The sequence below is a fragment of the Mercurialis annua genome, linkage group LG2, assembly GCF_937616625.2.
Source record: "Mercurialis annua linkage group LG2, ddMerAnnu1.2, whole genome shotgun sequence".
Taxonomy (NCBI): Eukaryota; Viridiplantae; Streptophyta; class Magnoliopsida; order Malpighiales; family Euphorbiaceae; genus Mercurialis; species Mercurialis annua.
In genome coordinates, this window is record NC_065571.1 from 4,863,129 (window position 1) to 4,921,809 (window position 58,681).

Sequence of the window (58,681 nt, forward strand, 5' to 3'; positions counted from 1 at the left end):
TAATTATTTAGAAAAAAATAATTTATTAATTTTTTTTGAAAAATAATTTTTTAATTTTTATAAAAAATTATTTTTTAATTATTTTTATTTTTTTCGAAAATATTTTTTTAACTTTTTTTAAAATATTTTTTTCAAGTAATTAAAATAATTTTTTATTCTTTTTTAAAAATAATTTTTTATTTTTTTTTAAAAATAATTTTTTAATTTTTTCGAAAATAATTTTTTAAATTTTTTTGAAAATAATTTTTTTTTAATTTTTTTTAAAAAAATTATTATTTTTTAAAATATAATAAATAATTTTTTTATTAAACTTTATCTATTCCCATTCTTACACTAATTTTAAACCAAACAAAAAATGAAAACAATCATTCTCATTTCCATTTTTTTTCATTCCAATTCCCATTCCCAACCTTTAACCAAACGACCCCTTAAAATTTTCCGGCGATAAGACATCCCGGCAACCGCACATTATTCTGGTAACTACCTCAACGCTTGCTCTTGAAAATTTAAATTTTGTCACTTGTAGTTTTATTTTACTCAGTCAATTTCCAGATTACTTGTAGTTGTCGTTGTGTTCTAGATTGTAATATCTAATTATTTGTTTTTCTGGGTTGAATCTGGCTAGAATTGCATAAATCCTCTATAATATCCAACTGAAATGCTGGTTATCGTTTGCTCTACATCAAAACGCAGCACCTTGTTCATCCACATTCCACACCCGGACTTTTCTTAATGAACAAGTCATTTGCGAATCAAATCTAAAATCAATCATCTGCAATTTTAAGTTAGGTTTTAATTTACATTGTTCAGTTCTGTGACCTAGCTATCTGTTTGGTTTGGAAATCATGTATAAGTAGATAATGATGAAAAAAATTATGATACAATTTTACTTTCAGTTTAAGAATTTTTTTGGCATGTATGCTTTGATTCTTCTCGTTAGAAACAGAAACTTTAGAGCAAACGGCTGCAAGGTAACCGAAATTAAATTATTCAAGGGTTTACTACTGTGATAAATGTTGAAAATTATTGAGAGTGATTACAATGCTATTTTAGTAGATATAAATTGATTAAGATGATTATTGATATAGATTGTTCTATCAGAGGTGCAGATAATCAATAATGAGCACAATGTTGGCCAATGTACTTTGAAAGCGGATGAAGTCAAGGTTGATGACTGATGAGAGCAGACTAATAGATTTTGCTAGGGTTGTGAAGCGTGTCCATACGACGGGAGGTAGAAGCATTCGAACTGTTAGGTTTGTCACTTTTGTATTTCCTGTTGCTGTCCAATTTTTGAAATCTATTGTTTATTGAATCATCTTTTAATGCTTTAATCGACCTTCTCTGAGATATGCTCTTACCATAATTTTGTTTCTCGGTCAATGGCAATTTAACTCACTATGCCCCAAATTACGTTTATTTATGAAGATATGCTTTTCTCAAATACACTACACTGAGAGCATTATATTATTTTTTATGTTCAGAAAATCTGGGTATTAGAAAGGGTACAACAAATATTTTGTAATCCTGATTGCAATTCTGGTGTTATGATCCAAAATCTCGGTTTATGTGAAGATCCTCTTCCTAATGTTGATCAAAATGTGAAGTTTTGTGGTGATTGCCTTGAAAATCAATAACATTGTCTTTGTTTGGAATGATTCATATGTTTATGCTCTAAATTATATGAGTTGAGTTTATCTATGGGCCATGAACTTGTTTATTTTTAGGGTGATAACCAATATAGAGCAAGTAGTCAAGCTCTGAAATTCGAGAACTTAATGTTCATGCTCTGCTGTCAAGACATCCTCACGTTAACGATTACAAGGCATCAAAGAGAAGTTGAAGTGTGTTAGATAGAATGATAAGGTATGATTTATGATTCCCAGCAATTAATCTACCACTAGAATTAGTTGCTTGATTATTATGTAGTTTGATACCGCTCCAATTTTAGGCTCTCTTATAGAGAGGAAGGCTTGTGGACTAGAAAGTTGCATTGCTATGATTCAATGAAGGAGCATTTTTTCTATTTGGCAGATATCAAATTCAACATGGCTCGTCAAAGGTTAGATACCATCTTCCATTCATGCAATGCTATTCTGTCCCCTGCTGGCTTCTACCATTTTGAAACACTTAGCATCATTATCAAGTTGAGAAAATTACTTAGTTGTGGAGAGCTCACTAAATATTTCGCACTCAATTTTTTGTTTTGGTGTAAACATGAATTTAATGGGAAACTATTCTAGGATTGCTGCTATAGCCTAGTTTCTGTCAATAGAACAGTTCTTCAAGCAAGGATAATATTACACTTACATTAAGCACAATATCTCTGCATCCTTCGATCTTGTGTGTCTCAACTATGAATCTATAGTTCCTTTCTCTCAGGAAAAGTAGAACATAAGAAAATAAGAAAAAATATAAAGAGGGTGAATAAAATCAATGCACAAGCAAACACAATGAAATATATATACATGGATCATAAGTCTTTGATAGAGAAAATACAAATCAAACCAGATAAATCCTCTTTACAAGTTCACACCTTCATTATTAAAGAAGATAAAAATAGATTATTGATGGACTCGCCTTTGTTTCATCTTGGAAACAGGCAAAAAAACCCTTAAAATCTTATGAAGTCCTATTTTTTAGTTTTCACCATCATCCTTTTTTGTTTACTCACTATCACATTATGTATGTCAAAAAATGTTTCGAAGAAAGAAAAAAAAGCAAACAAATATAAGAAGATAAAAACAGCAAATTTGTTTTGGCTAGGTACCTCTAGCCAACATATCTTCAAATTCTGTAGCTGATTTTTCTTTTTGAATCATTATATCTTGGCGAAAGTTGGATATGAATTCCTCAGCTCTGTCATCAACTGGTCGCAGTTGTGGAGATTTCAGAACAACTTCTCTCCATGCATCTTCAATGCTATACAATACTTTCTCCTTCTCTTTCTTCTTTGGATTGTTTTCTTTACTTGGAAAAACCTTTTCAACAACCACCTGCTTTCCTTTACTACTAATGTTACTACTGCTGCTGCTGTTGCTGCTGCTTGTTTCTGCGTATGTAATGATCTTCTTAGCTTGCACTGAGGACTCTGCCTCTAAAGAATAGAGCTGGTCTATGTAAATAGGCGAACAGTTTCTTTGAGCCAGCTGTTTCTTGTCACCATAAAAATTATAATGGTGACTGAAATAGAATGATCTTCTTGCTATGGAACGTTTCTTGAAAAGTTGAAAGAAATGGAGAGAGCAATAAGAAATAATACGGTTAGAGTTGGTCTTGATGACATTGATTGCTTTAGAGAAGTTGAAGTCATGGAGTTTTGACTCAACCGTCTTGCATAAGCGTTTCCATGCCTTCTTTGCAGGCTGAAGCTTCTTTCTTAGGCTTGAATGAGACATTTTTTTTCTCTGTCTCGAGTTTTTTAAATGTATAAATAGATAAAAAAATAGATTTTCAAAGAAGGTTTTGCATGAGGAAACAAATATAGGGTTCGGTTCTTATTGAGCAAGACGGCTAGAAATGACCTTAGGTTTCATTTCATATATACCTGTTATAGCTTTTTTATTGATGGTGATTCAAAAATGTCCATCAATCATAGAGAAAGAGTCAAAGAAGCTGTGCTGGTTTAGGATGGCATTAAAGGCAATTTACTTGTGCCTTTAAGGGAAATTCTTAGTTTAATTAAGCTGGCTTAATTAACTTTCGGTGGTGGATGCAAACTTGGGTCCTAAGTTTTACTCAATTATGAAAGCAATGTCTTTCCATTTTCATCCATTGCAAGGTGGGCTCCAGTTCCATTACAGTAGGAGAGAATGGTTGAGAAATATCACCTACTGGTGATTTGAAATTGAAATGATTGATTAATTACTTGAAACAAAGGGGTTTTGCTTTAGTAAAAGTGATTTTATTTTAATGAAAAGTCCTACTATTGCTCAGTATCAACTACTCTAATTAATCTAAAAACATTATCCAAAGAGTTCCATAAATTATGCATTGACTGTAGGCAATAAATTAGACAGGAAGATATAGTTTATAAATGCAGAATTTGGTAGGCTCTGATTGGTATTAACTGACATAATAAAGAATTCTCCCATTTAGGGACAAGCCACATTTTGACGATGAAAGCTGTTAGTTATTCACTTTTGACTTAAGGATTAAATGTGTTAGTTAAGTATTTTCATATGATCTTTATTTATAATGTTTGTTTTTATCTTTTCAGTATATGTCAATTTTAAGGATACTGTTAATGAAATGTCCATAAAGATGTTATGATGACTAGAAACCAATTAGAATTCTATAAGTGTCTGGTTTAGATATTTCTCCTATATGCAGTCACCTACTATAGTTTGTATTATTCTCCGACAAAGCTAGACTAAGAGAAATGAGTTAAAGGGAAATGGAAATAAATTTGTTAATTAATACAAAAAATTCTATATGAAAGATAAGTGAAAAAGTGTTAGTAATCGATATGTTACAGTGTCATTAACTTGTCTTAAAATATGTGCATCTCTTATTATTTACTCCCTCGGTTCATAACTTTTGTCGCTTTTGATCAAGTTTAATCGAACAACATAAAAAAAAAATATCAGAACTTTGGTCCTTTTTAGTTGGTTAGAACCATCCAGTTACGGGTATACTTTGGTGATTTTTTCTCAATGCTTTTAACAATTCAAGACCCACATTAAAGAGAGTGGCCCAACAAGAGAAAACTTAAGATGTTTAAATTTTCCTTTAGCGAAAAAATTATAACAACAGGAAAGCATCATTTCCTAGGTGACAAAGAAGAACTTTCTCTACTCACTATTGATGCAAAGAACCTCTAACATGTGCTTGCAGCAATTATCAAAACGTGGAGTACCATTTCTAGTACTCTTACCCCAATTTTCAAGACATGTTACATCCATGTGAATATCTAGTGCCTTAATTATTATTGATAAATTATCGAGTATCGGGATAGATAATTAAGGTAGGACTAGATCCTATGAAGTAAAATAAACGTCAAAACAACATTAAGAAGAGATTTGGACGTTCATTCAGCGATCAAACTAATAGAGAAAGGTAAGAGAATAAAAAGAAGAAAATTAAAAGAATGTACTTAGGATTTTATTATATGGTAGCCGTAGGTTATTTATAAGGTCAATGTGACCACTGTTTTTTTTTTCACATGCAATTCAACCATTTAGACCAAAAATTATGTCTAGAATTTAATTTTTGATATATAATTTATTCAACCGGTTGAATATTGAACATGTGACCTCACCGGTTTGACCACCGGTTTGGTAAAATACTGGTCCAAATCCTCTTGTTCGGGTTTATGTGTCCTTTACCGGAGGTTCCTTGCTTGGGTCTTGAGATCTCTTGTTCGGGTTTTTTGTGTTGCTTAGATCTCTAAGTTACTTGCTTGGATTTTGATGTTGTTTGGATTATGATCATGTTTGACTTGCTAGACTTTAAAGTTCTTTTCCCTGGATATATAATTATAAATTGTTAATAATATGACGCTCCTTCCTTTAAATATTTGCTATATGAGGACGGCAAGACATGTACACCCTTTTACAACTTGGAAAGATATTGAACATTTACTTTTCACTTTCTTCATTTTATTTTTTAGTTTAAAATCATAAAAGCAATGGACGCCATTGTCTGTTTAGTCTGCTTTACAGCTTCTCTAGGACCCGTTTAGAACACAAATCTTTTACACCTAATATTAATATATATACTTTTCTCTACTGCTTTCTTTAATTTATATACTTCTAAGACCCCTCTTTTTTATGTTTTTGTTTTACAATTTTTTTTTCTTTCAATTATTCTCTTGATTGAAATTGCATTTTTGGATTGGACGACCTCTGATCTAATGGATTCTTAGATCTAGATGATGTCCACAAATTAGGGTGTGTTAGAACCAACCATGCACAACCAAAAACTATAAGAAACTGAAATCAAATGTCTGATTTTTTGATTTGCTTTATTCTGGTTTGGTTCTATTGTTTTAATAAAAAAGTTAAATAAATCAAACTGATATATTATATGTCTATATAAAATTATAAATTATTTTCTTTTAATTTAAAGTTTATGGTTTCGGGTCTGATGCGTTTTTTTATAGATTCGGACCGAATTGATGGAACCTATGCACAATCCTACATAAGAACTTCTTGTTGTTCATAAGCAGAAAGTGATTGCCAAAGACCCTTATAACGCTTTGGTTGTGTTTGGTTCATGAAATAGAATAGTATGGAATAGAATAGCTATCTCATAAGGAATGGAATAGCCATTCTTTAATTTGTGAGAGGAGTATTTATTTCACAAAATCATGAAATAGCAGTTCCATGGAATAAAATAGCTATTTCATTCCGCATTTATTCCATGATTCAAACATGGCCTTTAGTCCATTGACAAAGACATGGAAAGAATTCATGCTAGATCATGGATTAATATACTAAATAGGTAACAACTATAAGACTTCTGTCTGAAGTAAACAAAATAATGCATTCGCAGTGCAGATTATGTCTCTTCATTTGAATTTCTATTTAAATGAAATTAGGTTATATGAGTTTCAGTTAGATATGGATTTATGTAGGTAGCAGATATTATTGAAGTTTCATTTCTTCCCGCAAGTTAAAAGATACATTCGTAGAACAAAGAGCCACACACATAACTTTTAGGTTCTCATGCCTATTTTGGCTTTTATTTATTTTAACTCTAAAGCCTACGTACTCATTAGTACTTATTACAGTTGCATTGTGGCCTAGTGTAGTACTCTTCAACTTCGAGACCTGGATCCAGGGCTGAGCACTGTAACCTCCTGTCTGTTATCTTTAAGCCTCCTTGCATCATCAATAGAAACTTGGAATGCATTTGCTACCACTTCCTCAGGCATGGACCGGATTGCTGAGACGCGTCCAGCGAGTTGGCTGATTTTAGCATTGTCGTTAGTTTTGAAGGATACCCATTCTAGGCCCCCCTCGCTTGCCTTTGTAATCACTACAAAATTTTGTGGCACTGTCAATATCTGACCCTCTCGAACTTGTCCGTCAAACACTGGGTTTCCGTTCTCATTAACTATCTGAACACGACCTGTTCCTCTGGTGATGTATCTGATGCTGTGAGCATTGATGTTCCAGTGTGGTGTCATTATAGCATTCTGCACAAAATAATCAAGATTTGTGTTTCTTTAATGCCATTCAAATATTTTAAATTTAGTTTGTTTAACAAAAAATATTCATTTTAGCCTCTAAACTTCGGATAAAAGATAAATAGATCCAAATTTGTGGGTTTGGATAAAAACACCCACAATGTGTTAATTTTGGGTTAGTTTACGACCATCAAAAGTGACGTCGGAATGACATCGAATTAGAATGTAAACTGATCCAAAATTGACAAGTTATGAGTTTGTTTAACGAAAACCACGAGTTTTAACTCTTTTTATCTTTTATGCCAAGTTGTTGGGGCAAAATGAACGTTTCTTGTGTTTAAAGTTAGTAATGTCAAATGTGTTTTACTCTGTAGAGGACAGTCTTGTGAATACTGAGTTGAAGGTATCTGAGGATAGGGAGGTTGTGATTGTTGAGAGTTTTGACACGGCCGGCGCGAGGGTTGTAGATATCAGCTCGTAATGGGTCGTTGATGTTGTGTTTCAGCCTGAGTGTGCAGTAAGTTTCCTCTACACCATTAGTTCTAATTCTACCTCCACGGCTCCTCTCTAATTCTCGCATTGCTTGTGCTTCTTGTTCTTCTCGTTCTTCTTCTTGGCTTCTTCGTGGGACTAGCATCTCAAGATCATCCACCACACTCACAATAATGCCTCTGTTATCATTTTCGCCTCTCATTTTTCTTGCAAGATCAGTGTTAATGTTGAAAGCTTCGGCTATCATTCGCTCGTCAATGCCTCGGAAGACATTGCCGGACCTTTCTGTCTGGCCTCTGCTGCTTGGTCCTCTTTCTCTCGGGCTTCTTACTGAACGTTCACCTCTTTGGCTCTGTACTTCTCGTTGAGGGTTACCAGCAAGGAAAAAGTCCTGAAATTACAAATTTATATTTATCAATGTCAAAACATTAACTCTGATAAAAATTCAATTATGGTGTGATTCTTACTCTGTGATTCTGATCAAGTTGGTTATTAGGATTGCTGGTGTCGATGATTTGGACAAGAACAAGAGGGGTTCTGCCACTGTTGTAGATCCATTGAGCTACTCCTTCAGGTAAGGCGATGACATCACCTGAGCGGATTCGACGAACCTTCTGATGCTGATCTCTCTGGCTCTGTTCATGGCCTGCTCTGAACTGGGACTGTGATGATTCTGTTGGTGTCTGGTAAGTCTCAGGACAACCTGGGAATACAGCTCCCTGAATACCATTTCCTGCATTTAGCCATTTAGAAAAAAATTACATCAGTACTAATTTTTGCACAAATGAGAAAAAAATATAGGTAATTGTTACACAAATTATGAATTGTAAGATATTTTGTAATTCTAATATGAGCTTTCAACTTTTGACAATATAAAATACGAACTAATGTTGTACACTTCTAGCAAATGCTGATGTGTACATCACTACATATACTATTCTGGCATTCACATACATTCATATTCTCTTATCAGAAAACTACTCAGTGTTAAATTGTTCAAATTAAAAGTTCGTATTAAAATTGGAATCATAATTTATTTTGCAATTCGCAATAGAATATATGATATACATAAAACACAATGTGAAAGAGAAAACCGAACCTCGGACAACATAAATGAGCTTAGGTCCATTGACATATTGTGGCAACAGTAATCCTTTCTGTTGAATAGTATGGCGCATAGCTACAACACCGGCGCATTGGAACTGTTGATCATTCTCGTCCCAGATTTCTGTCAGACCCGCTTCCGATTGCAACTGGCGAGACGGCTCAACAGCATTGATCCGGTTGAGCTGGCATTCACTCCTTTGCCATCGCTGTTGTCGCTGTTGCCTTTCTTCTCTGCTAACTTGCTGCTCAAGCTGAGCAAAACTGACACTGAAAATGATAAGTAAGCAAAGAGTAACAGAGAGCAAAGAAGAGTAACCCATTGAGCCTGTAACTGTATTACAGTTAATATTTTGAAGTGATGAAGTTGGCAGAGAAATAAGGTTGTATTTATAGAGAGCAAAATAAATGTTGGGGCTGGACGTGGCGAATCGAAGTGGTGAGTTGTCTGTATTGTTTATACATGCTGATTTGTATTTATGTTATGCATGGTTTTTGATACATTTTCTTTCTTCCACATAATAGTTTTGTTTCAGGGTACGTGGTAGTGATCATCTATGAATAAGAATTTAGTTTTGCATTGTTTAACCGATGGTTTCTCATTAAAATATCACATTCATTTGTTTAATTGGTTCTATTTAGATGTGACTATTTGCTATTTGATGAAATAAAATACGGATTGGGATTCTCTAAAGTTCATTTTGAACTTGAGGGGGTCAATGTTCATATCTATACCGTTCATTGTAAAATGAACGGTGTAGATTAATTTGATTAAAATTGTACATTTTTTATCTACACGGTTCATTGTAAAATGAACGGTGTAGATCATAAACATGACCCCCTCAAGTTCAAATGAATTTAAGGGAATTTCAATCCAATAAAATACTCCTACTAGTTTACTATGATTTTTATGGTATTTCATTTTAAAAAAATAACATCAGTCATTTGATCGATTCTTGACAGAGTAAAAATATATATGTGCATGATTGTCAGTTGCAATTTTTGTTAACCAGTTAAATAAATTGATTATTAGTAAAATAGACATTTAGGTAAAAGAAAAAGTTTTAAAATTATTATTCCATCAAAAATTAAACTCGGTTAAATAAAAGATATTTAATTTTATATTAAATTTTGTAATTTTTCTTAAATAATTTTCATAACAAAATTGTTAAAATAATAAAAAAAAAATAGAAAAGTCGCATTTAATTTTGAAGGTGTAAATGATGTAATTTCATTTTTTTTTATCCATTTTCTATTGAGCCGGACTCTCAAAACGCCTAAAATGTAAAATCTCACCCGAAAGTCGCCATAATCAAGAATTTGCCACTATTATCTTTTTTCCTATTTGTCTGCAAAAAATTAATTACAGTAACAAATAAATCGAAAACATGAAATAGCTCACTTCTACTGTAAAAAGTATTAACAGAGGGAAAAAGATTTTGCAGATTATCTTCGGCTAGAAAAACCTAAAGAACCAATTAGCTATGTCAATTTTATTTCTTTTTGTCTTATATAGCGAGCAAGCCAATTAAGGTGCCGTAGATTCAAGCCTCATGACAACTCTTTGTTTTTACTACACTCAGAATGAACTACCAGTTCAGAATTAATATCAGATTTGCATTTAACAATAAATAAATGATAAGAAAACAGACTTATAAATAAATTAAACTATGATTCTATATATATGATCATCATCAACACGTAATACCCTTAAAGAAAATATGTGTAATCAAAGAAATGTACCAAAACTACATGTAATATGCAGACAAATCCACATGCAGAAAAAATCGATAAAACCATTCGCCACATCCCAAATACTGAAACTGAAACTGAAATTTCTTTCACTATAAATAACGATCCCATCAATTACCTTTTCATCATCAAGAATTAGCCTCTATAGTCTCTAATGGCTTACTCATATCTGCTCTCTCTTGGTCTTTGTGTTCTTGTTCTTCTTCACAGCTCTGTAGCACAGATAGAGCAGGTAACTTCACGCCCCAGCGGACAAGAGAAGTCGCAGCGGCAACAAAGATGGCAAAGGGATGAGTGCCAGCTCAACCGCATTAATGCTGTTGAGCCTTCTCGCAGGTTCCAATCAGAAGCTGGTCTGACTGAAATCTGGGATGAGAACGACCAACAGTTCCAATGCGTTGGTGTTGTAGCTATGCGCCATACTATTCAGCAGAAAGGCCTTTTGTTACCACAATACGTCAATGGACCTAAGCTCATCTATGTCGTCCGAGGTATGCCATGTTTCTTTAATTACTCTTTCATCTTGTGTTTACATTTTCATTAATATGAGAAAAGAATATAAAATTAAGATCATTGCACTTCTATTATACGTACATAACAATGCAGGTAGAGGAATTCAGGGAGCTGTAATCCCCGGTTGTCCTGAGACATACCAGTCACCATCACAGTCGCAATTTACTGCCGGTGCAGCACATGAGAGTCAGAGAGACCAGCATCAGAAGGTCCGTCAAATCCGAGAGGGTGATGTCATCGCATTGCCTGCCGGAGTAGCTCAATGGATTTATAACAATGGCCGATCCCCTCTTGTTCTTGTCCAAATCATCGACACCAGCAATCCTGCCAACCAACTTGATCAGAATCACAGAGTAAGAATCACATCATAATTAAATTTTTTTCAGAATTCAGAATAATGTTTTGACATTGATATAAAAATGAAAGTTCAGGACTTTTTCCTTGCTGGTAACCCTCAACGAGAAGTACAGAGCCAAAGAGGTGAACGTTCCCTAAGAAGCCAGAGAGAAAGAGGGCCAGGCAGCAGAGGAAGCCAGACAGATAGATCTGGAAATGTCTTCAGAGGCATCGATGAGCGAATGATAGCCGAAGCTTTCAATATCAACACTGACCTTGCAAGAAAGATGAGAGGTGAAAATGATAACAGAGGCATTATTGTGAGTGTGGTGGATGATCTTGAGATGCTAATCCCGCGAAGAAGCCAAGAAGAAGAACGACAAGAACAAGAAGCAGAAGCACAGCGACAATTAGAGAGGAGCCATGGAGGTAGAACTAGAACTAATGGTGTAGAAGAAACATTTTGCACAGCCAGGCTGAGACATAACATCAACAATCCATCAGAAAGTGATATCTTCAACCCACGCGGCGGCCGTGTCAAAAATATCAATAGTCATGACCTCCCCATCCTCAGATCCCTCAGACTCAGTATTCAGAAAGCTGTTCTCTATAGTGTAAGTCTTTCAAATTTATATATAAATAAGTCAAAGAAGTTTAATTTTGTCATTGATGTAATTACATTGATCAATTTTGTATGCAGAACGCGATAATGACACCACACTGGAACATCAATGCCCATAGCATACGATACTTTACCAGAGGAAGCGGTCGTGTTCAGATTGTGAATGAAAATGGAAATTCAGTGTTTGACGGACAGGTTAAAAGGGATCAAATGTTGACAGTTCCACAGAATTTTGTCGTAATTACAAAGGCAAACAGTGAAGGTTTAGAATGGGTATCATTCAAGACTAATGACAGAGCTAAAATCAGCCAACTCGCAGGACGAGTCTCTGCAATCAGGTCTATGCCAGAGGAAGTATTAGCAAATGCATTCCAGGTCTCCATTGATGATGCCAGGAGGCTTAAGGACAACAGACAGGAAATCACAGTGCTTAGTCCTGGATCTAGGTCACGACAATAAACGAATGATCTAATTACGGTGCGATTTTGCAATAAAGTAGAATAACAAGTGGCTATGTAGTCATTAGAACAAAAATAAAGCCCAAGTGGGAGTGGACAAGTATACAGTTCTTGTAAGCTTGTACTATTTTGCACACAAGAATGAAAGTTTATCAAGCTTCATGCTGAAAAATTTCAATAAGCAGTGTTTACTTTTATATTTTGGCCTCAACCATCAATCTAGTTAAAATAATCTTTGTTTCTTTTTATCATAAATTATTCCTTAAATAGACACTATTGCTAAGAAGATAACAGATTAACATTCCACATAATATTATTAGAAAAAAATCACTCTCAAATTCAAGAACCTGAATATGTTTCTGCTGTTTTGCGTGCAAATCAGTCTGCAGATTTAATTGTCAATAATAGTAGCATCAAAGATCAAAGTACCAGTCTGGTCCAGAAATACAAATTGTACCAGTCAACAATAGTAGCTATTTCAAACAATAATTTCCGTACCTATTATTTCTGTTATAGTAAATCAGCAACATATTCATCTGCAAACTCCATTTTACCAGCATCGATAAATAAGCATGCAACTGCAGAAGACGAAGAAAAGAGTTTGCACATTATCTTAGAAAAACTAGAAGGTATATTCGACATCTCATTTTTAGTTCCTTTTGTCTTTATAGCAGGCAAAGACAAATTTAAGAAAGTGTAAATTTCAACCCTTAAACAACAAGAAAACTTTATGTTTTTACTACATTCGGAAAGAAGTGATAGTTTTGAATGAATGTCAAATTGACCTTTAACAATTTATAATTTGATAAGCTCATAAATAAATTAAGCTATGATTTTCTGGGACAACCAACAATTACAAGTAACTAGATTCCATATATTACTACCATTGACATGTAATACCCTTAAGGAGCCATAGAGTTTTTGAAATTCATGGATTTAATAAAATCGATGAAATTTAAATTCATGGTATGTGAAATCCAAAATTTGAAGATTACATGGATTGAATATAAAATTAATGGAATTTTTAGAAATAATAACATATTTTTAATCCATACATGTATAAAAAATGATGGATTTCAACTTTTTCATATCTAGGTGGTAAGAATTTTGGAGGATGGTGCGTTTTGGAGGATGGTGTATTTTCAAAATCCATGGACTCTCAACATTTCTTTATCATGCCAAACAATTAATTTTGTTAAATTATGAAATCGATGGATTAATCCCTCAATTCAAATAGCGCTTAAAGAAAACTACGTGTAAGTAAGGAAATGCATCAAAGCTACATGCAATATGAAGACAAACCCGCATGCAATATAAAGACAAATGCACATGCAGAAACAATTGATAGAACCATTCGCCACATCCCAAATACTGAAACATAAGCTGAAATTTCTTACGCTATAAATAACGATCCCATCAATTACCTTTTCATCATCATATTGCAGCCTCTGAAGTCTCTCATGGCTTACTCATATTTGCTCTCTCTTGGCCTTTGCGTTCTTGTTCTTCTTCACAATTCTGTTGCACAGATAGAGCAGGTAACTTCACGCCCTAGCGGACAAGAGAAGTCACAGCGACAACAAAGATGGCAGCGGGATGAGTGCCAGCTCAATCGCATTAATGCTGTCGAGCCTTCTCGCAGGTTTCAATCAGAGGCTGGTCTGACTGAAATCTGGGATGAGAATGATCAACAGTTCCAATGTGTTGGTATTGTAGCTATGCGCCATACTATTCAAGCGAAAGGCCTATTGTTACCACAATACGTCAATGGACCTAAGCTCATTTATGTCGTCCAAGGCATATCTTTCTTTACTCTATGATCTTGTGTTTGTATTTTCTTTAATATGAGCAAAGAATATAAAATTAAAATCATTGCATTTCTATTATACATTAAACTGCAGGTAGAGGAATTCAGGGAGCTGTAATCCCTGGCTGTCCTGAGACATACCAGTCACCGTCAGAGTCTCAGTTTACTGCCGGCGCAGGACAGAGCCAGAGAGACCAGCATCAGAAGGTCCGTCAAATCCGAGAGGGTGATGTCATTGCCTTGCCTGCCGGAGTAGCTCAATGGATTTATAACAATGGTCGATCCCCTCTTGTTCTTGTCCAAATTATCGACACCAGCAATCCTGCCAACCAACTTGATCAGAATCACAGAGTAAGATTCACATAATAATAATAATTGAATTTCAACAAAATTATGTTTTGACATTGATATATATATGATTTCAGGACTTTTTCCTTGCCGGTAACCCTCAACGAGAAGTACAAAGCCAAAGAGGTGAACGTTCTCTAAGAAGTCAGAGAGAAAGAGAGCCAGGCAGCAGAGGAAGCCAGACAGATAGATCAGGAAATATCTTCAGAGGCATTGACGAGCAAATGATAGCCGAAGCTTTCAACATCAACACTGATCTTGCAAGAAAGATGAGAGGTGAAAATGATAACAGAGGCATTATTGTTAGTGTGGTGGATGATCTTGAGATGCTAATCCCACGAAGAAGCCAAGAAGAAGAACGACAAGAACAAGAAGCAGAAGCACAGCGACAATTAGAGAGGAGCCGTGGAGGTAGAACTAGAACTAATGGAGTAGAAGAAACATTTTGCACAGCTAGGCTGAGACATAATATTAACAATCCATCACAAACTGATATCTTCAACCCACGTGGCGGTCGTGTCACCAATGCAAACAGTCACAACCTCCCCATCCTCAGATCCCTCAGACTCAGTATTCAGAAAGCTGTCCTCTATAGTGTAAGCCTTTAAAACTAAATATAGATATAAATCATGGAAGTATAATTTAGTTAATCATGATGCAATTACATTGATCACTTTGTATGCAGAACGCGATAATGACACCACACTGGAACATCAATGCCTATAGCATTCGATACTTTACCAGAGGAAGCGGTCGTGTTCAGATTGTGAATGAAAATGGGAATTCCGTGTTTGACGGACAGGTTAAAAGGGATCAAATGTTGACAGTTCCACAGAATTTTGTAGTAATTACAAAGGCAAACATTGAAGGTCTAGAATGGGTATCATTCAAGACTAATGACAGAGCTCAAATCAGCCAACTCGCAGGCCGAGTCTCAGCAATCCGTTCCATGCCAGAGGAAGTATTAGCAAATGCATTCCAGGTCTCCATCGACGATGCCAGGAGGCTTAAGGACAACAGACAAGAAATCACAGTGCTTAGTCCTGGATCTAGATCTAGGTCACGACAATGAAAAAACTAGCTAATTACGCGTAATTTTGAAATAAAGTTCCTGTAGACTTGTACCAGGAGAATCAAAGTTTATCAAGCTTTGTGCTGAAGATAATAAGCAATGTTTACTTTTCAATTTTGGCCTCAAACCTATCATCTACCAATCTAGTTTTAATTAATCCTCTTATGATAATTTTCATCATAATTCCTTAATAGACGAAATTGCTAAGAAGACTACAGATTAACAGTTCACATATTATAATTCGAACATAAAATTAAACTCAAATTCAAGAATCTAATTATGTAAACTCTACTGTTTTGCATGCAAATCAGTCTAATTTTCAATTGTCAGTTATAGCAGCATGAAATTAGCTAAGTCAAACAGTAATTTCAGTACCTATTAGTTCTGTGATAGTCAATCATCAACAGATTCATCTGCAAATTCCGTTTCTCCCGACACCGGTAAATAAGCGTGCAACTGAAAATGAAGGAGTTACAATGGACCTGAAAAAAAATTATTCAGAGTTAAATCACGCCGCTTCTTCAACGACAAAGAAACAGAGCAATAGTAGACGATTCAGCGAAGAATTTGGTGAATAGTTATTTGTTCGTTAATTGATGAGCAGTTTAATTGTATTATTAATGGAAGATCTGAGAAAGATTACCAGTAATGGAAACAATTTGGTACTTCATTAAGACGATGAGAGTCGCCGTTCACGGCGGTGGTAGTCATGAAGCGGGAGAGGGGAGGTTGAGGAGATGACTAGGCGTCAATATAATGTCCTTGCTATACTTTATGTCTGACTAGGCATCCCTGTTGGCATCATTTTATATTGACCACTTGCTTTTAACGCTTATAATATACACGAGCTAAAAAAATCCTAGCCGCACAGCATCCTCTCCCAACAAAAAAAAAACAAATCCTAAGCTTCTTGTTTTCCCCGGAAAACCCTAAGCTTGGCTTTTTGATCGGCGGTGGTCTCGTTCTTCTTTAGTTTAGTTTTTATTTATATATTTTATATATAATCGTTGTTTTTTTGCTATTTTATGTTTTTATATATGGTTGTTCTTATCTCTCCTTTTTATGGAGTTTATATTTTCCTCTATGAAAATTTTATATTGCCCTTTATGAGATTTGATGTTTCCTTTGTGAATCTTCTATTGCGGTGCAATATTTGAATCGTTTATGATGTAATTTTTATTTTTAGGTTTTCAATTGAATTCATTCAAATATATAATCCAGTTGAACAATTTAGATTGAAACTGTCAGAGCTGTAGATTGTATTTTGATAAAGTGCACTTTGAATTTAATGCCCAATTGACGAAATCCAGATCAGTTGCGTCCAGAAGACATTGTGATGCTTTATCAATAATATGCAATTTTCGATTTCATATTGCTATCATCGAGAATTCTTATCTTGTAGATTTGTGCAAGAGGATTGCAGCTTTTGTTATTTAATTGTCTTTTAATGTATTCGCAAGAAGCTATATGCTTGAATTGTAATACTTTTTCTAGTGCTGTAATAAAATCCTACATTTCTTCTAAAAAAAAATATATACACGAGCTAGATAACTGTCAAGTGGAGTACCATTAGAAATAACAAGAGCAAATTACTATGATGAGCTCCTTCTATTTATTATTATTCACATTTTGATATTTATTGTTTAAAAATCAAACAATTTAATAATTTACTTTAAATTTTTCAAACAATTATAATTTTTTGTTAATTTAGATATTAAATTGTTAACAGAACTAAAAATGAGATATCAAATTGTTTATAAATGAAATATGAAATTGTAAATATAATTAAAAATGATATATCAAATCGTTCATATAATTGAAAGTAAAAATTAAATTACTGACAAAATTAAAATAAGGCCCTAATTGTTAAAAAAAATGAAAGTGAGATACAAAATCATTTGACTATCAAACAATAGACGCTTAGAATAATTTTCTCAACAATTAAACTACAATAATGGGATTTTTAATTGAAGCAATTAGTGAATCTATTAATGATTACAATTTCTAACAGAACTGTAAATTAACACTATAAATATAATTATTTTTTAACTTTCACTAGTCATGCTATTGGATTTTTCATTTTTGATAATTGGAGAAGGGAGAGTGCTTGTGGAAGGAAATGAACGCACGACTTTGTATCTAACGCTTATACCATTGGAATAGTTATACTTATTTGCAACAAATTACTTGCGGTTATCTCATCGACAAAAAATAATTAAATTCATTTGATAATTATATGCCAAACTATGTATAAATTGTAGTATATAGTAATTCAATAAATTTTTATATGTGCCTAATATCTAAAAAGAAAAGGAACTAGATAAACCAAATGAATTTTTTCTATTATAAAAGTAAATTAAATATTATCAGTAAAATGAAAAAAATTACTTACATTAATCTAATTTTTAATGTACAATTATAAATTATTCTTTAATTACGTGACACCTGAAATCATTAACACTTATTAATAAATTAATAAAGTGCAATTTATAAAAAATAGGCCTAATGTCTTAAAAAAATTCCGACCTTTTAGCCCCTTTTCAATCATACCCTGACGTTGAAAATTTGTCAATTTTACCCTATTTTGCATTTTTGTGTTTCAATTGTACCCTGAAAAATTAAATTAACGTCTTTTGCGTTTGGAAATTTGTTTAAAACATTCTCCATGTCTCGCATATATTAATTGTATATTTTTAAAATTTATTTAAATTTAGTTAAATTAATTAAGAATTTAAATTAGTGTTAATTTGATTATGGTTTTTAGTTAGTTTTTAAAAATAAAGGACTTATTTGTACTTTTTTGAATAAAAAAGAATTTAATTTCATGTTTAGACTTAATTAATTGAATGATTTCATCATTTAAGTAGAAAAATTAATAAAAATTAAAATATTGGGGAACAATTGAAAACGGAAAATTCAAAAGTGGGTAAAATTGACAAATTTTCAACGTCGGGGTGGAATCGAAAAAAAAATTTAAAGGTGAGGGATTTTTGAGTGATTAGGCCTAAAAAATACTAGTACTTATTGATTGATGAATAAAATTCACGTAATAATTTTTCCACTTAAATAATAAGGATAAACACAATCCACATAAATTTGAAAATGTTTTAAGTAATCGTTTGTGACCATGAGCTGTAAGTTTAGTATACTGAAGAAGTTATTTTTAAAACTGTACATAAATCACACTCAACTCAATGGACATCTAACAAAAGAAACAGCACTGATCTATTTTACATCTGTTGGAGAGCAGGTGTTAAACCATGGACTCTGTGGCTACATGCATGCAAGACAAGAAACCAGACAAGCTCATAAATTAATGAACACATCCAATAAATCCATCCTTACGCATAACCTCATATTTTTACCACAGTTTATATAAGCAACAGCTGCATATATTTGCAAATCAATGACACATAACACTGCAAAAACGATATGTGTAAGTAAAAGATGAATCAAAGCTAGTTAGACAAACTTACATGCAGAAAAAATCACACACAACTCGCCACGTCCCAAACATGGAACCCTATAAATACCAACCCATCTCAGTCCCATTTCCATCACCAGATTAGCTTCTTCCCATTAAACAAACACAATGGCTAATCACTCTTCTTTGCTTTCTCTTAGCATTTGCGTTCTTGTTCTTTTCCATGGCTCTGTTGCACAAATAGAGCAGGTTACTTCCCGAGGATCACAGGGAGAGTCGCAGCGACAGCAGAGGTGGCAACGCGATGAGTGCCAGCTCAACCGGATTAATGCTGTTGAGCCTTCTCGCAGCTTCAACTCAGAAGCTGGTCAGACAGAAATCTGGGACGAGAATGATCAACAGTTCCAGTGCGTTGGTGTTGTAGCCATGCGCCATACTATTCAGCAGAAAGGCCTTTTGTTGCCACAATATGTCAATGGCCCTAAGCTCATTTATGTCGTACAAGGCAAGTCATTTAATCAGAATTAGAGTTAAGTCTTACCCTAATAAAACTGTCAATTTGTGACTATCAAAATTTTTATATGTTGGATGCGCAGGTAATGGTATTCAGGGAGCTGTGATTCCAGGCTGTGCGGAGACATACCAATCACCATCAGAGTCACAATTTACAGGAAGACAAGGTGAGAGCCAGCGCGACCAGCATCAGAAGGTTCGTCAAATCCGACAAGGAGATGTCATTTCCCTACCTGCCGGAGTTGCTCAATGGATTTATAACAATGGTCGTAACCCTCTTGTTCTTGTCCAAATCATTGACACCAGCAATCCTGCCAATCAGCTCGATCAGAATCACAGAGTAAGATTAATCAATCTCATAATTAATTATACTCCATCAGAATCAGTTATTAATAATTGGTCATGTATTAGGACTTTTTCCTTGCCGGTAATCCTCAACAAGAAGTACAGAGCCTGAGAGGTGAATCTTCCCTGAGAGGCCGCGAAGGAAGAGGAAGCAGCAGGAGAGGAGAAAGCCGAAGATCCAGCAACGTCTTCTCAGGATTAGACGAGCGTATTATATCTGAAGCTTTCAACATCGACTCCAACCTCGCAAGAAAGCTGAGAGGTGAAAACGATAACAGAGGCATCATTGTGAGCGTCGAGCATGATCTTGAGATGCTAGCACCTCCAAGAAGCCAAGAAGAAGAACAACAACAACAGAGAGAAGAAGCACAGAGACAGTTGGAGAGAAGCCGTGGAAGCAGCCGACGGTTGTTTAATGGCGTAGAAGAAACTTTCTGCACAGCCAGGATGAGACACAATCTTGATAACCCATCAGAATCTGACATCTTTAACCCCCGCGCCGGCCGTGTTACCAATGTCAACAGTCACAACCTCCCCATCCTCAGATTCCTCCGACTCAGCATTCAGAAAGCTGTTCTTTACTCCGTAAGTCCTAAAAACTAAAATGTCTTAAAACTAAATAGTAATGAGTTTCTCATGGAAATCAATCTTGAAAATTTCCTGACAAATTTGTGCAGAATGCTATAATGACACCACACTGGAACATGAACGCCCACAGCATCCGGTACATAACCAGAGGAAGTGGTCGAGTTCAGATCGTGAACGAAAATGGAAACTCGGTGTTCGACGGACAGGTTCAAAGGGGTCAAATGTTGACAGTTCCTCAGAACTTTGTTGTTATAACAAAGGCAAGCAATGAAGGTCTAGAATGGGTGTCATTCAAGACTAATGACCAAGCTAAAATCAGCCAACTGGCAGGACGCGTGTCGGCAATCAGGTCGATGCCAGAGGAAGTGTTGGCAAACGCATTCCAGGTTTCAGTTGAGGAAGCAAGGAGGCTTAAGGATAACAGGCAGGAAGTTACAGTGCTTAGCCCTGGATCTAGGTCCAGAGTCTGAAAAAGTGCTTACAACTGTATAATGTAATAATAATATCAGTAAGGAATAAGCCTTAAGTGGGCATTTGTATCTCATAAATTTGTGTTGTGCATAAACCTATGTAACATTTTATGTGGTACAAAATAAAAGTTATCAAGCTTTGAGTTAATGAAAAGTCACTACCAGCTCTTGTTTATGCATTTGCCTCTTCTTTTGTATAAAAAAAAACTCACTATAAGAACTCAAAGGCTGAAGTGAGTCGGTATGAAGTGAGTTGGTATGGAGCTCTCCTGTCATAAATGAAGTTGCGGGTTCGAACCGTATTTCTGTATAACCCCGTTTAAAACTTGGGGCCAGAAGAGTTCTACAAGGGACTTATCCGGTTCGAGTTTGAATTAGTCTAAATATGAAAGGTTTAAAGTTGTCTTTTCATAGTTGAAATCCGTTTAGGACACTTCATGGTCAACAACAAAAAAAATCACTACGAGCCGTGTGATTTGAATTCAAAATGTAATATTTATATATATTTTATAATAAAATAAAAATAAATATATAAAATAAAGCTAAATGATTCATAATAATATAAGTCATTATTATGATTTCCTGCACTTCTGCTTGCTAACGAAAATGAAAAAAAAAATAATTTTATCTAAAATAAGTTAATAAAAATATTTTTATGAAAATAACTTCAATAGTTATATTTGTTTATTTTACGAGTCATGACAATTCTATCAAAATAGTGAATAAAGAATATTAAAAAATAAACTAATAAAAGAAAATATATTTTATTCTTTTAATTATTTTATAATTAATTGTTTTATTATTAAAAAAATCTATTTAATTTTATAAAGTTTATATGGCTATTTTTTTTTTGAATGGATTATATGGCTATTATAAAATTAATATTATCACTATAATATGCTATACAACTTAACTCATCAAATAAGAACTAATTTATAGGAAAAATAAAATAAAATATTAAATTTCATTATTTTAATTAATGAATTTTCATATTTGATTGTTAAGTGCTCCCCTACTACCTCTTGCTATGTAATTACATAACTATACTGTAAATTATTGTTTAAATTTTTTAATAATATAACCTATATATTTTTAAATTCTACTATTCAATGTAATTTGTTTTTTTATTAATTATGATTTTATGAATTATGGCGTAGAATTTATGATTTATGATTTAAAATTTAGAGTTCGGAATTCAGATTTTTAAATTTATGGTTTTGAATTTATACTTTAGGATTTATTATTTAGAGTTCAGGTTTAAGATTTTATGGTATATGATTTATAATTTATGGTTTAATATTTATAGTTTATTATTTAGAGTCTAGATTTTAGATTTTAAGATTTTGGATTTAGGTCGAGGATTTAGATATTATAGTTTAGTATTTAATGTTTGTGGTTTATGTCTTAGGATTTAAAGTTTCAAGTTATGCTTTTAGGTTTAGAATTTAGAATTTAAATTCCAGAATGTAGAATTTATGGTATGTGCCATATGGTTTAATGTAAAAACACCCTTAATGTTTCCGTATGAAATCAATGAGCATCTCATGATAAGTTTAATTAAAATATACCTTTAAAATTTTGAAAATGATTCATACGCATTTCTTGTGAATGAGGGCTAACTCCGTCTGAAAAAGGAGCATAATTAAGTCGTTTTCAAACCTTTGGAGTTATATCTTAGATAAATTTGTTGTGAGGGGTTTATCTATACTTTGACATAAAACATCAGGGGCAAAACTAAATCTCTGATTGCCATGTTTAGAACGATAAACTTGTGACTTCTAAACTATGGGGATAAGGTATAAAAATGACCCTAATGTTTACTTTGTGGTTCACCTAGCCCTCTAATGCTTTTCGAGTCTCAAAAATTATTCTTAATCTAATTTCCACATCAAATGTAAAAGGCAAAAATAAGTAGAACTGGCCTATAATATCATATCTGCTTAAGAGGAGGTGTTAAACCATGGAATGTAAGGGCTACATGTATACAAGGACAAAAATGAATGAACACGTCGAATAAAACCAACCTTATGCTAATCCCATTTTGCCATGATTTATATAAAGCAACAGCTGCAAATGGAATGAGTCTCCTCTTTGCAAATCATCAGACACATACATATTCTGCAGCAAAGATAGACAAACATACATGCAGAAAAAATCAAAACACAACTCGCCACATCCCAACCATGGACCCTATATATACCAACCTATCTCACTCCCATTTTCATCACCAAGTTTGCTTCTATTCCATTCAACAAACAAGATGGCTACTTACTCTTCTCTGCTTTCTCTTAGTATTTGCGTTCTTGTTCTTTTCCATGGCTCTGTTGCACAAATAGAGCAGGTTACTTCTCGCGGATCACAGGGGGAGTCGCAGCGACAGCAGAGGTGGCAACGCGATGAGTGCCAACTCAACCGGATTAATGCTGTTGAGCCTTCTCGTAGCTTCAATTCAGAAGCTGGTCAGACAGAAATCTGGGACGAGAATGATCAACAGTTTCAATGCGTTGGTGTTGTAGCTATGCGCCATACCATTCAGCAGAAAGGACTATTGTTGCCACAATATGTCAATGGCCCTAAGCTCATTTATGTCGTCCAAGGCAAGTATTTTATTCAGAATTAGAATTAAGTATTACCCTAATCAAACTGTCAATTTGTGACTATCAAATTTGTGATATAACACTTTTTGTCACAATTCTGTCACAAATTTTATCCCATCAAAATTTGTGATTATCATGTACAAGTTTTTACGAAATTTTAATGCAATTTTTATATGGTGGATGCAGGTAATGGTATCCAGGGAGCTGTGATTCCGGGTTGTGCAGAGACATACCAATCCCCATCAGAGTCACAGTTTACCGGAAGACAAGGCGAGAGCCAGCGTGACCAGCATCAGAAGGTTCGTCAAATCCGACAAGGAGATGTCATTTCCCTACCTGCCGGAGTTGCTCAATGGATTTACAACAACGGTCGCAACCCTCTTGTTCTTGTCCAAATCATTGACACTAGCAATCCTGCAAACCAGCTCGATCAGAATCACAGAGTAAGATTAATTAATCTCATAATTAATTATAATCCAACAGAAGCAATTATTAATTGTTTGGTCATGTTTCAGGACTTTTTCCTTGCCGGTAATCCTCAACAAGAAGTACAGAGCCAGAGAGGTGAATCTTCCCTGAGAGGCCGCGAAGGAAGAGGAAGCAGCAGGAGAGGAGAAAGCCGAAGATCCAGCAACGTCTTCTCAGGAATGGATGAGCATATTATATCTGAAGCTTTCAACATCGACTCTAACCTCGCAAGAAAGCTGAGAGGTGAAAATGATAACAGAGGCATTATTGTTAACGTCGAGCATGACCTGGAGATGCTAGCACCACCAAGAAGCCAAGAAGAAGAAGCACAACAACAGCGAGAAGAAGCACAAAGACAATTAGAGAGAAGCCGTGGAAGCAGCCGACCGTTGTTTAATGGCGTAGAAGAAACTTTCTGCACAGCCAGGATGAGACACAATCTCGATAACCCATCAGAATCTGACATCTTTAACCCACGCGCTGGCCGTGTTACCAATGTCAACAGTCACAACCTACCCATCCTCCAATTCCTCCGACTTAGCATTCAGAAAGCCGTTCTTTACTCCGTAAGCTCTAAAAATACTATTTCCAACATAAATTAATATTTTATACAGTTGGTGAACTATAATTTTTTATATAACGGTTTATGTAATTCATTTTATAAATTATTTCTATGGCGACGTACAGAATGCTATAATGACACCACACTGGAACATCAACGCACACAGCATCCGGTACATAACCAGAGGAAGTGGCCGAGTTCAGATCGTGAATGAAAATGGAAACTCGGTGTTCGACGGACAGGTTCAAAGGGGTCAAATGTTGACAGTTCCTCAGAACTTTGTGGTAATAACAAAGGCAAACAATGAAGGTCTAGAATGGGTATCATTCAAGACTAATGACCAAGCTAAAATCAGCCAACTCGCAGGACGCGTGTCAGTAATCAGGTCGATGCCGGAGGAAGTGTTAGCAAACGCATTCCAGGTTTCCGTTGAGGAAGCAAGGAGGCTTAAGGATAACAGGCAGGAAGTTACAATGCTTAGCCCTGGATCTAGGTCCAGAGTCTGAAGTACTTGCAACATTATAATGTAATAATATATCAGTATGGAATAAGCCTTAAGTGGCATTTGTATCTCATAGAATTGTACACTGTGCATACCTATGTAACATTTTATGTGGTAAAAAAGGAAAAGTTATCAAATTAGTTCAAAGAAACCAGTCCAAGGATAAAAAATGAGCTATGAGCAAATTAATAATGGAACTAAAATTACGGAATGCAGAACTTTATCCAAAGTAACATTCTATCCAGAGATGATCAACAAGTAGTCCAGAAGTGTTAGATGATTCTCAAAGTAACATTCTTTTCAGAGATGATCCTTCACATCATCTTCAACGAAACCCACAAATGATACACCAGTCTAAAGGATAAAGTATCTAAAGTCCTAAACATTATCCAAAAAGTTCAGTTTAATCTCAAAACTTTAAAACATGAATAAAATAGAAAATTTTATCCTTAAAAAAATTCACTAAAATGCAACAGAAATAAAAGAATTATTAATTGAAATAGAAAATATGGATCATTTAGAAATAATTCTAGAAAAACATTTATAGACAACTATAAATGAATAAAACAAATGATCAATTATCATTATTAGAAGATATATTCACAAATATAGAACAAATGATAAATTATTTAGCAAATGGATGGAATAAAATGACTAATAAAATAATAAATGGAAAAAATAATAGACAAAAAAATTTACAATTGAGACAATTCACACAGATAAGTAATAATTTCAAAATTTTGAACCAAAAGATTAAAAATATGAGTTCCAGACCTTGCAATTTCGTAGATACACTATATAATGAAAATAAAGGATATATTAGTGGATGATTAAGTTTATAAACAAACACTTTTAAGGCATCATTGTTTTAAAAACCATAAGTTTTAGCGTTTTAACACGAAATATGCTAAAATTACTTTTCTTTTCTCTTTCTATCTCTGTAATAATCACATAATTTTATTTAGAATTATGCTGATTTTCATTAAAAACGAATAAGAAAAAAGATTTGTTTTATCTTTTAATTTGGCTAAATACAAACACTGCAATAAAAATGAATATGAAAGAAAGAAACTATTTAGAAAGACAAAAAAAATAGTAAGAAAATTTCTAAATAATATACATGTTGGATATGTAAAAAAATGACATTTAGCTAACATATACCCTAAAAGAAGTAAATAAGAAAATCATAAAGTATATAAGATATATGAAGAATTAGACTCGTCGCTTTTGAGTCAAACTCATTTGTTTAGACCTTTCGAATTTTATTATAAGTTTTTTAATTAATATGCTTAATATTGTTAATTTTGCTTAGATTTTCTTTACAATATATAATTAGGGTTTCATAATCTTCTTACATGTATGTAAGTTTTAAAGAGGCAGCTTAAGAGAATGTTTTTTCTTTTCTTTTCTAAACTCGGAAATTTTAAATCAATAAACTATTTGATGCCTAATTACCTAGAATCCATTGAACCAATAGATTTTTAAAAGCAATAATCTAAATTTATATTCTCCTATATTTCTCCAACGTCAGATACAACAAAATATAAATTTATACTTGCCACGTTAGAAAGATAAACGTTTGACATCTTACTGTAAAAGAATAAATGAAAATATTATCAGTATTAGCACATTTGATGTAAAAGGCCTGAATTTTATAAAATTCTCTATCTAAAGCAAAAATAAATCTTTTAGTCCAAAAAAATATAAATTTAAACAATGGTACCAATTTGAAACAAAGTATAAAAGTTTGGTAACGATTAAGCTAATAATCCACTCAAATTATTTAGAACAAACGAGCTGGAATCACACTCAATGGACATATAACAAAAATAAGTAGAAGTGATCTATAATATCATATCTGCTTGAGAGCTTAAACCATGGAATGTATTGCTACGCCTACATGTATGCAAGGACAAAAATGAATGAACACGTCAAATAAAACCATCCTTATGCATAATCTCATTTATATAAGCAACAGCTGCAAATTGAATTAATCTCCTCTTGGCAAAACATCAAAACATACATACTCTGCAACACAGATAGACAAACATACATGCAGAAAAATCAAACACAACTCGCCACGTCCCGAACATGGAACCCTATAAATACCAACCTATCTCACTCGCACTCTCATCACCAAATTAGCTTCTCTCCATTAAACAAACACAATGGCTAATTACTCTTCTTTGCTTTCTCTCAGTATTTGCATTCTTGTTCTTTTCCATGGCTCTGTTGCACAAATAGAGCAGGTTACTTCACGCGGACAAGGCGAGTCGCAGCGACAGCAAAGGTGGCAACGCGATGAGTGTCAACTCAACCGGATTAATGCAGTTGAGCCTTCTCGTAGCTTCAATTCGGAAGCTGGTCAGACAGAAATCTGGGATGAGAATGATCAACAGTTCCAATGTGTTGGTGTTGTAGCTATGCGCCATACCATTCAACAGAAAGGCCTATTGTTGCCACAATACGTCAATGGCCCTAAGCTCATTTATGTCGTCCAAGGCAAGTATTTTAATTGGAATTAGACTCAAGTCTTATGCTAACAAAACTGTCAATTTGTGGCTGTCAAATTTTTGATTCATGTATAAGATATACACGAAGTTATAATGCAACTTTTTATGGTGGATGCAGGTAATGGTATTCAGGGAGCTGTGATTCCAGGTTGTGCAGAGACATACCAATCACCATCAGAGTCGCAGTTCACTGGAAGACAAGGTGAGAGCCAGCGCGACCAGCATCAGAAGGTTCGTCAAATCCGACAAGGAGATGTCATTTCCTTACCTGCCGGAGTCGCTCAATGGATTTACAACAATGGCCGTAACCCTCTTGTTCTTGTCCAAATCATTGACACCAGCAATCCTGCCAACCAGCTCGATCAGAATCACAGAGTAAGATTAGTTAATCTCATAATTTACAATCCATCAGAAGCAGTTATTAATAATTGATCATGTTTCAGGACTTTTTCCTTGCCGGTAATCCTCAACAAGAAGTACAGAGCCAGAGAGGTGAATCTTCCATGAGAAGCCGCGGAGGAAGAGGAAGCAGCGCGAGAGGAGAAAGCCGAAGATCGAGCAATGTCTTTTCAGGATTGGACGAGAGTATTATATCTGAAGCTTTCAACATCGACTCCAATCTCGCAAGAAAGTTGAGAGGTGAAAATGATAACAGAGGCATTATTGTTAATGTCGAGCATGATCTCGAGATGCTAGCACCACCAAGAAGCCAAGAAGAAGAACGACAACAACAGAGGGAGGAAGCACAAAGACAGTTAGAGAGAAGCCGTGGAAGCAGAAGCCCACCTTTGTTTAATGGTGTAGAAGAAACTTTCTGTACTGCCAGGATGAGACACAATCTCGATAACCCATCAGAATCTGACATCTTTAACCCACGTGCCGGCCGTGTTACCAACGTCAACAGTCACAACCTCCCCATCCTCAGATTCCTCCGACTCAGCATTCAGAAAGCTGTTCTTTACTCCGTAAGAACTAAAGATACTATTTGTCCTAACATGGATTAAAGTTTAATGCGATAAAAATATCTTGATAATTTTGTGCAGAACGCTTTAATGACACCACACTGGAACATCAACGCACACAGCATCCGATACATAACCAGAGGAAGTGGCCGAGTTCAGATCGTGAATGAAAACGGAAACTCGGTGTTCGACGGACAGGTTCAAAGAGGTCAAATGTTAACAGTTCCTCAGAACTTTGTTGTAATAACAAAGGCAAGCAATGAAGGTCTAGAATGGGTGTCATTCAAGACTAATGACAGAGCTCAAATCAGCCAACTGGCAGGACGTGTGTCAGCAATCAGGTCGATGCCGGAGGAAGTATTAGCAAACGCATTCCAGGTTTCCGTTGAGGAAGCAAGGAGGCTTAAGGATAATAGACAGGAAGTTACAGTGCTTAGCCCTGGATCTAGGTCCAGAGTCTGAAGTTCATCAAGTTGTATAATGTAATAATAATATCAGTAATAATAAGAAGGAATAAGCCTCAAGTGGGCATTGGTATCTCATAAAATTGTGTTGTGCATATCTCTTCCAGAGCTAGATGACTTGTGGAATTTGTGATAAATATGCCAGTTAGCTCTCAAAACCTTTCTCACAACGGCAATCAAGTAACGGTGTAATAGATATGAAAAAGTTAAAGAGTTATAAGTGAACTGAAAAGTTTAAAGCAATCATAGAATATGATTGTTGAATGCTCCATGAGGGGTAAGTTTTTTTCTTTGCCTTAAGAAGATTGGTTAATTTTGAATCTGTCCAGCAATGGTAATTCTTCTAAGAATCCTAACTGGCCTAGGCTGTTTGGGGTCACAATCTGGAGAATTTGAAGTTGGAGGAATGATAGCATTTTTGGAGATAATCATAGCTCAAATTCTCAGATTCTCGATGATATTCATAGACATATTACATCCTGGAAGTAATAGAGCTGCTAAAGGTTTCAGCTGCTACAAAAGAGAAACCGGAGATAAAACTCTTTTTTTTTTTAATAAAGAAAGAATTCCGACTAGATTGGAACCCCTAAATTAAAACCTCAGATGAAGATAGATTAAAAATAAATAAGAAGAATTCATACAAAAGATAAAGTGAAATGAGAATTTACAAATTTATAATTCTCACAATTAACCATATCATCCGACATAAAAGACTCGATAAAGAGCGGATGCGAAGGCCACCAAAAATCAACATTATCTATGCCATAACGAGCCAAAGCAAGACTCAATAAGAAGCGGATGCGAATGCCACCAAAAATTAACGTTATCTACACCATAACGAGCCAAAGCATCAGATGCTTTATTCCCTTCCTTGTAGTTGTAGATATGTGTAACAACAACAATCTTACGATCTAAGAGAGAAAGGCAATCCAACTATCTCAAACGAAGACACCAAGAGACCTCTTTAGATTTTAAAGAAAAAATATGAACCACACAAGTGGAATCAGTTCAACCCAAAGCCAAAACCACCCTAAACTCATTAGTTGGTCGTATCATTTTAAATAATATTTTTTCCAATAAAAGCTAAAATAATAACCTATCATATTCTTCAATTGTTAACCTTTTATATTCTTCACTTTTCCAAAAAATCAATAAATTCATGTTAACGTTGATTAATAATTTTTTTCTTTTAATTAAAGTTAAAAATAATGATTTTACACACTTTGTATTTATCTATACTATATATAAAAACACGGATGGGGGAGGGGGGGACAGGCAAATTTACTGAATAATCCTTTTCAGCTTACTACTAAATAGATGTTTCATAGTCATTAACTAATTAGTTATTTAATTAATCACTATTGTAATTAAAGTCCTAATTAGAATAGGTTACTAGATTATCTCCAATTTAGTTTTTAGTATGTAAAAAATAACTAAATTGTCTCCAAATTAGTAGGAATATCTATCTTTTAATTTGATTGAACTATAAAATTAAAATACTGTATTTATCAATATATTATTATTTAAATTTCTATTTTATTATTTTTAAAGATAGAAATTAATAAAATTAAGTTAATTATGGCTATTATAAAACCAAAAGAAGAATAAATTCAGTATAGAAAAAAATTTAATAACCAAATATATTATATTTACTTTTACAAAAATTCTTAACCAATTCAATATTAATTATAAATAAAAAATTGATATAATTATACTGAATTTACTAATATGTTCATTGACGAGTTACATTACAAGCCACGTGCATAGCACGTAATGCGAAACTAGTATATATAAAAATAGAAATCAATAAATCTATTTTACGGTTCTAACGTAAAATAAAAAAATCCACAATTTACTAATTTTGAAAATCAGATTGATTATAGTTAGGTTACCTATAGGTGGCAATTAGTAGCACATTCTTGGAACTGCTTTGACTTGAACAGGTAATGAGAAAGAGATTGAAATAAATATTCCTTTAATGGCTGCTAGCAGTTGGAATGCCTTTCTTAGCTCATTACCTTGTAAATATAGGTTGATGGAATTGGGCACTGTTCAAGAATCTATGCTGCCTTACTGTTCAGAATCACCCATAAAGATAAGTTTTCTGGTTTAAAATCAAGTCAGAGAAGTGAGAATCTTCCGACGCGTGTCTTGGTAACAACTATCCGTTTGATACAGACTCAATCGACCATAATTCAGACTAACATAGGATATTCTATAACAAAAAACAAAAAAATCTAGACAATTGATGCTGCACTATCAACTGGAGCAGTCTATGAATCTTATCTTGGAAGAAGAGAGCATTGAAACCTAAAGTTGTAAAAGAATATTATGGAGAAAATGGATTGCAGATGAGAGTATGTATCACAAATGCATACTATTTAACCGACACTCTAAAGAGAAGATTGTGTGCAAACAGTATACTAAGAGCTTCTCGGCTGCTACCCCTATTATAAGGGAATTGCAAGCACATATCAACAAATCGAGTGACACTTGACACACCCTGCACTTGAAAAGTAGATGTATCGAGCAGCAATCAGCACCACAGTAATATGTTGAGAACAAGTTGATTATGGTGATATCATATGCAACGTAGTTCAGTATATAACCCCTCAAAAATTTATGACAATGATGCACAAACAATTCAAAAAAGAACTAGGAACATCATGTCCTAAATAAACAATGAGTGTAGCGATAGCATGGATTTCAGAAACATGTCATATCTGAGTGGTGGGTGATCTTACTTGAGCAGCCAGCACTGGAGAAGAACTTCAACCACGAGGAATTTAAGAATCTTCATTTGGGCAGAGTTGAGAAGCAAGCTGGACTACCTCCCACATCGGTGCATCATTCTGATTGAAGCAGTTCAATTTGCAATCAGCAATATTTCATTTGTAAGAAATAATGGTATGTATAGGAATAACATTTATTATGTACTCCATGCTGAAGGGACAATCTTTATCCTCCTACTCCCAACACAAACCCAACTACTTACAATTTTCTAACATGCACTCGAATGATGATGCCTACAAACTGTTTCTACAGTTGCATGGTTAAACAATGAAACTTGCATCAACTAGAACTCATAAGAAATTATGTTTCAAACCTAGCTGAACATGAAAAAGCTCACCTAGAATAAAATACGTAAAGCAATGAATAACAACTCTTGAGGCAACAGCAAAGAACTCAAAGAATTACACTCACCAGTAAAACAATGTCAAAGGCCTTCCGGTAGCTTGGAAGATTGTTCACGATATTGTTGTTCCTGAAAACAATAGCACTTTTTATTATTCTTTTTCCTCTAATGAGTTTTCACTATAATAATATTTTGAAATCCAGGGAATATGTAGCACAGGAACAAAAACGAAAAATAGAAAATGAAACAGATACCGGAAAATGGATCAGGATTAAAGATTTCCACAAACTTACAGGAACCCCACTGATATTCGAGTCTCATAGTCCAACCCATCAGACATTCCCAAATCGCCCAAGTGATCACCAAGAAGCAGCACATTGGTCCTCTTTTTCACCAAGGCTGCTGCGGTATTATCATCAATCAGCCCATCAATGTCACCAAGATGCTCATGAACAGGTGCAGCCATGTCAAGGGCATGTTCATTTTTGTTTAGAACGTGAATTAACTTCCCTGGAACAAATTAGTTAGAAATTTAGCATTATGATAGTCTTGATATAAATCAGGATTACTAAATTATATTGTAATATTACAAAAACGAAAGAATAAATAGAAAACTAACTGCCATGCATATGATAGAGCTAACTTGTGTTCCCTTCCTATAAACTAGGTGAAGCATGGATCACTCACGTTGCCTATGGGAATTAGCCCAATTGGTAATACATAGTGCAACTGTTGACGGGCATTCCATCCAACAATTATAGATCAAAAAGGGCAGCGAGAAATAAAAAAGAAAAGAAGAAGCACTTGAGAACTAAAAAGAGAAGCCCCGACTTGTAAACAATCCACATATTTGGATATCTACCTTTTCAATTACAACATATCTACCGAAACAAGAAAGCTAATTATTTAGTATATGACTAGTCAGGTGACGACATTGATGGAAGTAACATCCAGTAACATAGAAACTCTATAAAAGCTTAACAAGGTCAACCCTTATACAGGAACAAGGCATATAAAACAACCATTTATCATGGGAGGCAATAATACCTTTAAAAGAAATGAGGCGGCCGTCATTGTCAAATACCATTCTATTTGAGACAACTTTGACATTTTTAAAAGACCGGTGGAGTTTCTGCCTGAGGACCTGACAATTGACATAGTAAAAAGCATAGGCACCTTGGAACTATGAGCAAGCTATTCTCAGAAAGGCAATCTCAAAAATTTACCTCCTCTATGATATCTGCTAGCCCTGCTGAAAATATAAGAACAGGAATGTCTCTCTCCTGCAAATTATAACGGCAAACAGGCAGTTCACGTGATTAACCTCAAGAAATTCAAAATTTATAAGAATAGTGGTTCAACGTTATCGGTATAGGTTGGAAAACAAGTAGATTTACCTCAAGAAACTCCAATAGCTCAACAACACCATCCCTAAAAGCAATAGTGGAGTTTGCAACAGACTGGCTAATTGCATCATATGTAAGGCCTCCCTCGAGAAGAAGATTATGGGTTTTCCCCCACCTTTGTTATACAAACAAAAAAGGAATGGAAGAATCATAAAGCACACAACATAGCTACGTAGCTTATAATAAACGCGATTTGAGGTATAAACATACCATTCTTCCATGAGCTTGGCTTTCTCCTGCAATGGAATAGTAGGCGAAAATTCAAGAGGATGATAGTAATCAAACAAGGCTTGCCTCTTGGCATCATACTCTGGATTCCCTTGCTGCAAAAGTCCATGACTACCTAATTTCACATCATATAAATCACACTCTAGGACCAAAATTCGCAACAAGAAACAGAAAACAATTGACATACTTTGGCCACGAGCTCCATTGACCATGTAGCGGGTCAAGGTTGCATCAAAATCTGCTATAACCTGTAGCTTAGAAGGACCATCGGATCGAATTGCCTGAATTTTGTGTTGGAGAGTAAGGGGAGAATCTACAACTGTAATGTCATCAGTCCCATGAGTTTCCATTGCTACGAAATTATGTTTGGTAGCGCTGATACTGGTAATACTGCAACCCTTAAATCTAGAGCAGTAGAATGAAAAGCAAAATAATAAGTACCCAAAAGGATTCGTAAACCAACTATCAAATAATCAACCAGTGCAGCTCATCCAAATCAGAATTTGAAACCGAAATGATGACTACCCAACTTCTAAAACAAAACGAACAGACAACAAATTGGGTACCTGAGAGTGGAAGAGCGAACAGAGGCAGTAATGAAGCGGCGGTATGGTTTAGAGAAGGTAGTGATGATCCTGGTTTTCAGTGGATAGCTCAAGGAATCATAGATTCTATGGCCAGTAGCTCCCAGGTGCATTTGGATTGTCGTTCAGTATCTTTTTCTTTTGTTAAAACTTAAAAGATGTAACTGGGTGGCACATTCCGTTCCATGAAAAGCCCTCACAAACCTTGCCTCTTACTGTAATTCTCTAGTTCAAACTTCAAATGATGTGGGTAGGAGCAAGACTCTTGTAATCTTTTTAAATTTTTTAATCAAATGGTATCTCCGGCTAAAAAAAAAATTATCCATAAAAGTTCATTTTGACTCTTCAATTTAGCACAAAATGTCAATCTTGAAGAGTCCTTCAATTTATTTTTATGATTAATTATTTTATTATTAGAAAAAACATAAAAGTCTAAAAGTTATTTATCTAGTTTTATGAAAAAAATATAAGATACTATTAACTTTTTTTAGCAAAGATAGAATTACATTAACTTAGATGTTAATGTTAATTTTTGAGATTCATTTTCAGCCCACTAACTAGCAGAGGGATGGGTCAAACCCACTCCTTCTGAAGACGCAAACATGAGTGTCGATGGCCAACACTCACTTATGATATTATTAAATTAATTAATCTTTTTATTATTACTATTTTTCTATCAAAAATATAATTACACCAAATTAGATGTTAATGGAACTAACAAAATTATTTATTTTTTAATTATGTCCAATGACTGTAAAGAGGTGAATTGAACGCATACTTTTTAAAAAATATAATATGTGTGTTGTCAACTAAAGCAACACTCATTTGCAAGTTGAACATCATATAAAATAATATTGTCAAAATATACAATATTGATGTATTAAATTGTTAACATTATTTGTAATTTTTTTTATATACATATAAAATTGTAGAGGAGAGTATGTGTGAGGGGATTTGAAAATATGACCTTAACAATTTGCTGTCTAGCGCTTATGCTATTTGAACTATAACTCGATGGTGTAAAGATATTTGTATTTTTTTTTATCCGTTAAAGATATTTGTATTAATTTGGTCATTACGTAAATAAAATCATTTAAATTTTGTTAAAATAGTTTTAATTTTTTTTTTTTTTTTTTTTTTTTTTTTTTTGCGATAAGGAAGCATCAAGAAGCAAAGCAAATGAAGCGCCACTTGTTTCTTCCTAAGAGGAGCTCTCTTGTGTTGTCTTGAAGGGAAACAAAATTACAATGGCGTCCTCTACCATAACCCCATTGTCATCACCATTTCTCCGTAACAAGAGAATTGATTACTGCTCCCCTCGCCAATTCTTCAAGAATGCACCCAATTCTCGAGCCAGGCTTAAACCCGTCGGCGCTGAACTCGCAGAAAAAACCGCTTTACAGTACAGGAAACTTGGAGATTCTGACCTCAATGTCAGCGAAATTACCCTTGGAACTGTATGTAAAGTGTAAACTACTCTCTGAGGAATTTCATTATTTTGACACTTCTCTGCATTTGCTTATTAATATGAAGTGTTACTTATGTAAAAGTCTTTTGATTATGTTTCTCTTTAACAACTCAGATGACCTTCGGGCAACAGAACACGGAAAAAGAAGCTCATGAAATTCTTAGCTATTCGTTTGATCGCGGCATTAATATTCTTGACACTGCAGAAGCAGTAAGTTCTCGTCGTGTTTATCTTTTTATTTTCATCGTGATTTTTATTTAATTGTATTCATTTGGTGGCTGTGTGTAGGTTGGAGAGAATAAAGTTTAATAATAAACATCTTGTTCACTGACTATATGTGCTATCAATCTTTAGTTTTTGTGCTGTTGACCTTGTATGCACTTTTGGTAAAGGATTTCCTGTAGAACTAAGATGCTATCATTCTCTATGCGATGCTTTGTATGATTCATATGCTTTCAATCAATCTGAATTTGCAACCTGGCTCTGTGTGCACGATTACATAGTCTCGTTGTTGTTCTGTGTATATCATTGTGTTATCTTCACATCCCTTTAAATCCATGTGGGTACTATTTTCTTTTCTTTGTACTTGAAATTTTCTTGTTAGCTATTATATCTATCGATAATGGTTGTTGGAACTTGTCTTTCTGGGAGGTTTTCAGCATTTTTCCCAGTTAAACCTTCTCCTCTTTTAATTCAATTTCCAAGCATAGGAAATGTTGATGAATGCTTCGTAAACTGGCCGGAGGGATAGGTTCCTAATCTCTGAATGCAATTATAGTTTTCTACTTTTCTTAGCGCTCCTTATCAGGCATGCTAAATGTTATCCTCTCCAATATGCTCATTAATGTTATATCTTAAACACTATATTATGCAAAATAAAGTTGAGCATCTTTCTTTTTTCACTAGTAGTAGTAGGTAAATTAGATAAATGTATATCCTCATGCATGTAGTTGAGGACCTGTAATTTGATATCTTTGAGATTGTGAGGATGTGTTCTACATCCAAGCTTTGCAATTAATTCTGTGTTCTTTTGATCAATTTCTGAAATTTCTTCCAGTATCCAATACCAATGAGTAAAGAAACACAAGGAAGAACGGATCTTTATATTGGTAGCTGGTTAAAGTCTCAGCCTCGTGATAAGGTAATTTGTTTATCCAGCTGACTCATTTATAAGGTTGTATAGGCATTCTTAAAAAGATCTCGACTCGCTTACCGGTCACTTAAATAAAATGCAGGCCTTCTGCTTAATTTTTTTTCCTTGAGCTGTGTCAATCTTATAGCAAAAGACAGCAGTGAGTCTTAGATATTATAGCACTGCATAAGATTTAATTTTTTCTCTTTAAACATTTACCATGTTCAACCAGCCATGTAGCTGTAATTTTAAAGATGATTACTAAGTTTATTCTTGAAGACCCAGTGTGAACAGAATTACATTCATTATAGAGTACTTTCATGTTTTTGTTTCCTGTCTGATACTGTTTAGACTTTAGAGTCAGTTTAATTTCCTAATTTGGAGTTCGTGCAGTAATGTATGTTTATTTCATATCATGGATAGGTTATTGTGGCTACAAAAGTATGTGGCTATTCAGAAAGATCGGGCTACATACGTGACAATGGAAAGACTTTGCGGGTTGATGCTGCTAACATCAAAGAGAGTGTGGAGAAAAGCCTTAAGCGTCTTGGCACTGACTACATTGATCTGTTGCAAATACATTGGTAAAATCAGGGTTCCTGTATGACATATCCTGCAAAAAGTTACATTTCTTTTGGCAAAATCTGTTGTTCATGGATCATGGATGCTCTATGAAACAAAAATGATATCATCTTAAGCCATATTGTAGGAAGGAAATGACATTGATGGAATTTAGCAGCACACAAATTTATCTAAATTGCTGTACATGTTATGGGCCCTCTTTTTTTTTTTTCCTTCTGGTTAGGGATGGCAATGAGTCGGGTTTGGGACGGGTTTTGAGTTACCTTTACCCAGCCCTTTTTATGAACAAGTTAGGTTTGCAGTTTGGGTATGGGCCGGGCAGTACCGTATTATTTGTAAGAAGAATCAAATACTACCCACTCCATTTTTGTAGGGTTAATCTGATACTTTATGGGTAGGGAACCCACCCACCGGCATCTATACTTCTGGACTTGTGGTATATTACACCATTATCCAAATCTTTACGGATCTCAGATAACTATGCTACTAACTTAGTATTAGTGGATGCCTTAAAATTTAGTTTCGCTGTATAATTATGCTACTAAGTATAATCATATACCACAATTTTGCTGGTAGTACCATACTATACCACAACTTTGATACTAACCTAATGTTGGTGCTGCCATCAGTTTTCTTATCCTCTTTTCTTCATATTGTGGAAAGACTATAATGCAGGTCTAGCTATTTGGAAATCAGTTGCTAATAATTTTGAGTGTGGTGTCCTTTTTTTTTTTTTTTTTATCATATCTCTAGTTTATTTATACTCAAAATAAAATAAAAAGGTGAAAGCAAAATGTTAACTAAATGTCGCAACTATAACTGCAGGCCAGATCGGTATGTGCCCCTGTTTGGCGAGTTCTTTTATGATTCTTCAAAATGGAGAATCAGTGAGCCATTTGTAGAGCAATTGAGGGCATTCCAGGAACTCATTAATGAAGGAAAGGTGATTACTTTTGCTCTTTGTCAACGTTATTGGTTTGCCCATTTTGAAGTTTGAAGAGCTAATTTTGTCTCTCATTTGTAATGCTCTAAAAACATCATGTCACAATCATCATTCTGGGACATGTAGTGACAACTGTGAGCTGATGCACTTAGACCAGACCATTCGTGGGTCATAAATGGGTCATGTCTGACTAAAACACAATTAGCCTAAATACGAACATAGAATAATTAGTAGTCGTGTTTGTTGTATAAAATGCAAACACAACATGCTTATTACATGGATTATATGAAATGGCACGTATAAACACGTTTAACTAAACGTGTTATTGGATGGACTTATTTAAAATGGCACATTTAAATCCATCTAATTATTTGAATAGTATTTTCATTTATTTAAGATCACACAAATAGAGTTATCAATACCTGTTAAAATCAACAACATTATAATTATGAAATGAAATGTATTTCAACTGCATTCTGCATTATAGATATGAGTCGAAATAAATCTATTGTCATGTCATCATGAGTCTATGAACTGTGAATGAAATGCCTTTGAGCTTATCTAGGTACGCTACATTGGTGTTTCGAATGAGACTTCTTATGGGGTCATGGAGTTTGTGCATGCAGCCAAAATTGAAGGGCTACCTAAGATAGTCAGTATCCAGAATAGCTACAGTCTGCTGGTTAGGTGCCATTTTGAAAGTAAGCTCTTAAAACTGTGGAAATCAAAGTTATCTGCTTTTTGTTTTCACATTTTTAACTTCTAAAGCCCTTTTAATTTCTTCATGTGGTCTTCTACAGTTGATCTTGTTGAAGTTTGCCACCCAAAGAATTGCAACATTGGCTTGCTTTGTTACTCTCCATTGGCTGGTGGAGCGCTCAGTGGAAAATATTTGGATGCGAACTCTGAAGCTGCGAAAAAAGGAAGACTGAACCTCTTCCCTCGCTACATGGAAAGATACCAGTTTTCACTTTCGAGGGTACGTCTATATGTAGGGGCGTTTAGTTCGAACTGAACCAAAATTTTACTTTTTGAAAACTTAACTATATGTTATTTATATTTAAAACCAAACCGAACTAGAAAAACCAAAATTTTTATATTTCAAACTGAACCGAACCAATCTTGTCTTTCCAAGAGCCACTTAGCTAATGGAGTTCATCTTCTTTGCATGTGTCTCAGGAAGCAACAGTGGAATATATCGAAATGGCCAGGAAGTACGGTTTAACTCCGGTACAGCTTGCGCTTGGCTTTGCGAGAGATCGACCATTTATGACAAGTTCCATTATCGGCGCAACCTCTATCGACCAATTAAAAGAAGACATTGATGCTTTCTTGACAACTGAACGGCCTTTGCCTCCAGAAGTAATGGCAGATATTGAAACTATTTTCAAGAGATACAAAGATCCTGCTATCCTTTGAGAGTCTGTATCCTAGCTTCAAGGCAGCTTGATCTTTTTCTTTTGTTCAATTTTGGCCTATGTAAAGCATGTGTTTAAGATTCAAAACCTGAAATATATATACTTTAAAAAACCGTCATATTACACCAATTAATCAAAAGCTTCATTTCTTATGTTTTTCAGTATTTTGCTGTGTTTTCAAATCTAAATGCAACGAATGATAGAACTCTTATGTAGCTTTGAAACTTAATTTTTTTAATTATAACATTGTTTTGTACCCATACATTACTATTGAGTCCATGAAGAGACCTTAATTTTAGAGGAAATTACATTCTATGACTTTTTTTTTGTAAAGTCCACATTCGTAATCCACTTAAAAATTTGTGCAAAGTCTCGATTCTTTAAAAGTTTACGTTTATACCTCGAGACTGAAATCAATTCAGACTCAATTATATGTCAATATGAAATCAACTCAAAGATCCTCTAAGATATAAATATAAACTCTGTTTCTTTTAAAAAAAATTGCACAAATTGTTTGCTTGTGGTTAGTATCATACGTGTGCTATCCGTACATCCGGTGACTTGTACACTTGGGGTGACTCAAAACCTTTCAAAGTGACTCATTTGATATTTCATGCCAAGTTGAGGGGGTGAATTGATCCTTTGTTCAATTATTAAGAGTGGGTGAACGACAGGACGTTAACAGGTAGGTGAAAGAGCAATAATTTGTGTTAGTCTTAAACGGTCGGTCGTTATCCTAAGGAGAAATCTGATCATCTATCAACCTGTAACGACGTCGTTATCTTCTTTCAATCATCGGATTTTCTACGTTCACGCGGATTCACGTCACATCGAATTAGCTCAACGCTATTCTTAAATAATTTATTCTTTTATGCTAAGTAATCTGAATTCTAAATTAAAAAAATAACTTGCCTGAATAAAAATAAATAAAATAAAATAAAACCTGCGAATTCTCCTGGAAAAAATGGCAAAAACCGCTTCTATTTTCCTATAAACCAAACAGAAGATAGAAAAAAAATCTCTTAAAAAATGGGGCAACAGCAATCCAAAGGCGAATTGCTATATCAGCAGGTAAGTTATGGTAATACCGAAGGAATCAAAGCTCTTCACAGAGAAGGCGCACCCCTTGAGGTAACTGCCAACTTTTTCTCTTAATAATTAATTTAAATTGCTTTCACTTTAATATTAATGATTTATCTAATTTTGCAGTGGGTTGATAGAGAAGGTAAAACGCCGTTAATAGTAGCTTGCTTGAATCCTGAGCTATATAACGTCGCTAAAACGTTAATACAGCTCGGTGCTAATGTTAATGCTTACAGACCTGGTAATTACCTCTCTATTTTTTTCGATTTGGTTAATTTAATTATTATTATTATTATTATTCAATTGAGTTATTGTTGTTGATCTAGGTCGTAATGGCGGGACTCCGTTACATCATGCTGCAAAAAGAGGGCTGGTTAACACTGTTAAATTACTTCTTTCCCATGGAGGTGAATTTTTATTATTACTTTATGATTATTCAGTTGCTGTAGTTTTGTTGTTTACTTTCTGTTATGTTTTTTCGGGATGTGAATTCAGCGAATGCGTTGGTTATGAATGATGATTGTCAAACTGCTCTTGAAGTTGCTAGAGCTAAAGGATACAATAATGTTGTCCATACAATTGAGGTGTGTGTGTTTTTCGCTCTTCAGTTTGACTTAATAGCCGGGGAAGTGTAATTGGTGAACATCGGAGATTTGTTTATTTTCTCTGATACTTTGCAGGGTCATGTTTGTTTATTCTCTGGTTGGATGCGGGAATTCTACGGGCCAGGATTTCTTGAAGTACTGGCTCCTCAGTTTCTTTCAAGAAAAGTGTATGCATATAATGTTCCTATGTGTTAGTGTCTCATTCAAGTGTGTTTGTTTGTACGTTATTTATTCTGTTTAGGATATGTTTTCTATTTGTGTGTGTGTGTGTCATCAAAAAAATCTAAAATTGGCTGCAGAAAGCAGTGTATGTGATGTTTGGTATGCTGCTTTGCTTTTGACACATTGTTCTAATATGGAATTTGTGTATCTATTCCTTTTGTATTTTCATCATTTTCAGATGGGTCGTTATTTTGCCAACTGGCTCCCGTAACCCTACAAAGCCTTTCAAGTTGGAGCTTGCCGTATACTCTAGTGTACAGGTAATGCAACTATGCTTTAATTTCGTTTATTGCACAGCCAAGAGTGTGTTTTTTTTCTTTCAGGATTTGTCACTCAAAGTTTTATTCTTTATTTCACTGTCTTAGGCTACAGCTGAAGTTGAGATTTTTTTCTGATTCTTTATTTCCAATGATGCGGGCCTTATATATTGTGTGTTTTGGGATTTTAATCTATAATAATGGTTGAAACTATTTCTAGCTATCTGAGTTTTTATGTTTTTAGTGGTCAAAGGCTCAAGGGTTTAAACTATAAGATGTTACTTATGAACTGTTATTAATGAATGATCAGGATGCCCGACCACGTACAGTGATTGCATTGTGGAGAGCTAATCTAGAGGAACCAAAGTTTCACAATTCTGATCCTTCAGTGACAATTGATGACAACTCCACCAGTAATTTTTCAATGCTGCAATCATTCTTCTTGAAATTGTTTTTTTTTTGTTTTCTGGATGTCGCTTTTCCATTTACATAGGATTTTGTATTTTCTTGAAATTGATTTTGCATTCAGTTATTGGTCTTTACATTTACAAGGTATTTTTGTTCATGCATAGTCCCAAGAGGAAGGAGGCGGAGACGAGCGAGGCATAGGCCTCGAACATTTAGGCGTAAGTATGACAGTCCCTAAATATCTTGAAGATATAAATGATTCCCTGAACCGTTAACGTGTGAAATTAATCATCAAAATGAACAAAAGGATATACAGTGTATCCTCGCTATGCTCCAGCCTCCAATTTGAAAAGTTTCTTCATGTCATTGAAAGGAACTGTAAATTGTTTAACTGCTTTATAGATTAAGTATTTTTCCGAAGATTTATGCATAGGATGATTACTTCAATCAATCTTAAAATTTGCATTCTTGCCAGAAACGCGCATTAAACTTGCATCTGGAAATGAAGGTGACAGGCAGCAACTTCAGTGGTTCTGTGATGCATGCAAAGGAATTCCACAGGTACAATGTCACACGTTATGTACAGTTTTTCATTTCTCACTGGTGCATAAAGAAATTCTATTATGACTGGGACAATTTTGCTGGTGAAAAATACCTTTTTGTGCATTTCTTTTCTGTCCAGCATCATTAATATTTTTCAATCCCTTATCGATGGATGCTATTGGAAATAATATAGTAGACAGGATCTTTTTCCCTTAATATAGTTGAAAACACACAGTTTTATGTTAACTTTGGCTCAGAAATGTCTTGTTGTATCTTCATCCTCTGATAGTCCCAGATTATAACTTGCTTAAGGATGACACATTATAAAGTTGTGCATCTTACTTGGTGCTTCCTCTTCTAGTAAAACTAAAACAAATCACATTGTCAATTGTTCAATCATTTAAGTTCGAGTGCCCAATTTACATGATAAATATAAAACATGAATGTTTGGATATTGCAGGCAACACATCCTCCTGTATTTTTGCATAATTCTGAGTCCTCAACGTCTCAAGCAACAGCACCTCAATCTGCTGAAGATTTAGAATTAGCAATGGCGATCAATGCATCCATCCAGTCTGCCATTACAGAGGCACCTGTTTCCGATACTCATTTTAGTGAAGCAAGTGCTTCTGCCAGTTCTAGCAGTCAAAGTAATATGTCTGCACCGATGGCACCTCCTTCTCAAAAAACAGTTAGCAATCCGTCGGAAGCTGAAGATGGTGGCCCTAGTGGTAATGTTACTCCACAATACCAAATCCAGAATAATGTCTCTACTGACCAGACGACAAGTCAAGTCCCGGATTTACTTCCATCAGCACCACCTATAGTAGATGAGGTGGTAGAAGATGGTCCAATTCACTATCCATCAATTGATTCTACCCCTGTCGATTTGACTTCTCCATCTGAAGAAAACATACCAGCTAAGACTGGCAAAAAGAAAGAAAACGGAGAATCTTCATCATGTATCATATGTTTGGATGCTCCAGTAGAGGGAGCTTGCATCCCATGTGGCCATATGGTAGGTTGTATGTCTTGTTTGAATGAGATCAAAGCCAAGAAATGGGGTTGCCCCGTGTGTCGTGCCAAGATTGAGCAAGTTGTGAAGCTGTATGCGGTCTGAACATTGCGGCATAACGACAAAACTCTAAATGGTAAGTATGACTTCAACACATTGGAATTTTTTTTCCTGTGTTATGATTTCCAGTTGAGAAATAAATAACGTTTTTTTAATTTCATCCTGAAATATGTGAAACGTAAGTTACCGGCTACTAGCTAGTTGTTGATGTATCAGTTGTAATGTAGTCAGGAAAGTCGTATCGAAGTGGGATGCTTTCTGAACCATTCAATTGCATATAAGTCTTTTCAAAACTGTTATATACACCGAAAACAAGTTGTATGACCAAAGATTCTTAGTAAACACAGTGATATCTCGTAATCTCATTGCAGTAAAATCGTCGCAGGTAAATTTTAACAGCTCAAACAAATGCTAACTACAGTAAGGCATTGTCTGCAGGTAAGCGTAGCCACCCCGAGGAGAAGTGGATGGTTTCAGCAGCATCAGATCAGTGTATTAGAAGACAAACAAAAATAAGAGGCTAAATTATTGGCTACCTGAATATTTTATATTTAAGTGGGCTTAATATCTGAAGCAGGGACCTAATGATTGGGTACTGTTGAAGTAAATTTTAAGGTTTGTTGTGTATTGTAGCTCTTCTTACGAAAACCATCATCTAGGTTTGTATACATATATATATATATATATATATATATTTTTGTATATCTATATAGTTTTTCATGAGCTTTTATATAAGAAATTCTAATGTATGTTTTTGTACCAAATCATCAACTTTTGACAAATTCATAGCTAAATGTAACCTTTTACAGGGAGCTTTGTTACGGACCCAAGACATGGACTGTCTACTCGGCCAGATATTTTTGGAGCCAATGTGCTCATTTCTTTGTTGGCATGTTTTATGGGTGGGTATGAGCAAATAGCTGGTTCGCTTAAAAATAGTAAATTAAATTAACCGGAGATATAATGTTACATACTTATATTGGTTTTATATCTCCGGTTAATTTAATTTCAAAAATGATAGTAAATTAAATTAACCGGAGATATAATGTTACATACTTATATTGGTTTTATATTTCTATTTTACTATCATTTTTGGGTAGGGTGGTTATCTTGTTTCTCGGGTTTGTGTCCTTGGCACAAAGACCCGTTTGACATTAAAATTGAAGAAAACTCTTCATCAAAAATTATTTATTAATTTCTTGAGTTGAGATCTCAAAAAAATATTTTTCGAGTAAAAAATGAATAAATTAATTTTGCTTTTTAAATTAATAGATCTAAACAATATTAAACATGTGTTTTTTAAATGATATAATTGTGTTCTTGAGTAATATTTCTTTATATGTACTCTTTTGGGGATTTTAAAATGATTTTAACTATTATCTTTTAAATATTTTTCTTCTTAATAAATAATTTTATAACTCAATTTATAAAGCATGTATTAACTAATAGGGTTATATTAATATTTACTCTTCTAATTTAAGCTGAAAAAAATCATTTTTTTAATATTTACGATTTTAGCTAAATAGACAAATTAAAACACAGAGAACTAACTAGCCGTGCAAGGCAAGTTTATTTGGCATTTGATATCTTATAGTACGATTCATGAAAGTGTTGGCAATTGATATGCATGATTCATAAAAATGTAATATTTTTCGTCCAATTCTTTCATGATTTTAATTGCAATTGGGCAAACAATAGTGCAATAAGGATTCCATTTACTGTAGTGTTGAATGAACAAAACATGGTACACTTTTCTCTACTTTTTGAGTGCTCAATATAATGTTCCCCACCATATTTAGAAAATTTAACGGTGACAATCATTTATACTGTTTTAATTTCTTAAAAAGTAAAATGAAACAAATAAATAGAGTATTTTCTAGTAAATATTAGAATTTTTTTATTAATAATGATTAACGAGTATATAAGTAAACATTTATCTACATTCAGAAAATAAATTAAGCTCAAAAAATTTTGATTTTTTGAAAATATATTCAAATATTTTAAAAGTTATAATTCTATTTCAATTTGACCAGTTAGCTGAAAATCTATCCAATATTTTAAAATTAATTTAATTGTGCCTACACGGCAATTGAATGTGTTATCAATTGAAATTTCATATGGTTCGCATAAATTAATTTTGAAAAGTTTAATAAATTTACAGTGAATTGGTCAAATTAAAATGTATTTACAATTTTTAAAAAGTTTAGATAAATTTTTAAATAGTTAATTATATTTGGCTTTTTTCACCATTAAGCGTAAAGTTTATAATTAGCGTATCAGCGAGATAACTACTTCCTCCGTCCCATTTTATTTGTCCACTATTCTATATTTGTATGTTCCAAAATGATTGTCACATTTATATTATATACACATATGTTCCTCTTTTACCCTTAATATAAATGGATATAATTTATAGAATATTGTGTATCATAAATACATATGTTTGACTATCTTACATTTTTAATGCAAAAATTAATGACTATTTCTTTTTTAATATAGTAATTTTAAATTAACTCAAGAATCAAAAAGGGTATAAAGGAAAGAGTTGTTAATAATTAAAATTTTCTTAATATGTATGAAATTAGAAAGTGGACAAATACATGGGACGGAGGGAGTATATTATTAAGCATTGCTTTTATACAATTAGTGATTCATATCTGAAAAGACTAAGACATGCATGCTTTTCTTTATCAAAGAAAAATAAGATTATATTATTATATATGTAATCTTCACTACTTTGCCCACTAAATGAATTCTGATTTCACTTTTAATATTCGATTTATTTAAAGTTAACCCTATAGTTAAAGCATTTATGTGACCAAATTTAGGGGCATATTAAGAATAATTTGGATGATTAGCATATAATCTAAGATATCGATATATATATATATTTTGTCTCCTCTCTTTACGAATATGAATGAAACTAAGAATAAGTACACAATTCTTCTGTAAATTAAAATGGTCCTTGGTTCATCACTTTTTTGTTCTCTCATATAATTTTCAATATACCTGGCTAGCTTTTAAATTAGGTTTAATAGTGCAAAAAAAAGTCAATTTTATAAAAAAAATAAAACTTTTAAAATTCATAAATGTATTCCAATTTGATAATTTTAGTGTAATTCTATCTAATTCTTTCAATTAATTTAATTGTGACAATCTTTTACCGATATACAATACTCGTTAATTTTTTTTATTCATTTTATGTTCAAACTTGCTTCTCTTTTTTTTATAAATGATCAATAGATTAGCTCATCCACAAACGATGGATGGCAAAAGAGAGTCAGAAAACAGGAAAAGAACTAATAAAAGTTACAAAAAAAACTCAAAACATCTAAAGATGTCATTGCTCGAATAAGAAAATCTTTGATCTTGCGTCCTATGACACTCAATTGTTTCGTCGTCTGTTTCTAGCCTTCCATAAGTGTCAAACTCCATAAACCCAAAAAAGCTTGAAAGTTTGCGATGCCTACCGACAGAAATGGATACCCATTGAATGAAAGAAATCGTCAACATATCCTGATGCCACCCAACTAACATTACTCTTAGATAAAAAAAAATTGACCAGAATTGCCAAGCAAATTGGCAATGAAGGATAATATGAATACCCAATTCTTCCTTTGAGCAAACCGAGCAGTAGATCAAATCAGAATTAAGCACTCTTCGTCTAACTAAAGTAACTTTAGAAGAGATGCGATCTCTAGCTAGCAGTCAAACAAAGAATTGTATCCGAGGTAGAACAACTTGCTTCTTTTTAACTTTAACCATTGAAAGATAGATAGAGATATTTGAATTGAATTTTGTTGTTGATTTAAATTTTTTTTAATGTTGGGAGTTAAATTGGCAATTTAAAAAATGAATTTCGCTAACTAAAGAGTTAGTATACAAATTTAGTTAGAAATTAAAATAATTAAATTAAATTTGTTGATCCATAGTTGATCCATAAAAATCCAATAGATGGGATCCATATTTGTTTTATTTCTATTTTTGTATTATTTCATCCAATAATTACTATAGTAGCAACATTAAGTTTCTAAAATGTTGCTCTTCACAAATGTTGTTGGGAGGTCAGAAATATACTAAATGGTCAGACGTTATTTTATTAGGTTGACATAGTTCGAATAAATTTATTTTGAAAAATTGGGAGTATTAAAACAAGGCAAAACATGTGCATAAATACCTTAATATTAATCTTTTTCACGTTTTTCAACTAATTGTGTTTTGGTAGACTCCTACCAACAGTAAAAAAAAATTAGACTGCTAAAAATGCTTCCGGACCCCTTATAAATATATTCTTAGCATTTCATTATGTTCTCTTAGAATTCATCTTAAAACCCCGCACAAGTTCATAAACATAAACAAATTCTATATACATGCACTTGTGTGCAAACCCTAGCTAGTTGGTGGGTTGTTTTTGCATGGAATACTGGCCAGCTTCCAAACGTTTTTAAAAAGCTTCAATTATCTTCTATAAATCATTAAATTCGTATTTACATTACAATTTTGAAATAGGAAAAACAAGTTACAGATTTTTAGGTGTATAATTATTTTATTTTGTGAAACAACTCATTCTTACCAACATTTTCCCTTTCAAAAACTGATTGAAAATTCTGCTTTTCAAACACAAAAAAAAAACTTTTAACATAAAAACCTTAATTACGTCGTTCCGTTGTATTTCATTTAACATAAAAACCTTAATTACGTCGTTCCGTTGTATTTCATTTTATCCGTATCCATGCTATATAGACAATGATATTAGGTGATTTTTGTGGCAGCAAACAGGTTCTTCTTGAATCATGCACTGTTGTAACAACTGTGGTTTCTTGGCCAATGGCCCCCATATGAAGATGACTGGAGGGGTAAGAAAAAGGTGTTGTCAATCAACACAAAAGGTTGAGAATTGAAGAAACAAAATCATGTTATTCCCTTTTATTTTATTTTATTTTATTTTATTTTTGACTCAATGCCTTTTTCCTGTATCTATCCACCATCTTTTCTCTTGGTTTCTTTCTAATTTCTTTCTTCAATTACTCAATTACATCTTTTCCATTGCCAAACCCTAAACAATTCATTTTAAAAAATTCTTAATTATCTAAACTATAACCATTTCAAATTCCTCTGATTTAATTAATTTCACAATTAATACAATTATAAAGTCTACGGGAAGCGGTTTAGATATAAAATAGAATTCCCTTTATTTTAATTTAACTCTTTTTTTCTTTTTAAACAAAATGTAGTCAATATATCAAAAATTTAAAATTATTAGTTCTTTACTCATTTGTTTTGATAAAATAAGAGAAAATCCGCAAGTATTTTACTAATTATTGTGTTGTCATTTTTTATTATTTTTTTTATTATTATAAAACTATAATTTTATATTACATATAAATTAATTTAGTTATATATTGAATCATATTTTATTTGTAAGTCATTTTGTATATGTATAGTCATTTTTTATTTATTTTATTTTTGTCAATTTTGTACTTGGATAAAAATGACTATAATTCATCAATTGATGTAAACAGAAAGCAACATTTACTTTATAAAAAGGTTTAAATGCACAAAAAATCACCAACTTTCGCGTAATTTTGATATTTAACATAATCTTTTAATTTTGGCATATTAAACATGAACTTTCCAATTTTTTGCAATTAAAACCAAGTGTGTTTTCTTTTGAAAAATAGTGTTATTTTCCATCCAATACGGCGTCGTTTAATATAAAACGGTGCCGTTTTACATCAAAAACAATGTCGGTGTCTTTAATTGCAAAATTTTGAAAGTTTATGTACTTTTTTGCCAAAATTAAAAGATTATGTTAAATATTAAAAACACGCGAAAGTTGGTGATTTTTAGTGCATTTAAGCCTTATAAAAATAAAATAATTTATTTTTAATGATTTTTATTTTTTAATATATTTTTTGAATGTAATTATAAAATTATTAAATCAAACTATATTAGAAAAAGTTAAAATATATTTATCAGTGTCACTTGTATTCTAATTCATTTTGCCTTTCTATTTTATTGCTAGGGTAGGATCCCATTGTTGGCCTCTTTTTAGGAAAAATTATATTCACCAAACTAAGCAAACATTATTTTTTTTCAGATATTTAATAGTAAAAATTAGTAATACAAGCTCTTTTTTTTAACAGAGATAGATTAATTTAAACTAACTACATCTACGACACTACAAATATATGAGCTTATAAAATAGTTTTAGAATTGATCAAATAAATGATTAAAAAAACCCTCAAAGAAATCAAACAGAAACTCCATCTATTTGTTTTATAGCCCTACTATTCTTTTCCCCCTTCCTCTATATATCATCTCACCCATCATTATTGTTCATTCTCCTTCTCCATTAAACACTCTCTCTCTCTCTTTCTTTTCAAGAAACCCACAGTGTCATGGCTTCAGTCTTAAACCCTAGCTAGCTTAAATAATCCAAGAAACTAATTTTAATCATATTCTTGATTTTTCCATGATCAGAATCACCAGCTATATGTGATCATCAAATCCATGATTTTTTTTTTGAATTCTTGATTTGTTTATATCTTGATCTTCTTTCAAGAATCAAGATCACCTCATCATATTATTTCTTGATCTTCTTTCAAGAAATGGATTCACTTCAAGAATTTAACTCCACAGCATCAACGCTTCCGCTAGCTACCACCGCCACTAGTACCGTCACAATCGCCGCCACCTCCTCCTCATCTTCCACTCTCAGCCGCTACGAGAACCAAAAGCGGCGAGACTGGAACACCTTCGGACAGTACCTTCGAAACCACAGGCCACCGCTCTCACTGTCAAGATGCAGCGGAGCTCATGTTCTTGAGTTCTTGCGTTACTTAGACCAGTTCGGAAAAACTAAAGTTCATGCCCAATTATGCCCTTTCTTCGGCCATCCAAACCCACCAGCTCCATGCCCTTGCCCCCTCCGTCAAGCTTGGGGTAGTCTCGACGCTCTCATCGGAAGACTCCGAGCAGCCTTCGAAGAACATGGTGGCAAACCAGAGAATAACCCGTTTGGAGCTCGTGCTGTTAGGCTTTATCTACGTGAAGTTAGAGATTCACAAGCTAAAGCTAGAGGGATTAGCTATGAGAAGAAGAAAAGAAAGAGACCACCACCGCAGCACCACCTGATGGGGCCACCGCAGCCGTCGCCACAAACAGCGGAAGCATCCACGGGTTCAAGTAATCATGATCAGTAAGCAGGCTATGACTATACCCATTTTTATTTAAAGAATGAGGGTAAAAAATTAAATTAAACTCATTAGAACTTATGATCCTTTTATAACTTTACCCTGCACGCCATGTAGTTAATTTTATCATCCATTGTTGCATTATATGTTTGTTGGATTTAAAGATGTTTTAAAATGATCAATGGAATGATTTATTATTAGTTTGTGTACGTAGTAGTTATAGTCATAGTAGTAAAACTGCAGAAACTAAAACAATTAATAGGGTTAAATTTGTGCCTTTTTTTCACAGAAGTATAATTTAATTAACGTTAGTAATTAGTTGTTAGTAGTTAAAAACTTCTATTTTTAAATCATTACTAAACACTGATCCTGTTAAGATTCGAAATCAAAACCTCGGTAATGCACTGGAGCGCCTTATCCACTTGAACTAAGCCTCATTGGCGCGCGGTTAGCTTTTAACACTTCGGTTATTGTCGTTTTTTTTGTTCAATTTGATAAACCTTCATTTTTCCAAAACGGGAGAAGATTGCAGTTTCGGTTAAAATTACTTATGTTTCAACAAATAAGATAGGTATAATATATTTTTACATCGGCTACTTAAGTGATAGTTTGCCTAAATTCATCGACTAACCTCTCATTGTTTGGAAAAAATAATTTTTAGATGAGGTAGCAAATTAAACACTCGTGGCTAAACATCCAATTTGTCACGGATGACAAGATCTGGAGATCATGTTCTGTGTCTTCTTTTGAATTCCATTTAAACAAAAAAAACAATAATATATAATTAAATTCTAGACTTATAGTATTGGCAAATCATTTCAGGCATTGTAAAGGGTCGTGTGTCAGATTCGTGAAGAACTATTTATATTAAATAATTGCATACTCTGACTTAGAATATTTTGCTTTTTAAGGGTCTGGCCTTGAAATGAATGCCAAAAGCTTGTGTAATGTTTAAGGTTAAAAATGAATCCATGTATGAAGCTTAAAATGGAGTTGCTGCAACTAGAATTTCATTCCTTATAAAGGTGAAAGAAGATGATGAAATTGTAAATAATAATGTTTGTATTCTCAGGTAGTTTTGTGAGACAGGTCATTGTCTTTGAAATATGATTCTCATTTATTTTATTAATTTATATACAGAATCCATATTTTAATTTCTCTGTTATGTTATGTTATGTCATATCATATCTTTGGATGTTTCCTAAAGAGGAGATATCATTGAATATGTTAGAGTTGCATTTATATTGTCATGAACCCTAAAAAACAGTGCTGCTATATTTTTTTAGTTCATTATTATTTATGGGTAGGGTTTGCTGAGTTAGATTTTTGGAATATACGTGTAATTTTTGCTGTTTTTATATGTAGTTCTTGTTGTGTTAAAATCATAATATGTTTTTTTTATATAAAATGCATGTGATTATGGATAAAAAAAATAGAAAAAAAAATTATGTTCCTTATTACAATGAGCGCAACGGAGATTCTCGCTCGAATTATAATGCCCTATTAACTAAACGATGCATGTGTGAACCGGAAAATAATTATATATATATAGGTGATTAATATTTAGAGTCAGAGTTTTTCCTTCCGCAAGTTACCTACTCGGCTTGAGTAGGAATTAGTCTGAATGTTGAAAGTTTAAAGATGTCTTATAGTTGAGATCCGTTCATGACACCTCATGGAATTACCAAAAAAATGTAAACTATTTTTTTAATTCGTTGGAGGCTAATAGGCCTATGTGAACTGTACAATTAAGAGTATTTCATTCGTTTTACATTCTATAGGTAATATTTTCGTTTAAATTGATGAATATGTTTGTGTTTAGATTTGAATTCGAAACATTCTATAATTATCACAAAATGAGCATATAAATCAGATATCGGTATCGATTGTGAATTCTTTGATTGGAATTTTTAATCTGAATAATCATTTAATACAATAATTGTACAATGTTTTTACAATAAATTAATGGGTGATTGTAATATTAAAATATCTAATTATTGTTACTTTTTGCATTTTTTTATTTAAGTTAAATCTAAAAATGGTCTCAGCTTATATTCTAATTTTTTTCAGACTTTTCATCGTATAGCGTGCTTTTATTTTTATACGCTATTTTCCGTAAAAATAATGTCATTTGACCATTTAAATTACCCAAATGATATTGTTTAAGACACTTGGACTATATGCCACAAAACGAAGATTGAATATATGGTGCCACATTTTTTTATTGTGTTTAAATTGAAAAAAACGCAAAAAGTGAGGATATCCCGCCTCCTCTTTGTCATAATACATCCTCACCTTTTGTATTTTTTCAGCTGTGATTTAGTAATTCAGGACTGCAAATTGCTTAAGGGCAATTCTATGTGCTCCTCGTTCTGTTATGTTAAGCGAGATTGTAATTGGGTGATCTATGTTGGCCAAGAAAACCTTTAGAGATAGAGGTTTTTGTTGTAACCCTCTAGCACAAGTTGTGTGTCTAGAATCGAGACTCATATAGTGGTTTTCACTATTTAATGAAATGATTTCATTTCGACAAAAAATAACTCTACTAATATGAGGTTATTACATCAGAAAACCAGATTAATTATATTAACAGAGTTTATGCAAACTGTTGCTGAGATACACAAGCCATAGCTGCTGCCCTGCATCTGCTGCCCTCATCCACTGAGCTACTATCCACTGAGCTACTCGATCCGCTGCTCAGAAATAAGTTGAATCATGAATGATGAAGGTTATATTAATGCTGAATTGTCAATGCCAGCTGTATTACAGCTGGATAACATGCTATGAGTGTGTTTCTTATTTTGCTGCAGAGCGGTTATTGTTAAACTAGCTCTATAAATTGTTTTCTTGTAATCAGTTGAGACTTAATTTTGTAATCTACAAAATTCAATTCATATTGTGTTTCTTTATTCTCTCTAAATTCTGATATGGTATCGGAGCGGGTCCGAGCCCGGGATCAGGCGTTGCCGCCGGTGTTGCCGCCGCGATTCAGTTTTATTGTTTCTTCTCCGGTTAACTGATCTGGATGTCCAGTCCCAGCAGTTCCGTGATTTTGATTTCAGTTTATTCTCCATTGTATCGATCTGGATGTCCGGCCCCAGCGATTCGGATTGAATTTCAGTTTACGAGCATCGCTATCGGTGACTCAATGTTCGATTTCAGATTTCAGCTCAACGCAATATGTTGTTCATCACTATCGGTGGATTTAAGGTTCAATTTCAGTTTCTGTTTATCACATTCGGCAAATGAGAAGTTTGATTCATATTTCAGTTGCAGATTATCTTCATTGTTCTGTGATTTCAAGTTCAAATTTGGTTCTTTTCTACTCTAGTTCATGAGAGTTATTGATCTCAAATTTCAGTGTCAGTAAAGTTCGACAACTTTAGATAATCTTTTCTATCAATTTCTACAAGTTCTGGTTTGCTCTTTTATTCAGTTCATTGCTTCTGATTGTTTGGTAACAATCCAAGTCTCTTAACTCTAAGCGTCCAAAATTCTCTGAAATATGTTTCAGTTTCTCTTGTTCTCTGTCAAAATAAGTACGTAGAGATTTTGATTTTTGTTCATCAGTTCGATTTCATTTCGTTTTCAGTTCATTCAGCTTTATGATCTCTTGTTCTTGTTCTTTGTGTTGTCTTACTTCTAAAATTTGTTTGAATCTTAGTTTTTGTGAGGATCAGTTCTTTTATTTGGGGAGACAATGGATCTTCAGTTGAGCACATTATGTGTTTGACAAAATTCCTCAACGAAAATTTGATTGTTGAAATTGCCCATGCTCATTGACAATGTACTACTTTTGCTGAAGCTATAATCATGGTGCAAAGTTTGATAGTATTTGTAAAACCGAGAATTGATTCGGTCAATTAAAGTGATTTGGATTATGAGTTGGATTATTGTTGCCACCTGAACAAATCTGCTGCTATTTTTGCCGCAAAAGTGCTGCTGTTTTTGGTGCAAATCGGCTTCAAAATTGTTGAAATTCAACTGTTAATTCTTTACGGGACAAAGGAAGTTCCATGATGAAAAGGGCAAGTTGAATATGCAAACTGTTGCTGCGACATTGTTTCTTATCAAGCTAGACATCTCAGCTATCTATGTCTAGCTTGAGGGGGGGTAACAGAGTTTATGCAAACTGTTGCTGAGATACACAAGCCATAGCTGCTGCCCTGCATCTGCTGCCCTCATCCACTGAGCTACTATCCACTGAGCTACTCGATCCGCTGCTCAGAAATAAGTTGAATCATGAATGATGAAGGTTATATTAATGCTGAGTTGTCAATGCCAGCTGTATTACAGCTGGATAACATGCTATGAGTGTGTTTCTTATTTTGCTGCAGAGCGGTTATTGTTAAACTAGCTCTATAAATTGTTTTCTTGTAATCAGTTGAGACTTAATTTTGTAATCTACAAAATTCAATTCATATTGTGTTTCTTTGTTCTCTCTAAATTCTGATATATATAAGCTATAGCTAGCTTATAGGTGTAATTTTGCTTACACCTATACAACCAATAACTTTCTTCTTCTCAAATTTCTATGCAGTCATCATCATCATCTGCAGAAACTCTTGTCTTATACTCGAGTTTATGCTTTTTATCTCCCTGGAAATAAAATTAAAACACAAGTTCGTCTCAACTGAATATAAGTACGTAAGTATGACTCATTTTTTGCTTTTTCTAAACAATAATTATGGATTCTGTTCGTAAGAATAATTAATGGAACTTCTGACAGGAACTTGTTTTAATTAAAGCTCATATATACTTATATGCCATTGTCAAGCTAAATTGACGTTAAGCCAACTTATAGACTTATATATAGTCGAGTCAATGAAATTCGTAATTGATCAAGTCAGGCAAATTTTAACTTTACCTTCTATTTTGACCTACCTACAAGCAAACCACGAAGGAGATTGTCTTCGAGTTAAAATATATATTTGGGTCCTTATATTTGTCCTCCTTTTATTTGTCATCATTAAGCTTCTTACACTTTTAATTTTATAAATATTAAGTACTTCTATCAAGGAAATGAAATGCGTATACTTCACATTCTGTTAGTGTGACTGCAAAAATTATACTCCCTCCGTCCCATAAAGATAGAAAAAGTACCACCTTTTTTTGTCCCATAAAAATAGAAAAAGTAGAGTTAGTTAAGTCAAAAATTATCAAAATACCCCTACATATTTATCATAAAACATTAAATGCATATTTTGAAAAGATAAACAAATGAGTTGTAAGTGCTATAATTAGTAGAGTGGCTTTGGAAAATGTACATAACTAATAAAGTACAAAGGGTAATTTAGACAAATTATCACAAATTATCTATAAATAACTACTTTCTTAATTCTTGTAAAATGGGTACTTTTTCTATCTTTACGGGACGGAGGGAGTACTTTTTATTTTTGTTAAAATTTAGTCTCTATATTTTTAACTTCGTTGACATAAAATCCGTAAATGAATTTTTTTCGATCTAAATTAACACTACCAATATACTTATATAATGGAAAAACTTAAGGTCTAATGGTGCCTCCGATTAATAAAATAAATAAAAAGCTCAACGGAACCAAAAATCCAAGCCTTTAAGTATTTTTTAATTTTTGTGATGCTATTTTTCACTGCATTTTTATTCAATTTTTTTAAAGTCGGTTTTTTTTTTCATGTGGCAATGACACAATGGAATTTAATATAAAATTACGATTCATGGACCCAATAATAAATTATAAAAATTATTTACAGTTTAAATTGTAAAAACATGTAAAAAATTAATTTTAGGCACCATTATAATTTATACCTAAATAAAACATAGTTTATCCATCCATGAATAGCTTTACTGCTGTAATAAATTTGAGATGTGCAAAAAGAATGAAAGCAAATTCTATTATTGGGTCCCTAAATCGTTAGCTTTTTTTTTAACAATTGTGTCCCTAAATTTATCAAGCTTTTTATAATTGCCTAATTGGCTCTCCAATTAAATCATTAGATTTTTTTCCATAGATCCCTTAATTTTAATTTATTTCAATTGGTTTCTCTTGACTATTATTTCTATTATATTTAACTCTCAGTCAAAATATATTCAGGGAAGTTGATAAATAAGCAAATTATGGTATTTAAAAATAAAGCTCATAATTGAATCTATGAATACTCCCTGTCCCGTTCTTTTTCTCTTTCGATCCCTATACTTAATTAAACTAAGTTATTATTTTGTTTCCATCATATTTAACTCCCAACAGGGATCGGGGCTTTACTAAGCCGTTTTTTCATATTAGTGAAGGTTACATATCTTCCGACAAAAAAAAAACAGTGGTGAACCTACTCTTAGGCTAGAGTAGGTTGCAATCCCGAAAATCGATTTTTTTTTTTTAAAATAGAGACAAATTTGTAATAAATTTCGAGCTACGTAAAGATTAAATTTGGACTGGCGAAAATTACAGAATAACAAGAAGTTAAGTCTAGACCGGAAAATATGATGACTCCACCACGGACTCGTAACATATAGAAATTTGATCCCTATGCTTTTGTTCGCCCATTAACAGCTGCGCTTTGAGAAATATTGCGATAATCAAATTAGGGTTTCAAAAATTACATCAAACTTTTTTCCTGAGCATTATTTAGCTCTTATATCCTTGCGAAATTTGTGCAAAATGTTTCATTTTATTTCAAGCTTTGCTTCAATTTCCTTCATAACTGGATGGAAAAATAAATTTACAATAAATGATGGATATGGGGTCCGATGATGACATGGACCCCTTAACTTCCAAAGAAATTAATTCTTCTTTTTAAAATTTTGATCAAATTAATGATTTAGTATAAAATTTATATACTATCATTTTATTGATTTAATTAAAATTTATTATTATTTATAACTAAAATCGATCAATTAAATTAATTAAGTTTAATTTTTATTTATTTGATAATTATTGAATGGATGCCTTTTCTTGATTCAATTGCAGGAAAATTTATTATATTTTATCTTAAGATGATCATTACTAAAATTTTATTTCTAAGAAATTTAAATTTAAAATATATAATTTTTTTTCAATGGTTTTTAAAATAATGGTCAAGTACTCGAGTTTACTTTAAAATTCTCATAAATTTTCTAACTTCAACTCTGAATTGGAACGGGCACTTTCTAGAATCCAAATTATTATCTAATTCATAAAACGTGCATAAATGTGATTACAACAATTGATTTTCAACAAACACTTTCTTTTTACAGGATCCATGGAACTTAGACTAATTCTCATTTGAGAAAAGTAGATTTCTTATAAAATATGGTTATTCGGAACCGCGACCTCATTTAAGCTAAAAACGCCTTATAACTAACTTGTACAGTGAGATTGTCACTTTTTTTAGTTAC

At 33.4% G+C, this 58,681-nt stretch overlaps 11 protein-coding genes and 2 long non-coding RNA genes across 23 annotated transcripts; 9 read left to right on the forward strand and 4 right to left on the reverse strand.

Annotated features, from left to right (window-relative positions):
- Positions 1 to 339: 339 nt before the first annotated feature.
- Positions 340 to 9,316, forward strand: LOC126668853 (uncharacterized). Of its 2 annotated transcripts, none has more exons than XR_007638371.2 (6): positions 340 to 476; positions 1,102 to 1,256; positions 1,728 to 1,866; positions 1,952 to 2,062; positions 7,507 to 9,167; positions 9,254 to 9,316. It is a non-coding gene; the product is annotated as an uncharacterized LOC126668853 (long non-coding RNA). The 2 variants fall into 2 exon arrangements; XR_007638374.2 differs by having other exon boundaries at positions 7,507 to 8,310; positions 8,793 to 9,316.
- LOC126668852 (uncharacterized) lies at positions 2,429 to 3,702 on the reverse strand. The gene has a single exon (XM_050362065.2). It carries the CDS (start codon positions 3,396 to 3,398, stop codon positions 2,763 to 2,765), a length of 636 nt encoding a protein of 211 aa, XP_050218022.1. The 5' UTR covers positions 3,399 to 3,702; the 3' UTR covers positions 2,429 to 2,762.
- Positions 6,579 to 9,051, reverse strand: LOC126668850 (11S globulin seed storage protein Ana o 2.0101-like). Its single transcript, XM_050362058.1, has 4 exons — positions 8,724 to 9,051; positions 8,092 to 8,357; positions 7,500 to 8,015; positions 6,579 to 7,141 (listed from the first exon to the last, which is right to left on the reverse strand). Exons 1-4 carry the CDS (start codon positions 9,049 to 9,051, stop codon positions 6,761 to 6,763), a joined length of 1,491 nt encoding a protein of 496 aa, XP_050218015.1. The 3' UTR covers positions 6,579 to 6,760.
- A 1,122-nt stretch (positions 9,317 to 10,438) lies between the features above and the next one.
- On the reverse strand, positions 10,439 to 16,496 carry LOC130015081 (uncharacterized). Of its 5 annotated transcripts, none has more exons than XR_008790111.1 (6): positions 16,280 to 16,496; positions 16,012 to 16,118; positions 15,230 to 15,570; positions 13,834 to 14,538; positions 12,908 to 12,987; positions 10,439 to 11,317 (listed from the first exon to the last, which is right to left on the reverse strand). It is a non-coding gene; the product is annotated as an uncharacterized LOC130015081 (long non-coding RNA). The 5 variants fall into 5 exon arrangements; XR_008790110.1 differs by lacking the exon at positions 15,230 to 15,570 and adding an exon at positions 12,757 to 12,792 and having other exon boundaries at positions 16,280 to 16,481; XR_008790109.1 differs by lacking the exon at positions 15,230 to 15,570 and having other exon boundaries at positions 13,834 to 14,549; positions 16,280 to 16,485.
- LOC126668846 (legumin B-like) lies at positions 10,635 to 12,606 on the forward strand. Its single transcript, XM_050362055.1, has 4 exons — positions 10,635 to 10,971; positions 11,087 to 11,346; positions 11,425 to 11,943; positions 12,030 to 12,606. Exons 1-4 carry the CDS (start codon positions 10,635 to 10,637, stop codon positions 12,408 to 12,410), a joined length of 1,497 nt encoding a protein of 498 aa, XP_050218012.1. The 3' UTR covers positions 12,411 to 12,606.
- Positions 13,870 to 15,750, forward strand: LOC126668849 (legumin B-like). The gene is made up of 4 exons (XM_050362057.2): positions 13,870 to 14,206; positions 14,311 to 14,567; positions 14,642 to 15,160; positions 15,250 to 15,750. Exons 1-4 carry the CDS (start codon positions 13,870 to 13,872, stop codon positions 15,634 to 15,636), a joined length of 1,500 nt encoding a protein of 499 aa, XP_050218014.2. The 3' UTR covers positions 15,637 to 15,750.
- A 2,560-nt stretch (positions 16,497 to 19,056) lies between the features above and the next one.
- Positions 19,057 to 21,136, forward strand: LOC126668848 (legumin B-like). Its single transcript, XM_050362056.2, has 4 exons — positions 19,057 to 19,565; positions 19,657 to 19,913; positions 19,985 to 20,503; positions 20,596 to 21,136. Exons 1-4 carry the CDS (start codon positions 19,229 to 19,231, stop codon positions 20,974 to 20,976), a joined length of 1,494 nt encoding a protein of 497 aa, XP_050218013.1. The 5' UTR covers positions 19,057 to 19,228; the 3' UTR covers positions 20,977 to 21,136.
- A 1,748-nt stretch (positions 21,137 to 22,884) lies between these two features.
- Positions 22,885 to 34,697, reverse strand: LOC126668851 (uncharacterized). Of its 5 annotated transcripts, none has more exons than XM_050362060.2 (10): positions 34,381 to 34,697; positions 34,002 to 34,219; positions 33,797 to 33,929; positions 33,578 to 33,701; positions 33,407 to 33,463; positions 33,228 to 33,324; positions 32,474 to 32,690; positions 32,249 to 32,309; positions 31,789 to 31,896; positions 22,885 to 23,987 (listed from the first exon to the last, which is right to left on the reverse strand). In XM_050362060.2, exons 1-9 carry the CDS (start codon positions 34,509 to 34,511, stop codon positions 31,831 to 31,833), a joined length of 1,104 nt encoding a protein of 367 aa, XP_050218017.1. In that variant the 5' UTR covers positions 34,512 to 34,697; the 3' UTR covers positions 22,885 to 23,987; positions 31,789 to 31,830. The 5 variants fall into 5 exon arrangements, with proteins under 5 accessions (XP_050218017.1, XP_055960873.1, XP_050218018.1 ...); XM_056104898.1 differs by having other exon boundaries at positions 22,885 to 24,623; XM_050362061.2 differs by lacking the exon at positions 22,885 to 23,987 and adding an exon at positions 27,042 to 27,964.
- LOC130015187 (legumin B-like) lies at positions 23,120 to 25,242 on the forward strand. Its single transcript, XM_056104895.1, has 4 exons — positions 23,120 to 23,573; positions 23,760 to 24,016; positions 24,089 to 24,607; positions 24,729 to 25,242. The coding sequence occupies exons 1-4, from the start codon at positions 23,120 to 23,122 to the stop codon at positions 25,107 to 25,109; spliced, it is 1,611 nt and encodes a 536-aa protein (XP_055960870.1). The 3' UTR covers positions 25,110 to 25,242.
- LOC126668845 (legumin B-like) lies at positions 27,274 to 29,042 on the forward strand. Its single transcript, XM_050362054.2, has 4 exons — positions 27,274 to 27,607; positions 27,737 to 27,993; positions 28,062 to 28,583; positions 28,662 to 29,042. Exons 1-4 carry the CDS (start codon positions 27,274 to 27,276, stop codon positions 29,040 to 29,042), a joined length of 1,494 nt encoding a protein of 497 aa, XP_050218011.2.
- An 865-nt stretch (positions 34,698 to 35,562) lies between the features above and the next one.
- LOC126670235 (uncharacterized) lies at positions 35,563 to 40,093 on the forward strand. Its single transcript, XM_050363916.2, has 8 exons — positions 35,563 to 35,855; positions 35,981 to 36,076; positions 36,924 to 37,007; positions 37,422 to 37,582; positions 38,406 to 38,523; positions 39,089 to 39,224; positions 39,324 to 39,502; positions 39,703 to 40,093. The coding sequence occupies exons 1-8, from the start codon at positions 35,646 to 35,648 to the stop codon at positions 39,940 to 39,942; spliced, it is 1,224 nt and encodes a 407-aa protein (XP_050219873.1). The 5' UTR covers positions 35,563 to 35,645; the 3' UTR covers positions 39,943 to 40,093.
- A 748-nt stretch (positions 40,094 to 40,841) lies between these two features.
- Positions 40,842 to 44,752, forward strand: LOC126669775 (putative E3 ubiquitin-protein ligase XBAT35). 2 transcript variants are annotated; one of them, XM_050363330.2, is made up of 11 exons: positions 40,842 to 41,072; positions 41,151 to 41,265; positions 41,351 to 41,431; positions 41,520 to 41,608; positions 41,705 to 41,796; positions 42,030 to 42,111; positions 42,419 to 42,521; positions 42,681 to 42,734; positions 42,992 to 43,077; positions 43,520 to 44,210; positions 44,573 to 44,752. In XM_050363330.2, the coding sequence occupies exons 1-10, from the start codon at positions 40,971 to 40,973 to the stop codon at positions 44,177 to 44,179; spliced, it is 1,464 nt and encodes a 487-aa protein (XP_050219287.1). In that variant the 5' UTR covers positions 40,842 to 40,970; the 3' UTR covers positions 44,180 to 44,210; positions 44,573 to 44,752. The 2 variants fall into 2 exon arrangements, with proteins under 2 accessions (XP_050219287.1, XP_050219288.1); XM_050363331.2 differs by lacking the exon at positions 42,681 to 42,734.
- A 5,706-nt stretch (positions 44,753 to 50,458) lies between these two features.
- Positions 50,459 to 51,530, forward strand: LOC126669776 (protein LIGHT-DEPENDENT SHORT HYPOCOTYLS 4-like). The gene has a single exon (XM_050363332.2). The coding sequence runs from the start codon at positions 50,746 to 50,748 to the stop codon at positions 51,337 to 51,339; it is 594 nt and encodes a 197-aa protein (XP_050219289.1). The 5' UTR covers positions 50,459 to 50,745; the 3' UTR covers positions 51,340 to 51,530.
- The last annotated feature ends 7,151 nt before the right edge of the window (positions 51,531 to 58,681 follow it).

What these genes read in the sequence shown, in the direction of transcription:
- LOC126669775 (XM_050363330.2), top strand. Translation starts at nt 40,971, where the DNA reads ATGGGGCAACAGCAATCCAAAGGCGAATTGCTATATCAGCAGGTAAGT. An exon ending in CCGTATACTCTAGTGTACAG is followed by an intron (nt 42,112 to 42,418) that starts GTAATGCAACTA and finishes ATGAATGATCAG; the next exon opens with GATGCCCGACCACGTACAGT. An exon ending in TAGGCCTCGAACATTTAGGC is followed by an intron (nt 42,735 to 42,991) that starts GTAAGTATGACA and finishes CATTCTTGCCAG; the next exon opens with AAACGCGCATTAAACTTGCA.
- LOC126668852 (XM_050362065.2), bottom strand. Translation starts at nt 3,398, where the DNA reads ATGTCTCATTCAAGCCTAAGAAAGAAGCTTCAGCCTGCAAAGAAGGCA.
- LOC130015187 (XM_056104895.1), top strand. Translation starts at nt 23,120, where the DNA reads ATGCAGAAAAAATCAAAACACAACTCGCCACATCCCAACCATGGACCC. An exon ending in GCTCATTTATGTCGTCCAAG is followed by an intron (nt 23,574 to 23,759) that starts GCAAGTATTTTA and finishes TGGTGGATGCAG; the next exon opens with GTAATGGTATCCAGGGAGCT. An exon ending in AGCTCGATCAGAATCACAGA is followed by an intron (nt 24,017 to 24,088) that starts GTAAGATTAATT and finishes GTCATGTTTCAG; the next exon opens with GACTTTTTCCTTGCCGGTAA.
- LOC126668851 (XM_050362060.2), bottom strand. Translation starts at nt 34,511, where the DNA reads ATGCACCTGGGAGCTACTGGCCATAGAATCTATGATTCCTTGAGCTAT. An exon ending in GTTCGCTCTTCCACTCTCAG is followed by an intron (nt 34,220 to 34,380) that starts GTACCCAATTTG and finishes CTACTGCTCTAG; the next exon opens with ATTTAAGGGTTGCAGTATTA. An exon ending in TAGCAGATATCATAGAGGAG is followed by an intron (nt 33,325 to 33,406) that starts GTAAATTTTTGA and finishes GTCAATTGTCAG; the next exon opens with GTCCTCAGGCAGAAACTCCA.
- LOC126668849 (XM_050362057.2), top strand. Translation starts at nt 13,870, where the DNA reads ATGGCTTACTCATATTTGCTCTCTCTTGGCCTTTGCGTTCTTGTTCTT. An exon ending in AACTTGATCAGAATCACAGA is followed by an intron (nt 14,568 to 14,641) that starts GTAAGATTCACA and finishes ATATGATTTCAG; the next exon opens with GACTTTTTCCTTGCCGGTAA. An exon ending in AGAAAGCTGTCCTCTATAGT is followed by an intron (nt 15,161 to 15,249) that starts GTAAGCCTTTAA and finishes CTTTGTATGCAG; the next exon opens with AACGCGATAATGACACCACA.
- LOC126669776 (XM_050363332.2), top strand. Translation starts at nt 50,746, where the DNA reads ATGGATTCACTTCAAGAATTTAACTCCACAGCATCAACGCTTCCGCTA.
- LOC126668845 (XM_050362054.2), top strand. Translation starts at nt 27,274, where the DNA reads ATGGCTAATTACTCTTCTTTGCTTTCTCTCAGTATTTGCATTCTTGTT. An exon ending in GCTCATTTATGTCGTCCAAG is followed by an intron (nt 27,608 to 27,736) that starts GCAAGTATTTTA and finishes TGGTGGATGCAG; the next exon opens with GTAATGGTATTCAGGGAGCT. An exon ending in AGCTCGATCAGAATCACAGA is followed by an intron (nt 27,994 to 28,061) that starts GTAAGATTAGTT and finishes ATCATGTTTCAG; the next exon opens with GACTTTTTCCTTGCCGGTAA.
- LOC126668850 (XM_050362058.1), bottom strand. Translation starts at nt 9,051, where the DNA reads ATGGGTTACTCTTCTTTGCTCTCTGTTACTCTTTGCTTACTTATCATT. An exon ending in GCTCATTTATGTTGTCCGAG is followed by an intron (nt 8,358 to 8,723) that starts GTTCGGTTTTCT and finishes GGCTAAATGCAG; the next exon opens with GAAATGGTATTCAGGGAGCT. An exon ending in AACTTGATCAGAATCACAGA is followed by an intron (nt 8,016 to 8,091) that starts GTAAGAATCACA and finishes TTGTAATTTCAG; the next exon opens with GACTTTTTCCTTGCTGGTAA.
- LOC126670235 (XM_050363916.2), top strand. Translation starts at nt 35,646, where the DNA reads ATGGCGTCCTCTACCATAACCCCATTGTCATCACCATTTCTCCGTAAC. An exon ending in GCGAAATTACCCTTGGAACT is followed by an intron (nt 35,856 to 35,980) that starts GTATGTAAAGTG and finishes TTAACAACTCAG; the next exon opens with ATGACCTTCGGGCAACAGAA. An exon ending in AGTCTCAGCCTCGTGATAAG is followed by an intron (nt 37,008 to 37,421) that starts GTAATTTGTTTA and finishes TATCATGGATAG; the next exon opens with GTTATTGTGGCTACAAAAGT.
- LOC126668848 (XM_050362056.2), top strand. Translation starts at nt 19,229, where the DNA reads ATGGCTAATCACTCTTCTTTGCTTTCTCTTAGCATTTGCGTTCTTGTT. An exon ending in GCTCATTTATGTCGTACAAG is followed by an intron (nt 19,566 to 19,656) that starts GCAAGTCATTTA and finishes TTGGATGCGCAG; the next exon opens with GTAATGGTATTCAGGGAGCT. An exon ending in AGAAAGCTGTTCTTTACTCC is followed by an intron (nt 20,504 to 20,595) that starts GTAAGTCCTAAA and finishes AAATTTGTGCAG; the next exon opens with AATGCTATAATGACACCACA.
- LOC126668846 (XM_050362055.1), top strand. Translation starts at nt 10,635, where the DNA reads ATGGCTTACTCATATCTGCTCTCTCTTGGTCTTTGTGTTCTTGTTCTT. An exon ending in GCTCATCTATGTCGTCCGAG is followed by an intron (nt 10,972 to 11,086) that starts GTATGCCATGTT and finishes ATAACAATGCAG; the next exon opens with GTAGAGGAATTCAGGGAGCT. An exon ending in AGAAAGCTGTTCTCTATAGT is followed by an intron (nt 11,944 to 12,029) that starts GTAAGTCTTTCA and finishes TTTTGTATGCAG; the next exon opens with AACGCGATAATGACACCACA.